Here is a 72089-nt window from a genome sequence, read left to right as displayed (position 1 = left end):
TTTGTTCTCCAAAGAAGGGAAGAGCATTTTATCATGCACTGAGTAATAGAATACTCCACTTTCTATAGTAAAATTCCAAATGTATATGTAAAAATGAATGTTGAGTCACACTTCATAAATTCAAGTATTTTGTGGATTCTTAAAGTGTATGCACAAGTGTCTATACATCTTTATCAGTTTGTTCAAACGTTTCATCTTAAGAGTTAAGAAAATGAATATAAAGTTTTGCTTTGTAAATGTGAATATCTTGAGCATTCATTACGTTTTTATAATTTACAGTATAATGAACAATACATAGTTTTCATTAAAGCTAATGTACAAAATGCTTTGTTTGAATTTCCTAAATATTCTCTTTATCTAGATTGAGATATGACTGAAATTAATAGAGAAATGGTTTTTTTATACTTTATGAAGCATAAATCTTTATATAAGAATATCTTCCTTTCACTCTATTTTGAACAAATGATACTAAGTGGAACTAGAAATAAGTAGCCCAAAACATCTATATGAATTGTGTTGAAATTTCACAAGAAGTTTAATTTGCTTTGATATTCTGTTCCAGTACCACTAACTGAATTATGATTAACTAAAGCATATTGCTGGCTACCTTGACTTACGCAAGTACAAAATTTGGAGTTTTTGCATGCCTTGAATAGACATGAATGACTTTAAGATATTATTTAAAGTCTTTTAAAAGTCTTTAACATTTGCAGGAATGTCTCACTTTGCACTAATATAACACATTTTCACTTTGTAAATGGTTCAAATGCTTTTAGTTCCATACAGACTGTCTCTTTAGGACAGCCCCTGGACTCTCAAAGGCAGTATACATAATGAAATGGAAATTTCAATGACTTTTTTTCCAGAAGTGTGAAACAATTTAGTAGTCTCTAGAAAATGAATATCAATAGATGCTTGGTAGTCATATGAAACCTGTTAAAATGTGGTCAAATTATAACTCCCTGCTGTTCCCCCTAAAAAAGACTCTTGTATTTCTTAGAATGTCCTTTTTTCCTTTGAATAGTAAAAGTCCTCAAGTTTACATTGCCTGTATTAATCCTTCTATTGACTAGCTTATAAATGCTTCTAGTTCATTATCATATCTAACTTATTGATGACGGATCAACTTTGGGTAATGTTTAAGACATACAAATATTTATAATAACAATACTAAAACCTAAGAAGGCTAATGCTTAATTAATTAATACCTAATAAGAGACACTACTTTGCCAGCAAAGGTCTGTCTAGTCAAAGCTATGGTTTTCCCAGTAATGTATGTATGTTAGAGTTGGCCTATAAAGAAAGCTGAGTGCCAAAGAATTGATGCTTTTGAACTGTAGTATTGGAGAAGATTCTTGAAAGTCCCTGGTACAGCAAGGAAATCCAACCAGTCCATCCTAAGTAAAATCAGTCCTGAATATTCATTGGAATGACTGATACTGAAGCTGAAACTCCAATACTTTGTCCACCTGATGTGAAGAACTGACTCATTTGAAAAGACCCTGCTGCTAGGAAAGATTGAAGGTGGGAAGAGAAGGTGATGACAGAGGGTGAGATGGTTGGATGGCATCACCGACTCAATGGACATGAGTTTGAATACACTCCGAGAGTTGGTGATGGACAGGGAAGCCTGGCATGCTGCAGGCCATGGGGTCACAAAGAGTTGGACACGACTGAGTGACTTAACTAAACTGAACTGAATAAATATTACATCCATCCACTTCTGTCATAATCTCATTCCACATTCCACATTGGTAAAAACATGGAAAGGAAGCTTTGATTTTCCCTTTTCTGTAGGAGAAAGAACTGAAGCTCAAAGAAGCTGGACATCTGGACTAATTAAATGCCAATTAAATGGCTGAAATGATATCAAACTCAGACCTAGTATATTCTAAGTCATGTGCACATGTATAGCACATATATCATATAATTCATTCACTCAGTCATTACAAGTCCTAGTTTCTTATATGTATCAGATGAAAAGAAAACAGTAAAAACACAAGATTCATATATAAGTTTAATTTAGATCAATAGGATCTTATCAGCATTTACTATAGGCATGCTGTGATTTATGGGGTCGCAAAAAGTCGGACACGACTGAGTGACTGAACTGAAATAATGTGTGAAATAATTGTAGTAAATACTTAGATATTTAGAAATCATGCAGTAAATGCAATAGAATAATATACTAGCGTATATAAGAGAACAGAGGAGAGATGGGTTGTACAAAGAATTATCAAAAGATGCGGATACTGAGTTGAGTTTAAAGGATACAGGAAAAGCAGACACTGGGCAGTGTCTCCAAGTAGAGTAATAGCACACGCAGAGGTACAGAGAAGAGAATGTGTGCGTATAAGCGCTTCATATTTAAGGCATGACTTGAGTTGAAGCTGGACAGATAAACAAGACTGCACAGAGGAGAAAGCTTTCCCTGAGTTTGCACAACACACAATGCTATGGTGTACCTCTGTCTTTGGTCTGATTTTCTTTCATTTGACAATCTGTCAAATTCTATCTTCTCCAAATTGCAAATTTGTACCTATCAGAGGCTGGAAAACCTAAGGTTTAAGATTATACATTCTAGAACCTGCTAACTGGATTCAAACCCTAATATTTCCACTGTTTTTGTAAACTGGAGCCAGTCTTTTTTTTCTTTTACTTTATTCATCTATTGTATGGTGTCATTTTGCATTAATTAATAAATGTTATTATTATGTTTCTTAAAACTTCATCTCTTGCATGAAATTTTCTGTCTCTGTAAAATTAACTGCTCATTTCTTTCTGCTTCCACTTAAACATACCTGTGTGTTAGATACTGAATAAAAGTAATTGAATAGAAGAATGAAGGTATGATTTTTCAGTAGTATAAGCATTGCATATCTTGTGATTTCCTATTTTTTCCCAAACAGCTGAAGTAAGTATGTAATCTGAGCTACCCCTCTAATAGTTTAGACATAGTACAGCATATCTCACACCATTTATATGTTTATGTGTGTGCACTTTGCATATGCAGTCAAATCTGACTATTTTGTGACTCCATGGACTATAGCCCGCTAGGCTCCTATGTTCATGGGATTTTCCTGGCCAAGAATACAGGAGCAAGTTGCCATTTTCTTCTTCAGAGAATCTTCCTGACCTTAGGATCAAACCTTGAGGCACCTCTTGCATCTCCTCTATTGCTGGGCAAGTTCTTTACAACTGTGCCTCCTGGAAAGCCCTTATACATATATGTGTGTGTCTGTGTGTTAGTCACTCAGTCCTGTCCAACCGTTTGTGACCCATGGACTGTAGCCTGCCAGGCTCCTCTGTTCATGGGATTTTCCAGGCAAGACTACTGGAGTGGGTTGCCATTTCCTTCTCCAGTTAGGCATGTATATACACCCACAAATTCAGTAAGTTCCCTACCTATGAAACTTCAAGTTGTGAACTTTCAAAGATGTAAATATGTATTCACATTCCCCAACCATATAAGTTAATTCACATTTCTGGCATACTTTGTCACATACACGTATCCACTAAAAGCGGTTGTATTTTGTGTACTTTTTGTTCACAGTTATCATGGATTTGAGAAGGGGGATGGGGAGTCCAAAGAGGTCTTCAGCAGCATAATGAGCCTCAGCAAGATGTTGGAGCTAGATCTGCAAAAGAATGACTTTATTGAACTCCTTGTTGTGTGACAGGAGGAGCTTACTAATGCAGACCTGATGGACTTGGGAGGCCCAGAGAAAGGACAAAGAGACAAGAAAAAGAAGTAACCAAAGAGATTGAAGAGACTCACAGCACAGGAAATGGCTGGAGATTCTCTTTGTTTGAGGAGGCATTATTAGTTTTTGAAGCACAGGACCTGAATGTAGAACAGTACATAAGGGCTGCAGCAGCCAGTCAGCACAATCCCAGGCTACTGTGTTATCTATGATGAGAAAGAAAGAGCTGCTACCCAGGCATGACTGGATCATTTTGTCCAGAGCGTGGATAGAACTGAATGAGTGAAATTGCAGCTGGCCCTCCGTGCCCTATTGCTGATGATCCCTCAGCTCTCCCAACTCCCACCTCCTCCATCTCCTCCAGTCAGTCCCTCTTCTTGCGCATTCTCTCAATGCCAGCTCCTGTATGCCAACTGTTGTACTGTACTACTGTCCTTTTAAGGTACTGTACTGTAAGATTAAAACATTTCTTTATTTTTTGTGTTTGCTGACTTTTTAATGTATTGTTTGCAGGGAATGTAGTATAAACCTGTTACAGCACAGTGCTGTATAGTTGATTGTATTAGTTGGGTAGGTAGGCTAACTTTGTTGGAGTTATGAACAGATTGTAGTTACAAACACCCTCTTGGAACAGGACTTGTCCATATGTAGGGGACTCACTGTACAATAAATCAGTAAACAAAATTATCTGTTGAATTTCTAAAAGCAGCTAAAAAATTTATAATCCTATGTAGTTCTTTCACTTCTTCAGGTAAAATCTGATTGTGTTTCAAAAAAGAACAAAAAATAGGATTTTCTTAAAAATAAGAAATATTAGATTTAATGCCTGAAATGTTTTCCTGTGGAAATGATTTTCATAGTCAAAGGTAAGAAAGTATTACCCTTCAACTAACAGATGTAAAATTATACAGAGGAAACAATTCTGAACTGGTCAAAAATCTCATTAAAATTGCATGAGGAAAATTATGTATGCCCCATTTACAATTTTTTATAGCAGAATATCAAGTAATCCATGATTTTGAGAGCAAACTTTAGTTTTATCCTAGACCTACTTGACCTTGTAAGTGTTTCTTGATTTTAAAGGATGACATTTAATTAAAACTGCCTTGCTGAAGTAAGGTAATTATTGGTGCAGATAAAAGAGATTTACAGAAATCCAAGGCAGTAGATTGGCTAGAGTAACACAGATTTCTCTTAACATCATGATGTATCATTTATAAATTGTGATATACTATCTAGGTTTGTATCATTTAAAACCATATTAAGTTTCCTGCTTGAATTAGCACATACAATTGTGGAAAAGGCATTTTAATTAAGCTGAAGTCAAACAGACTTCAAGAATTTTCTACTTTTATTTGTAACACTGTACATAAAATTATTCAAGCATTACATTAAAGAATGAAAACTCATGGAGTGTGAAATCAGACCAAAATCTCACCCTTAATAGATGATATCTTTCCTTCTTCATAGTTTGCTGCTCTTCAATGAGTGACATTTAGTAATATGTATGAGTAATAGCTGAGTTTACTGCTCATTACCTCTTTAAAAATCCAAGGAAGTTATAAGCATATTTTGATCCTTTAATGACAAAACAATTTCATTATAAACATTAAAACAAAACAAGTGATAGTGATTTCTATTTGTTATTTAAAAGCTTAACTATGGATTACTTGTGATACCTAAATACATATGAATAACCTTTCATTAATATTTGTACAGACTGTCAAAAAATTAAAGGATTAAAACAAGGCAACCCATCCCTTTTATACAAAAAAAATGCTTTTAGAATTCCTTACCAAATAATTCTTTAGTTGCAAAAATTCTCCTAATAAAAATTGCATCTAATTTTTTTGACCAAAAATGTTTGAGAGATTTTCCATACAAATATCCACAATTAAAGATATTATTGATAATCATGTATGTATGTCAACTCTATAAGATTCATGTGTGGCTGAGTGGTCTTAATGCGAAGTTCAAGATAATATGATAATTTTCCAGCTTGATAATCTTCTAAAAGTACATACAAAATTATTCAAAACAGTTTTGACTTGTGTATATAAACTCTAATTTTGGTCATTAAGTCAGTTCAAAGGAAAATATTCTTAGCATTTTTTTTTTACCAACTTTTACTCTAATTGACATTGTTCGATTAGTATTTACTTTAGGCTATTTTACCAGATTCTACATATTAACATGAGTGAAGTCACTCAGTCATGTCTGACTCTTTGTGACCCCATGGACAGTAGCCTACCAGGCTCCTCTGCCCATAGGATTTTCCAGACAAGAGTACTGGAGTGGTTTGCCGTTTCCTTCTCCAGGAGATCTTCCCAACCCAGGGACTGAACCCAGGTCTCCCACATTGTAGGCAGACACTTTACCATCTGAGTCACCAGGGAAGAGCCCAATTAACATAGTACTTAATAATCATTTATTGTTGTGCCCAAAATAGCAGATGTTTAGTATATTGTGTTCTGAATTGGCACCAAGGTATAATTTCCTCATCCTTGAGGTATTTAATGGATGTTTTCAGAATCACCCTAATGACTAAGATGATAAATGTGTTTTAAATATCATTAGCTAATTGTAACTTTTCTTATTTTAGTAAAAAAATGACATATCAGTTTGCCTATATAGATCCTGGGCTATAATTATCATTCAACTTGATTTGTATAATCTCTAAATCAAATAGAAGAGAATCATACATTATTAGAGTAAAACTTTGGGGATTCATGCAGTAGCCACAACATGGTGCTCATCTCATACAGGATAATCTATTGATTTTATTTCATGACTCTGGGAGGCATAACTTTGCTTCCTAGAAAGGTGACACAATATTAAAATAGCTTTCATTTTATGTTAAAAATACGATCATGACAATAATGATAATGCTGAAGATCACTTTGTAAGCTGCTCATGAGCAATAATAAGCCTAGTTACTTTGATGTCCAGATTAAAATTAAAGAAGGAAGACAAGATCTGTAAATTAGGGGGAAATCAACCTCTTAAATATCAATGTATTATAGGTAAAGATCAGCTGAAAGAAAAAAATTATTTAATAAGGAATGTATGCTATTCCAGCCAATCCTCACTGACCATTTTTTTTAATCCTAAAATATCAGGCACACTATGAAATATTTCATCTAGAAAGTTTCTTTATAAATATTGGTTTAATAACTACTGTGGCCAAAAAGTGAAGTTCATTCAATTTCAATCCTCAAACTGTTAACCACATTCACATTCCAAACAACTTTTGGCAGCAATTTTGCCCCTTTTTGATTCCACCAAGGAAGAAACAGAGTAATGCATAGGAAGCAAAACTTAAGTACCCTTATATTTTTGATCATTCTTATTTTTCTTGTTTTTGTTTTGAATTAATATTTGAGCTATATATTTCTTATTATGTTAACAAATCTTTCAACTGAGTAAAACCTTACTCTTTGTTGTTTAAAGAGGAAACTGAGACTCAAATAGATTATAGTATTTAATTATTATCATATAGAAGATTTTTATATCCCATCTTTTTTTCAGAAAAAAATTTCTGGAAGCACACAGCAAAATGAAGATAAGAAAGAAAGGTGATGGAACAGTAGGTCAAAAGGGGGTCAGAGGAGCAGCAAGATGCTTTCAATTAGAGTTGCGCAAATTCATTACTGAAGTATGAGCAAGAATAATTCACTGAGAAGGAAAAGAGACAGGATGCAGTAGTAAGAGGAGTTGTTAGAGCCTGATCCTAAAAAAAAAAAAAAAAATGGGCTCAAAGAAATTTTTTTTTGAGTGAAAATGTCCTCCTCAAAAATATCAGTAGAGAGAAGGAAAGGAAAGGAAGGACACAGTCATATCCAGCTGTAATAAAGAAAATTGAGAATATATACAGTGAGAAGAAACTGATAATATTTATATGTAAAATACTGAACAATGTCAATTAAAAATTGATATCTAACTCAATATCATCTTTGAATATATATAGATATCTTCTGCCAACTTCTTTCTTCAGAAAATGATAATAATAATTGAAATATGTTTTCCCAATAATGGACTATGAGGCAAAACAATTGGTTTTTAATTATAGTGACTCTAAGTTACTTGTGATTTCATTTACTCAAAAATTTATACTATCTTTATGAGGTAAAATTATTCTCCATTTTTAATTAATGATAAAATTAATGTTTAAAGATGCAGCTTAACATGCCAAACATCACACAGCCATCACATGTCAAAACCAGAATTTGAATCTAGAGAATCTGACTATAAATTTTATGTTCTTCTTGCCATAGAACCCTGCCTCATCTACAGAGATGTGGCTTCCAAAACCAATAACGCTGACTCAAGGATGCAGGCAGTAGGTTACAATAGAAATTCATCAGTATGGCAGGCAAACTCTGCTATCCATTATGACTGCTTTAGATCTATTTCAGATTAATGTGCACATATAAACACAAACACTGATGTTGCATTTTAAATCATGGAATTTAGGAAGAACGTCATGTCTCTTCAAGAACTAACGTTGACTCCTTAGTGGATCTCAGGTTTCAAAAGACTTTAATTTAGGTAAATTTTGAGGGATTAAAATGGATTTCCTTTGGGCATTATTAATCCAACTATGGCCTTTTGGAAAGATCAATAAAATAGCAACCTGCTCTCTGACATGGGTGGACTCTTAACTCCTGAAAGAAAAATAAACTGACATTGCAATAACTCCAATTACTTAGTGCAGAAACAACATTAATTTGGTTGTCTCTCCTGTGTTATGCTAGTCTCAATTAAAAGGTACAAATTCTGTACATATACACATGGAATATTACTCAGCTATTAAAAAGAATGCATTTGAATCAGTTCTAATGAGGTGGATGAAACTGGAGCCTATTATACAGAGTGAAGCAAGCCAGAAAGAAAAACACCAATATAGTATATTAATGCATATATACGGAATTTAGAAAGATGGTAACAATGACCTTATATGCGAGACGGCAAAAGAGACACAGATATAAAGAACAGACCTTTGGACTCTGTGGGAGAAGGCAAGGGTGGGATGATTTGAGAGAATAACATTGAAACATGTATATTACCATATGTGAAATAGACCACCAGTCCAGGTTTGATGCATGAGAGAGGGTGCTCAGGCCCATACACTGGGATGACCCTGAGGGATACGATGGGGAGGGAGGTGGGAGGGGGGTTCATGATGGGGGACACATGTACACCCATGGCTGATTCATGTCAATGTATGGCAAAAACCACTACAATATTGTAAAGCAATTAGCCTCCAGTTAAATAAAATAATTTTTTTAAAGGTACAAATTCCACTGGATTTCTAGACCACCACAAAAGCAGAGAACTCCATCTTACCACTGTGGGAGGTCTGGAGAGGAAAATGAATTGGAGAATTCCATGAGTCCATCACTATACAGATTGAAGATAGATTTAATGCTTCTGTTAAGTGAGTCATTTTCTAGAATTGATACCAAATTTACTGTTTATAATTCAGTGGAGACAATAAGAATAGAGTTTATCTTTTATTAGATACTACTGGGTAAGCCAACAGTGAGTCAGAGAGAACCAACCTAGTTGATGAGATATTAGTAAATAGTAAGAAAATGTCTTCTTGGTCATTTATCAGGTCATTTATCACTTGTTAAAAACTGTTCTAAATGGATCAACTTTTCAGACCTCCAATAAACTTTATCTCAAAGTCTTCATGACAGAAGAAAAGTTCCACAGACATGAAAAATGGTAAGAAAATAATATAGTTATTTTTAAAAAATAAAAGCAAAATGAGCTCTGGAGTTTTTGTTCAGAGGGAAATTTTATGAGAAGTCACCAGGCCAGTGTTGGGGAAGAGAGTATCTAGCACCCCAAAATGAGTTTTCTGTCTTTTGGTTCCAGTGGACACATTTCAGGCAAAGGAATTTCTGTAATCATGCCTGTGGTGCTCCTGGTAGGGTATGAAATGAAGACTAGATTATACCATAATATATACTGTGATAGGATGTGTAGGGTGTGATATAGAACAGAGACCTGGAAGCATTAATGCTCCAATCATTAACTTTAGAGCACATGGTAGGTAAAGGCAGTCATATTAGGCTTTAGGAGGTAGGAGATAAAGGTTTTATACAGACAAGGACCAGAATAAGCATCTAAGCATTAGGAGTCAAAGGTTAAACAAGTAAACTAAAAGAAGGCAATGTAACCCCAGTGGACTCTGTCCCGAACCCCTCTTGTTTCTGAACAAGTGAAACTGATCTCACAAAGAGGTTTATCTCCCTCCAATAATATTGAGCACAACTGGTAGAAATTGTTTTATCTGGGCAGGTGAAGAAGGAACTATATTTCTAGAGTTTTACAATCACAACTCAAAATATTCTACTATTTAGAGATGCAGGTCCTGATCTGACAAAAAGTGTCTATAAGAAAGAGTGAAGATATTTCAGCTGTATTTATTCCTTCAGTTCAGTTCAGTTTAGTTGCTCAGTTGTATCTGACTCTTTGCGCCCCATGAATCACAGCACGCCAGGCCTCCCTGTCCATCACCAACTCCTGGAATTTACCCAAAATCATGTCCATCTAGTCAGTTATTCCATCCAGCCATCTCATCCTCTGTTGTCCCCTTCTCCTTCTGCCCTCAATCCCTCCCAGCATCAGGGTCTTTTCCAATGAGTCAACTCTTCACATGATGTGGCCAAAGTATTGGAGTTTCAGCTTTATCATCAGTCCTTCCAATGAACACCCAGGACTGATCTCCTTTATGGTGGACTGGTTGGATCTTCTTGCAGCCCAAGGGACTCTCAAGAGTCTTCTTCAACACCACAGTTCAAAAGCATCAATTCTTCTGGCTCAACTTTCTTCACAGTCCAACTCTCACACCCATACATGACCACTGGAAAAACCATAGCCTTGACTGGATGGACCTTTGTTGGCAAAGTAATGTCTCTGCTTTTGAATATGCTATCTAGGTTGGTCATAACTTTCCTTCCAAGGAGTAAGCGTCTTTTAATTTCAAGGCTGCAATCACCACCTGAAGTGATTTTGGAGCCCCCCCAAATTTATTCCTTAGATGTAGTCAAATTACAGCAAGTTTTAGGAAACATTTTCAAATTGAAATATACAAGCAACACAGATTTATTTTTAATCATTTCACTTTTTTCCGAGAAAGGCAGTGTAGACACAATAGGAAAAAAACCAAGTCGTTTGAAATTGCCCTCTGATATGAGTTCTGGTTCTGACAGTTAATAAGTTTTGTACTCTTGAACTAGCTATCTCTCAGACAAGTGAAAGTGTTAGTCGTTCAGTCATGTCTGACAGTTTATGACCCATGAACGGTAGTCTACCAGGCTCCTCTGTCCATAGAATTCTCCAGGCAAGAATACTGGAGTGAGTTGCCATTTATATCTCCAGGGAATCTTCCTGACCCAGGAATCAAACCCAGGTCTCCTACACTGCAGGTGAATTCTTTACAAATTGAGTCACCAGGGAAGCCCAGTTACCTCTCAGAGCTTTATATAAAATCTCCTAGTGTGTAAAATGATACCATGTGATAATCTGTCTGCGTTTTTGGAATTTAACTGCTGACAGCTTTTAAGTTCCACCTTTCTCTCTTCACCTTTTGCCTCACAACTGAGAAAACTGAAAAGAAAGGTTGCTTTTTTTCTTCTGCATTTTGTTTGGGCAGAAATTTCAAGCCGTGCAGGATGTGTAACTCCAGTCCCAAGCCCAAACCATCATAAAAAACTCAAGCTGGTCTCCTTTCCCTGTTTTTCAAGCCATTTTCAGATCTGCTCGTGATCCACCTGCTTCCCCAAAAGGCTCATTGTATGAGTAATAGAATTTTTCACATTCCTTTGGTGTGCATGCATGAGAGTGTACCATCATCAGTTTTGATATCTGAACTGAATTTTGGCAAAGGGGACAATTCCACTTTTGTAGGTGTGACCCTGACATGGTAACTCAATAAACCCTGCCACATGCAATAAATGATGTTCAAAAATTCTGCCAAGTAAAATATATGGTTTTAGTATTACCTGATTGAAGATAAACAATATTTTGTCATTCAATATGTACTATTGTATAAGGCATAAAAATCAACCTGCATGTAATTGATGATGCACTGAGAAAACTCCAAGCAATTATGCAATCATCAATTCTAAACCCATCATTCCCTTTCCAACAGAACAGGAGACCATAAGCCCTCTCCTTTTTGAAAACATAGGTTAAGCCAAGGTTGGGAGCTAATAGAATACATTTGAATTATCACAGGGATTTTTTTCTATGAGAGTTTCCAGTTCCATACTACCTATCTTAAATAATGCTGTGAAAACTAAAGAAACAGTGTTTGTTCAAAACAGTATGCTAGCAGAGTGTGTTTTCCCATGTCTCCTCCCACCTCAATCCTAATTACTCATAAAATGTAGGCATTCGTGAGCCTACAATTTCATAAATCTGGCCATTGTAAGTAAATAAGGTAATGGATAGCCAGATAGTTTCTATTACTTCTAAGAATAATTTCTAAATAAAGTAAATAACACAGACTTTCATTTATAGTGACTACGGCTATATGGTGATATTACTCCATAGAGCGAACAGGAATTTAGATTTTACTAACTTTGAGACTTGAGGGAATAGAGCTAATAAAATTTCTACAGCATCTCTCTGGGAAGAGAATACAAATTCATAAAAATCTACCCTTTGATTTTCCAAATAGCATATATGACTCAACACTCCTTTCAAAGGTCAAAGTCATGGGAGTTGCCATATCAGGGCAAAAAGAAGTAATTTTAAAAATCTGGTACGACTTGTTGACAAGCAAAAGAGTTTTTTGTAAAAACTAGTTGTATTACCCATTATTTAGTACAGCAAACACTTGATCATTTGCTCACTCGCTCAGTTGTGTCTGACTCTTCGCTATCTTTTAGACTGTAGCCTGCCAGGTTCCTCTGTCCATGATATTTTTCAGGCAAGAATACTGGAGTAGGTTGCAATTTTCTCCTTCAAGGGGTCTTCCCGACCCAGGAATCAAACCTGTGTCTCCTGGGTCTCTGGCATTGCAGGTGGATTCTTTACCACTGAGCCATCAGGGAAGCCCATAGCAAGCACTAGCACCAGTTATATTTAATAATTTTCAACATGTGGATGATCTGGAAGTAGAAATACAGGTGAACTCACTTGTGAATGTGAATTCATTTCACTGAACATATAATAAGCACTCCCTCTATGCTGTTTATTGTGATGATGGCGATACTTGGTTGATGGAGGCAGTAGAGGTGGTAAATGAAAGTGTAATTTAGACTCAATTCTCAAGTGATTTAAAATTCAGAAGGAGGGGAGATTCACTGAATAATTAATATCCTTAAGCACAGAGTAGATCCTAAATAAAGGTATAGGATCATACTCTAGACAAAAGAAAAGGAGAATTAACATCTAACTGAAGGTGTGAAGAATAAATAGCATGTTCTCGTTTTTGTGCTCAGTTGTGTCTGACTCTTTGTGACTCCATGGACTGTAGCCCACCAGGATCCTCTGTCCATGGGATTCTCCAGGCAAGAATACTGGAGTGCATTGCCATTTCCTTCTCTGGGGATCCTTCTAACCTAGGGATTGAACCTGCATCTCCTGTGGCCCCTCCATTGGCAAGTGGATTCTTTACCACTGAGCCACTTGGGAAGCCCTTATAAAGCATATTAGGCTAAAGAAATAATGCTAAAAAAAAAAAAAAGAAAAAGCCTAGAATATTACTTGAGCAAGCTGCCTTGGAATAATAATGTGTGTTTAAAAGAATGTGAGAAGAAATGAAGCCAGAAAAAGTTTGAGGTACTCCAAATACAGAAGGCACTGAGTAACATAAATAGGAAGTTTAAGTTTGTCTTTTTCCCTTTAAAGTTCTCTGGGATAACTGAAACTTTTTATTAAGAAGGTAAAACAGGGGCTTCCCTGGTTTAGTGGGAAAGAATCCGCCTGCCCATGCAGGAGACATGGGTTCTATCACCAATCCGGGGAGATCCCACATGCTTCAGAGCAACTAAGCCCGTGTGCCACAATTGTTGAGCCTGTGGTCTAGAGCCAGAGAGCCACAAATACAGCCCACCTGCTGTAGCTATTGAAGCCTGAGCACCTGGAGCCCATGCTTTGCAACAAAAATGCCACACACAGAGTCCATGCACCACAACTAGAAAGTAGCCCCTGCTCACCACAGTTGGGGAAAAACCTTGCACCAACAAAGGCCCAGCACTGTCAAAAATAAACAAATAAATTTTAAAAGTAAAACGAATTTTTGAAGATAAATCTATAAAAGAAGTTACCATTTGTTGGGCATCTGTTAGACTCAGCATATAGTAAGGGCTTTGTGAGCCTTATTATGAAGGGACTGTTCTTCCTCACTCCAAAGGTTTCCCTTTATGTACTTTTTCCTATCGTCTTTCTTCAGCTGGTCACTCACTTCTCTCAAGGGGCAGAGGAGATATCTGCTCTGCCTAGTGAATTTACAAAGAAAAAACGGCATATATAGCCCAATTACATCTGTCTCTGTGATTCTAGAAGTGAGATATTCATGGGAACATGCATTCTTCTTTCTTCTGTGCCATAAATTTTACAGGATGTGTGCTTTGCTTCTATGTGGAGGACTCTCCTACTTAGCATTACTTGGGACCAGGTGGCTAAGTCTGTTTAATTCTAGGATCCAAATTAAGGATGCTTCCATGGCCACAAATACAAGTCACACTTTACAATATGATAATAATAATAAAAGCCACATTTCAATCCCAAATCTATTAAAGATTTTCTAATTTCAAAACTGATCTTGAACATGATATGGGAATAGGGCTAATTTTCCTTTTCAATGCTCTACTATTCATTAGTTTTCCAGTAAAAAATACATAGCCATCTTTGATATTTGATGAAAGGGATTGAGCCCCTACATCTTAAATGTCATGCAATTAAACTTTTCCTTTTACAAACTGAGGCAAGTTTTATTATCTACATTTGAGAGACAATATCGAAGTTTAAAGTAGCTAAGTTTTGTTCCAAAGATCACCTTGAGTGCTTGAAAAAAGGGCCCAAATTAGAATTATCTGACTCAAAATCTATGTTCTTTAACCATTAGCATAAAATTCCTCTCTATACATAAAGATAAATATAGTTTGGAAAAGTTTGGGAAACAAGAACAAGCAAGATATATTTTGACGGTATAAACTAGAAAAATAGAAACTTGAACTAGGTATTAGGAAAAGAGATTTGAAATGATATGTAGAAAATGAAAATATATGGATGACATCAATTAAAATGAAGATTACTGGTGTGAGATGAAGGAGAACTAAGAAAGAAAGATTTAGACCTATAGCCTTTATTGCTAAAGGTGATGTCTAAAACAAAATGAATAATGATTAGTTCAGTTGTAGGAATAGTTTCATATGTTGAACTAACAAATATTTACTAAATAAAAACTTAAATATGAGTTTAAAGCTAAAATCAAAGTTGTAAATCCTCACAAATATGGCTTTGTAAATAAGCTGGAATTACATAACTCCCTTAGAGGAAAGCATAGGTAAAGGAGTATATATTTTGAGGTGCATCTGTGGGTGGAGGTGTGGGATACAATGGAAACTACTGAATATCAATCAACAGAGAGGAATGAAAGACCTGGGAGAGCAGCTGTCACTGAAGCTAAAGTAGAAGAAACAAGCGTGATGTACTAAGAGGAATTGTATTCTAATAGCAGCTTATTAAAGTTCTCAGAGGAATTATGAATACAATTCCTTTAGGATTTCAAAACGTTTTGTGACTTAATTCAGGCTAATTAAAGTACTCATGTGTTTATTTACTTATTCACTTACCAAATGGTTTCCTGTGCATGGGAGATACAGGAAGATAGACTAAGTCTACCTCTCTGGAGAGAAAGGAGGTTTTAGCAGCGTAGAAAACATTCTAGTAAGGCTTTGGCAACTGGGAAGGGGGGAGAAGAGAAAAAAAAGACATTTTAGGGTCTAGAATGGCATAAGCCATTACCCAGAATCATGAAAGACTGTGTAATTTTCCAAGCATGTTGGATATTGTAAGAGCACTGGAGCCATAGAAGTATTATAGATCATGAATAGGCTGGAGCGGAATATGAAACTGGATAAGTCCTGAGGGCAGCTTGTGAAAGACTTTCATAGAATGTTACAGGCTCTTGATATAGTCAGTCCAGAAAACCTTGAATATCTTGAAATACTTTCAAATATATGTTTTAGAACAATGAACATCAAAGCTCAAGATAATGCATATGGGGCAAAGAGGCAGGGAGAAAAATAATTTGAATATTGTAATGACAGAGAAAAGATGGTGATCACCTGATTTGAGTCAATTATGATATAAGTTATAATTGACGTGTACACACTGCTATATGTAAAATGGATAACCAATAAGTTCCTACTACATAGCACAGGGAATTCTGCTCAATATATATACGGACCTATATAAGAACCTAAATGGGAAAATAATTTGAAAAAGAATAGACACATGTATCTCTTTGCTATATACCTGAAACTGACACAGCCTGGCTAATCAGTATACTCCAGTATAAAATATAATTTTTTGAATTAAAAAAAACAAATTGTATTTCTTGAAGGATATTTGAAATATAAAGAATGTATGAAGTGTGTGTGTGCGTATGTGCTCAGTCGTGTCTGACTCTTTGTGACCCCATGGACCTTCCAGGTACTTCTGTCAATGGAATTTTTCAGGCAAGAATACTGGAATGGATTGCCATTTCTTTCTCCAGGGGATCTTCCTAACCCAGGGATTAAAATCACGTCTCCTGCATTGGCAGACAGATTCTTTACTGCTAAGCCACTAGGGAAGCCCAAAGAAAACCACAATTATTACTTTGTACAATTCTTGATGTGTGTGTGAATACAAATGTGTAATATATGTTATATTTATATATATATACATGCATACACACTTACATTATATTTCACATATATGTCTTACATGTGAAAAATTATCTCTGGTATTTAGTTTCACATTGTGTGATAAGCATTTTCCCATATAGTGACATATTTTCAAAATATTTGATGTGATCCCATAGTACAAGTATTAAACATCACTTGAAAGTATCATAAAATATCTAAACATTATTTGAAATTTATATTGCTTCCAATTTTTAAGCATTATGCAGTATTGAGGATCTTGATTTACATTGATAGTTGCTCATTAATTTCATAGAAATTTTCATTTTTCCAAGCTGTACTTGAGGTTTATGTCATTCCACCCTGACTAATTAACAGTATCATCTAAAAACTGGCAATTTAATCGGTGAAAATAGAATATCTTACAGCTGAACATTTTTTACTCTTATTTGACAAATATATCATGAATAATTACCTATCATATAAAGAAATTCTTTAGGTTTGTATTGTCGTTGCTTGTACATTGTAGTAACTTGAAAAATTCCGTGGGTCTAGAATTCCAGAGAACTATCTATTATTTATTGATTAAGATTTTTGTTTTCTTGATATGAGACAGAAAATTTGTAAGTTATTTATACTGATTAGAAATTTACTAATTTTGAAGTGCAGCATCAACACTCTCTGCATCTATCAACAGTCATCAGTTTGTTTTGTGAAACATCATAACTACTCTAACCTCAGCTCATGTTTTGGATTTTGGATGAAGTCAGCCTCATTTCTGGTCACCAGAGTTGGAAGATGTAATTTGAGAAAACCAGTCAACACGTTTCATTTTTCTTGCTATAGACATTTCCTTAGGGAGGGTCATGAATCCAAGTGAAGCCAATTAAAGCTAATGAGAACCAGTTTTCTCAAGGAAATCAGACTGTCCTGTCCACTTGGTATGTTGACGTTATTGTAAAGTTGAAGAAATCTGGGGCAACTGAGCAACATTAAGAAATGGCAGATACTCAATCAAAAGCTAACTGAGACAGTTCTGAACTTAGCCACTCTCAAAGCCACATCCAGCTTTCGACAGTTGAATTACATGAGTTTCTTTCCTGGTGGCTCAGACAGTAAAGAATCTGCCTGCAATGGGGAGACCCAGGTTCAAACCCTGGTTTGGGACGATCCCCTGAAGAAGGGAATGACAGCCCACTCTGATATTCTTGCCTGGAGAATTCCATGGACAGGGGCTACAGTCCATGGGGTCACAAAGCATTAGACACAACTGAGCGACTAACATTTTCACTTCACATTATTCCTTAAACTGGTTTTCATTTGATTTTATGCTATTTACAACATAGAGTTTTCATTGTAGAGAAAAACTTACCACCTTTTCCTCGTCTTTTTATATCAGTTATTCACTTAGTTTGAGAACGTGTAATTTCTCAAATCTTAGATGTCAGAGTCTCTAGGATCCTAAGATATTGAGGTTACTTTTCTTCAGTGTAAACATAGTATAATACTGTGTCCCAGATTGTGTCACTTTAATTTTGGAATTAAGTGTATTCCTATTGTTCTTGGAAAAACTTCATTATGAACAAAGATTAAAATTCATGAATATTTTATGAAACACATGAATGGATCAGCTCTTTGTATATTTAGCAGAGTTAGTGGCCTGTGTCATGGTGTAGTTCAAGGATTACAGGTGTTTGCTACATCATAAAAGCAAAGCAAAACATAGTCTTTATCCACATTAATAAAATCCTGTTTTTAAGTTTTCAACTTTCTTAGTTTCTAGGTACATAATATAAGATTTAGGTAAACATGTTTAATATGAACACAATCAGTGTGAATTCATTTGTTAATCTCATTTATTTGGAATTATATTACTGTTGGAACTTGTCTTTGCATTTGTTATATACTGAGAAGCATTAATAGGAAATGAGACATTTTTCTCTTTGATCATAAATGCTTCTTTTCAAAATAAAAGTGGTATTCTTACTATAAATATGCAGCAGTTTCCTGTTCATGCCAACTGGTTTTTTCCTGTTTTATAATCTCCAGATGGGCAAAACTTAACTCAATTCTCTTCTCCCAAGCTCTATAATCTGGTTAAACAATGTCCACAGCAAAAACCTAGATTTGTCAGATGCTGATTTTATACCCATATTCAGTTGTTCACCATAACTTATCCCTCTAACCTCCTAAATATCAACTACAGTCCTCTCCTTCTTTCCATCCCTAAATCTCTGGCTTTTCTTGAGGTGTGGGATAGTGGGGCACAGTGCTGACTAATAACTTCATGTGTGGGTTACTGAAGTAAATTGCATGCTCTGTTTCCCTGATTCTGACGTCTCCCTGAATCACGGAAACAGAGCATGCAATCTACTTCAGTAGATTTTCTGAATCTGGCAAAATAGGAACAGAACAGTGGTTTTTATTTATAGGTCAAATGTGGCCATACATTGGTTTTTCACTATAAATTCTTTTGTGTGGTTAGAATCTTGTTTTTTTGAAATAAAAATCATATTCAGAATGTATTTGAGACTTCTAATATAACAAAATTTCCTTTGTCCCCCACACTTTTCCTCATGCCTACCTGTGAAGTTCCTTTTAGCACATCCTCTCATCTACCCTTTCATCCAGCAATTTAACTGTTATACATTAAGTTCCCGCTTAAATAACACTACATTTGATATACCCAATTCTCACATTGATCCCATAGTGTAAGATTTATTATTTCAAGGTAAGAATTGCTTTACAGAAACGGAAATTGCATGACATGGATCCCTGAGAAGAAGTGACAATGATTTTGCTAAGGTTATCAGGTAAGGGGGGTTAACTAGGTACACCTTCACACTATAAGCTTTAATCACATTGAGTTACATTCATTATAACAAAGTCACCCTTTCTTTTCTTCTCTCCATGACTCCCTTTCTGCTTGAAACACTCCTTCCTTCCAACCCACTTCAGTGGCCATGCATGTATGTCTCAATCATTTTTTGATCCAGTATATACAGAACAGTGCTTACTCAATTTGGAGGAAACTTGTATAGTTTGCTTTGTTCCTATTTGCAAGTACTTAAGAAGCTATTGGTGTAGGTTAATGATTCTCAACCCTTCATGACACACTGGGGAAACTTTGAAGCATATTCTAACAGTATTGGGAAATATTGCCCTTTCCAAAGATATCATTTTTGTGTTCAACTTATTGTGTTGGATAAGTTTATGGACTTGGGATCCAGGGAGATCTAGGTCAGAATGACAGCTCTTTCATTACCAGCAAGGAACTCATAGGTGTTAATTAAAGTCTCCGAAATGCAATTTTCTTCTGAGTGAAATGGAATGACAAAGATATTTTCTTTTTAATAATAAGTTATTGTGAAGATTAAATGAGATGGAGCATGAAAAAGATGATCAGAGCACAGTGCTTGCCACCTTTTTTTTTAAAAATAAGTATTATCTGAGAAGTGTTATTATTGACATTCTTTTGTTGCTGTTACTACGTCTAAATCCTTTTGTTAAAACATTCCCAATATGTTAGATATATGATAATAATCATCTTTTCAGAACAATATAAATATGCTAGGTAGACAGACATAATAATATCTTGTGAAAGCTGGTTAGATATCTTTCAATGATTATTTAGTCTTGCTTCTTAATGTCATCCTGCTTTTTTTTTAAATTTATTTATTTTTTAATTGAAGGATAAATGCTTTACAGAATTTTGTTGTTTTCTGTCAAACCTCAACATGAATCTGCACAGGTATACATATAACCCCTCCCTTTTGAACCGCCCTCCCATCTCCATCTCCATCTCCATCCTGCTTTTAGAATAGCTTTCAAGTTCACCAATGATGGGAAAGTCTGTATATCTTAAAAATATCTGTTTAATAATACCATATTTTTCTAGAATATAATAAAAAAATGTGATGAAGGAAATTTAAAAGACCTCAAAAGTAATCATTGATTAGAACACATATTGCTTGCAATATGCTTGGACTTTTTTTTTTTTTTTTTTTTTTGACTTTTTTTTCCTTGTACTTCAAACGTGTCAAATTGCAAAGGCTAATATAACACCTTTTAAAAACCTAAAGCACTGAACAGGCATAATCCCTCTAAGGAAAGAAGAAACTCTTTAACAATGGTGCAAATTATTTGTAGACCTCCTGCTGGAACAAGATAAGTTATTAAGATTTTCTGAAATGATTGACTATTGTTTTAGCTGCTCTTTGTATTTCAACACGGGAGTTAAAGACACTTTGGATGGAAGTCCAAAGGACTTCTCTCTTGTTCGTCAATTCTATAGCATTTGGCAAGGCATTTTGTCTCTGTGTACCTCGGTTTCTGAGGTAATTTTCTGATAAATTAGCAATTTTAAATGCACAATGTCTAATCTGTATTGAGAGCCATGCTTTATTGTAGTAAGATCCTGGAACATCATAGATCGAGAGACTTTGTTCTTTACAAATTGGGTAATTTGACATGTTACATAATCTAATTGAACAATTTTTTTTTTAATCAGAAAAAATGGATATAATTGTGTTGACTTTATTTTTTTGAGAAATATACATTAACTTATTAGCCTGGCAGATGCTAGGTAGTCAGCAAACATTAGCTAAATTAATATTTTATCAGCGCTTTGAAAATATGCAGTTCCTAATTTTAATCCTTAATAGTTAATCAAACGAAGAAGGCAATGACATCCCACTCCAGTACTCTTGCCTGGAAAATCCCATGGGCGGAGGAGCCAGGTGGGCTGCAGTCCATGGAATCGCTAAGAGATGGACACGACAGAGTGACTTCACTTTCAGTTTTCACTTTCATGCATTGGAGAAGGAAATGGCAACCCACCCCAGTGTTCTTGCCTGGAGAATCCCAGGGACAGGGGAACCTGGTGGGCTGCCGTCTATGGGGTCGCACAGAGTCGGACACGACTGAAGTGACTTAGCAGTAGCAGTAGCAGTTAATCAAAATGCATATCCTTTCAGTTAATTGTTTGAGCGTTTATTTATTCAACAAATATTTTATTAGATTTGGATCATTTCCTATGTTTTACACAAGTCTCTGGGTATACTGTGATTAACAACATAGTCATAAACATAACCTTTATGGAGTCATGTGGGGAACAGGCAATATGCAAGTAATACATACGTTAAGTATTTAATTAGAAACTATGATATGGTCCAGGAAAAAACAGAAATTTTTGTAAGGGTAAAGAATGAGAGGTTTCCCTGGTGGCTCAGTTGTAAAGAATTTGCCTGCCAATGCAGAAAACACAGGTTTGATCCCTGGTCTGCGAAAATCCTACATGCCATGGAGCAACTAAGTCATTGCATCACAGCTATTCAGCATGTGCTCTAGAGCCCAGGAACTGAAAATGCTGAGCCCATATGCTGCAACTGCTGAAACACACCTGCTCTATAACCTGTGCTCTGCAACAGGAGAAGCTGCCTGGGCACTGCAACTAGTGAGTAGCCCCTGCACGTCACAACTAGAGAAACGCCTGCACAGCACCAAAGAGCCAGCACAGTGTAATTAATTAAACAAAATTAAATTTAAAAAAATTTAATGAGGTTTTTAAGATTGACTGTAGTCAGAGAAGGTCTGTCTGAGGAAGTGTTATCTAAGTTGCAATCTAAAGTTTGAAAGAAGCAGACAAAGTGAAGAGTGATTTGAAGGGGTATTCCAGAAAGATAAAATGTCATGGGTCAGGGGGATGGGGAGGGCCAGGGAAAAGAAGGGCGGATAGGAGAAAGGTCTGGACAAGATTTAGGAAGAGAAACCTCTTTCGGCTAAGTGGTATGAATGAAACATGATGAAGAGTAGCAGGTTTTCAAGTTGGAAAATTTCAGGGACCAGATTATATTTGGCATTACAGAACATAAGTATTTTCCAAATCAATCAAAGTGAAAAAGGATAGCACAGAGGATTTTAAATTAGAAGAATAATGTGATTCCAATCTACATTTTAAAAGCTCATTCCCACTGCCTACTAGATAGGTATGTATAGGAAAGGTGCAAAATTGAAAGGAGAGAAATCAGTCAAATGATACTGCAGAACGTAAGTTTTACTGACATAAACTAGGGCTGCAGTATTGAGCATGGTTGATAAAAATAATGACAATAACAACAATAATTATAATAACCTTTATTGAGACTTTATGATGTGCCACACACCGTCCTGGATATTTATTTCCTGAGGTTTGTGAAGTTTATTTTTTGAATTTTTTTTTTTAAACAGCACCAGGTTTACAACAAAGTTGAGAGAAAAATACGAAGTTTATTCTTATGTCTCTTGCCCTCTCATATACATCGTGAAAGCGAAGTCACTCAGTCATGTCCGACTCTTTGCGACCTGTGGACTGTAGGCCACCAAGCTCTTCCGTCCATAGGATTCTCCAGGCAAGAATACTGGAGTGGGTTGCCATTTCCTTCTCCAGGGTCTCATATACATAGCCTCCCCCTATTATCAACATCACTCACCAAAATATTTTTTTTGTCTTTTTTTAACCAAGGATGAGGTACATTAATACAGTACAGTTACTCAAAGGCCATAGCTTACCTTTGTTTTCACTTTTGGTAAACCATAGTTTACCTTAGGTTATACATCCTATGAATTTGAACAAATGTATGATGACATGTGTCCATCATTATGGTATGATGTAAAAATTTTTTACTGCCTTAAAAATCCTCTGTTCTGCCTATTCCTCTTTCTAGCCTCTTACCCTTGGAAACTACTGATGTTTTTATTGTCTTCAAAATTTTTTCTTTTCCAGAATGTCATATAGTTAGATAGTAAGTAGCTTTTTCAGATTGCCTTCTTTCACTTCGTAATGTGTATTTAAGTTTCCTCCCTGTATTTTCATGGCCTGATAGCTCATGTCTTACTAATATTCTTCTTTCTGGATGTACTGTAATTTATTTATCCATTCAATTACTGGAGGACATCTTAGTGGCTTTTAAGTTTTGGCAATTGTAGACAAAATTGCTATAAACATCCTAGTGCAGTTTTTTGTTGTTGTTGTTAAGTTCTGAACTACTTTTTGGTAAATATCATGGAGAATAAATGCTGAATCTTAGGTTTAGCTTAGTAAAAACCTGCCAAACTGCCTTCCAAAGTGGCTGACCCATCTTGCATTCCTACCAGCAGTAAATGAGTGTTCTTCTTGCTCCAAATCCTTGCTAGTGTTTGGAGTTATCAGTGTTCCAAATTTTAGCCATTGTAATAGGTGTTCAGTAGCATCTAATTTTTTTTTTTTTTTAAACTGCATTTCTCTGGTGGCATATGATGTGGAATAGCTTTATATAAGCTTATTTGCTGTCTTTATATCTTGTTGGTGAGGTGTCTCTTAGGATCTTTGGCTCATTTTTTAATCATATAGCATTTTTCTTTCTTTGTGGTTGACTTCTTAGAGTTTTTTGTATATTTTAAATGTTTGATCAGATGTGTCTTTTGGAAATGTTTTCTCTCATTCTGTGGCTTGCCATTTCATTCTCTTGATAGGTATTTCAGATAGCACAATTTTTAAAATTAAATGAAGTCCAGCTTATCAGTTATTTATTTCATGAACTGTGTCTTTGCTGTTATATCTAAAAAGTGATTGCCATATTCAAGGTCATCTTGATTGTCTTCTATCGATCCTCGCGGAGTTTTATAGTTTCGTGTTTTATATTTAAATTCATTTTGAATTAATATTTGTTAAGAGTATATGTCAGCACATGTTAAACATTTTATGTATGAGTTCTTATGATGAAAGGCTACAGTTTGGAGGAGTTATTACTTCCCGCAGATCATGCTACTAGTGATAGAAGAGAATGGGCATCAGGAAGCTCTTTATCACAGCCCACACTCTTAATTATGATGCTGTACGACTTCACTGTAAAAGAGAGATCTGATTAAAGATATGTTTTAATGTAGAATATATCAAACTTAAAAATGAGCTACATTTGGGAGATAAGATAAAGTGAGAAATCAAAGAATAGAAGATATTTCTGATGTTTTTATGTTTCTGTATGTATCATTAACAAAAATTAGATAAGAAAAGCTTAGGAATAGTATGATATCCAGCTAAAGTCATTGACTTAAATAAGATTGTCTATGGAAAGACGCTAGAGACAAAAAGAAGAACCATAAGAAAATTCAACATTTTATTGTGTATGAGAGAGGAGAAAGAAAATGATTTCAGGACAAGCCAGTGAGGTAGGAATGTAAATCCAGGAGTGTGTGAGTGAGTGCAGCTACAAGGAGAACGTTAACAACACATTTGACTATCAAGGAGAATTTCAGGAAGTTGAGGAATTAGAAATGTGTTATTTGGAAACAGGAGTCATTTGTGATAGTAAAGAAGCTTTTCAATAAGTAGAGGATTGAAGCCATACTGGAATGTGTCTGAAATGGTTAAATGGAGTATGAAAATTTGAAGACACTATATGGAGACAACATTTTCTATTCATCAAATAAAACCAAAACATTTACTTATAAATATCTAAATAGCAAGAAATAAATGGTAAGATGTTGAAACATAGAGAGACTAAGGAAGAGATGTGGGCGCTCTGAGGCACCAGGCGGTTGAAATAGTCTATATGGAGCACTTAAGAGGGTGATTACTAGTGGAATGTGAAGGGTTATTGGGCAATATGTAGATTCTCTTTGAGTGTGGCAGTCATAAATTTTTACTGACCTCTGTATTAATTGTATATTATTTTCACATCAATGGTCAGCTTCATAGGGCAGGTGTGGAGAAACTGAATGGTGAGTTCATGTAGGAATGATGTTTTTCCAAATTATTCCTGGAATAGAATCAGTCAGAAGAAATTAGAATATTATAAGGAATTGATTACTTTAATAAATTGTAGAATATTAACTGGAAAAAAAATGGAAGGCAAGTGGAATGCAATAAGGGACAAATAACATTTGGACAGAAATGGAGTTGATTTAATATTTTGGAGGCATTGCACAATAATAATATTATCAAGGCATAGTAATGTCAAGAGTATAACCAAGATCCTGATGTAGAATGATACAGAGACCATTAAAGGTAAAGAAGTTTAGGAACTAGTAGAATAAATTATTCCATTAATTATCAAATGGATGTACATGTAATGTTATGAATCAAGATGGAAAAGTGCTTATGCTTTCAGAGTATGCAGGGCAGGCAACAGGGAAGTGTATGAGAATAAATTATTTTATATAAAACTCTAAGTTAAAAAAATAAAGAAGAGAGTAATTTTCTAAGATTAAATTGTACATATCCATATCTAAATAGCAAGAAATAAATGGTAAGATAAACAGGCAAAGAAACAAAAATAAAATCCTGTCTCGTTTTAGCTATGGTGATTGGCAAAGCAGCATTTTTCTTATATACCCACTTTGAATAAATAATACATCTTTTTTACAATTTTATTTGATACTACAAAGATTTTTCAGAATGTATAAATAGAGTTTAATTTTCTCATTTCTACCCCATCATTCCCAAATGTAAAGAGGAAATAGAAATGGGTCAACTTAAGGATATTCATTACAAGCAAAAGCAAATCAATGGAACTTCTAGTTCTAGACAATACAAAGTAACTGGGCTAAAATTAATTTACAATCCTATTTGAAAATCCACCAGCTTGACAATGCAGGAGACATAGAGATGTGGGTTCAATCCCTGGGTCATGAAGATCCTGTGGAGGAGAGCATGACAGTCCATTTTAGTATTTTTGCCTGGAAAATCCCATGGACAGAGAAGCCAGTGAGGCTACAGTTCATAGGGTCACAAAGAGTTGGCCATGACTGAAACAACTTAGCACACATACATGAAAAGCCACAGCTTCATATATTAAATAACCTGTATCATAATAATAACCTATTTTTAAGGCATTGGATATCAGGCAATGAATGACTGCATCTCTTGATTGATGAAAAACAGTAGAGGATAGCTCTGAAATTTCAGTTTTCAGGCCACAATACAGGGCAGGAAATGCAGACACAGCTCAGCAGACTGCCTGGGATGAGAAGCCATTGCTGAGCATCTAGGGAGACCAAGGTGGGTAGAGTTTGCAGGACAGAGTATGGAGAATAAAAAGAAAAACAGAGGTCTGCAGAGGGTTCTCCTACAGTATTCAGCAGAGTAGTGATGACTGTATACATACCCGAAAGCTACTCAGGGAATGAATCACCCAAAGGACTAGAAGGAATAGTGGTCAGTGTTCATGCAGGGTCTGAAATAGTGACTGTTTCTATCAGTGAATAAACAACCTGTAATTCATGAAGCTTCGAATAAATAACTCAGAAGAGCCATTTCTAAGTAGATGGAAATAATTACTCTAGTCTTAACACTTCTCTGCAAATGCAAAACAAAATTTAACAGTAATATTTGAAAAGACAAACTATTTCTAAGTAACTTAACTACATCTTAGAGCAAACTTCAAGAATATTACAGAAATTAAAACAGAAAAAAATCCAGCACAGAAAAAGGTAAAATTCACAACGTCTTATATCCAATCAAAATCACCAGGCCTGCAAAGTAGAAAACAGAATGCAGGATGGAGTGAAAATCAATCATTTTAAACTGACCCAGAACTAATGTGGATGTTAGAATTAGAAAGCTGTTAAAACAGTTAATACAGCTCTAGTATATTCAGAATTTAGGTACAGAGATTGAATGCATTTAAAAAGCCACACACTGTAATTCTAGAGAAGAAAACTACAAAATATGAGATAAAAATTACAGTGGATGAAATTGATGTTAGACATTGCAGAAAAAATTCTTAAAAAGATGGGAATAACAGATTACCTGACCTGCCTCCTGAGAAATCTGTATGCAGGTCAAGAAGCAACAGTTAGAACTGGACATGGAACAACAGACTGGTTCCAAATTGGGAAAGGAGTACATCAAGGCTGTATATTGTCACACTGCTTATTTAACTTATATGCAGAGTACATCATGAAAAATGCTGGGCTGGATGAAGCACAAGGTGGAATCAAGATTGCTGGGAGAAATATCAATAACCTCAGATATGCAGATGACACCACCCTATGGCAAAAAGGGAGAAAGAACTAAAGAACCTCCTGATGAATGTAAAATAGGAGAGTGAAAAGTTACCTTAAATTTCAACATTCAGAAAATGAAGATAATGGCATCCTGTTCCATCATTTCATGGCAAATACATGGGGAAACAATAGAAACAGTGTGTGCTTAATTTCTCAGTCATATCCTACTGTTTGCAACCTTATGAACAGTAGACAACCAGACTCCTCTGTCCATGGTGATTCTCCAGGTAAGAACACTGGAGTGAGTCGCCATGTCCTTCTCCGGGGTATCTTCCCAACCCAGGGATTGAACCCAAGTCTCCTTCATTGCAAGTGGATTCTTTACCATCTGAGCCATGAGGGAAGCTCTGGAAACAGTGAGAGACTTCATTTTGGGGGACTCCAAAATCAATGCAGATGGTGGCTGTAGCCATGAAATTAAAAGACACCTGCTCCTTGGAAGAAAAGGTTGTCTATGACCAACCTAGACAGCATAGCAAAAAGCAGAGACATTACTCTGCAAACAAAGGCCCATCTAGCCAAAGCTGTGGTTTTTCCGATAGTCATGTATGTTTGTGAGAGTTGGACTATAAAAAATGCTGAGCACCGAAAAATGGATGCTTTTGAACTGTGGTGTTGGAGAAGACTCTTGAGAGTCCCTTGGACTGCAAGGAGATTCAACCAGTCCATCCTGAAGGAAATCAGTCCTGAATATTCATTGGAAGGACTGATGCTAAAGCTGAAACTCCAATACTATAGCCACCTGATGCGAAGAACTGACTCATTGGAATAGACTGATGCTGAGAAAGATTGCAGGCAGGAGAAGGGGATGATAGAGGATGAAACAGTTGGATGGCATCACTGACTCTATGGACATGAGTTTGAGTAAGCTCTGAGAGTTGGTAATTGACATGGAAGCCTGGTGGGCTGCAGTTCATGGGGTTGCAAAGTGTTGGACACGATTGAGTGACTGAACTAGACATTGAAGAAAGAAAAAGTTTGGTAAATTTGAAGACATAGTGATAGAGTCCACAAAAATTAAATACAGAAATGAAAATTTTTAATCTAAAAAGATGACAATTTTCTTTTTCAAATTTAGTGGAAACTACAAACTTACAGATATAATAAATCCCAAGCACATGCACAAAATAAACTGCACCAAGACACATTATAATTAAATTACTCAAAACTGAGGATAATGGAAAAGTTCTTAGAAGCATTCAGAGAAAGAAAGATACATTATAAATGAAGACAAAGGGTCAGGGTCAGGATAGTAGCACATTTTTCACTGCAAACAAGACAGGGGAGAAAGTGGTAGAGTAATAACTTTAAAGTACTGAAAGGTAAAAATTGTCAACATAGAATTTAAACTTCAGAAAATATCTTATAAAATGGAAGGTGAAATATTTTTTGTATGTAGAAGCTAAAATAATTTCTCACCAGCAGACAAACCTATAAGAAATATTAAAGGAAACCTTTCAAATAAAAGGAAATTACATCAGATAAAAATGTAAATCTGCACAAAAGAATGAAGAGTTTAACAGTAGTGGCAATTACATGTGTAAATATACAAGGTTTTTTCCTTATATAATCCTTCTTATGAGATAATAGAATGCAATATAAAATTTAAAACACACGCAAAAATTTAAGGTAGATAACACAAAGACTGGGGGGCAGGTAAGGAAGCACACTATTGCAGGTATTCTTATGCATTATGTGTAAAGAGGTATAATAATATTTAAAGATAGATTGTGATAGGTTAAAGATGTATGCTGTAAATCCTGAAGGAACCACTAAATTAAAAAATTATAATAATTTTAGTCAGTAAGCAAAAAAATATAAAAAATAAAAACAGAAAAAATACACTCAATTTAAAAATGCAAGAACAGACAAAGAGCAAATAAAAGAAGGGACAAGTAACTGTAGATTTAAACCTAACTCTTGGAAGTGGCCGGCTAGAGCCAGGGGCTCAGTGGGGACCAAGCTTGTCCATGAGGCAGCAGTGACGGTGGCTTCTTGCCAGGCAGGTTCAGGCTTCAGGGGCCAGCGGCCACCATGATCCTGCTGGAGGTAAGCAATCACATCATTGAGGAGACGCTCAAGTTCAAGTTTGAGAACGCAGCCACCGGGAACAAACCAGAAGCTATAGAAGTAACTTTTGCAGATTTTGATGGAGTCCTCTATCATATTTTGTAGAAGATAGGAAGAATAAAAGAAAAGCAGGCCCCAGCAAGGGCCACAAAAGAAATTTATAATTATTGATAAACTGGATGCTATAAAGCATGAGACTCTTGGAACAAGTCCAGAGGGAACAGTTCATAGTCTTGAAAGTAAGATATGATACTGGGGTTGTAAAACCGACCCCAGACTGTTTCTCAACTGGCATCTCAGAGTCACATGTTTTATGTATCTGGTAGAAAATCTATAGATAAGAATATTAGTCTGAGTTACTGATTTGTCATTGATTATTGTTTCTTAATTACTCAATGGTTAATGATCACTTTGTTCTGTGGCCCTAAAGGCCACATGAGTTATAGCTTAACTCCCCGCATATTCTTTCCTTTATGGCTGAAAGTATAATTAAGCTGGCTTGGATTCAGTTTCGGCACCTTCACCTTGGAGCGGTGTTGGTCCTCTTATCCTCACTTTTCACTGAATTCTTGTGTCTTGTTTCTCATTCTCTCACCATATGGCACTTTCAGAAACCCTGCTTGTCGAGCCAGTCTCGACAATATTTCAAATCCTGATGGAGACAAAATAAAAGTGATGGTCAGTTTTTCTTTGAATTCTACAAGGAACTTTAGGCACATGGTGCTGATGAGTTATTAAAGAGGGTGTACGGAAGTTACTTAGTAAATCCAGAATCAGGATGCAATGTGTCTTTGCTATATCACCTTGAAAATCTGCCCGCATCCAAGGATACCATTGTGCATCAGGCTGGCGTGTTGGAACGAAACTGTTTTGCCTCCGTCTTTGAGAAATACTTCCAGTTCCAAGAAGAGGGCAAGAAAGGAGAGAACAGGGCAGTTATCCATTATAGGGATGATGAGACCATGTATGTTTGAGTCAAAAAGGGGCAAAGTCACAGTAGTCTTCAACACAGTGATTAAGGATGATGGATGATGTGGTCATTGGAAAGGTGTTCATGCAGGGCAGAGCCAGCCACACAGCCCAATAGGTCTGCTTCAGCCACAGGGGGGAGCCTCTCCTAGAGCTGAAAGATCCCGATGCCACTGTGGGCCACAACATGGCTACATTACCTTTGTGCTGTTACCTCGCCAATCCAATGCCAGTGCTCATCAAGACAACACCATCAACCTGATCCACACGTTCCCAGACTACCTGCACTACCACATCAAGTGCTCGAAGCCCTATATCCACACACGTATGCAGGCAAAAACATCCGACTTCCTCAAGGAGGTGAGCTGTGCACGCCCAGATGCCAAGAAAAAGGAAATGAAAACAACCGCGGGGAAGACGTACTTTTGGGAACAGGAAGAGGAAACGGTTGGCAACTGAAGGCTGGAATACTTGCTACAGGATAATCGTAGCTTTTAATGTTGTACCTCTTCAGGTTCTTAAGGGATTCTCTGCTTTGGTTCCATTTTGTACATGTTTGGAAAGTAATCTGCAAAAGCAAGCTGTGCTTGCAAGGACTTCATGGTTCCCAAAAATAAAAAAATAAAAAAACTATTCCACTTGATCAACTTAATTCCTTTTATTTATATTCCCTCCCTCACTCCCCTTTCCCTCCCCCTCTCTTCCAAGCTGTTTTGCTTTGCAGTATGTTACTGGTAATGACTTGCAGGATAATGCAATCTAAACTTATTTTCTCTATGTATTTACATTCAAAACTCCTGAATCTAAAGAAATATGGTTGGAGTCATTAATAAAGAAAATATTTATATCTTAAAAAAAAATAACTCTAAAGGTAATTGTATTAATGTAAATATTGTATATACCCCCAATTAAAATGCAAAGATTGCCAGATTGCATAAAAAAGCAATAATCAACTATATGCTGCCTACACGAAGCAAACTTTCAATACACAAATGATAAAAAATGAAAGGATGCAAAAGATAGGCCATATGTATACTAAGCAAAGGAAAGCTATGTAAATGTTAGGCAACATAGATTTCAGACAATACATTATGCCAAACTGTGATAGGTAAAATAATATTCCTCTTCCTGTAAATATGTTCATGGTCTTATTCTAGAACAGTGAGAAACATTACTTTACATGGCCAAAAGGACTTTGCATGTATAATTAGGTTAAAGAATTTTGTAGTGGGAAAGTTATTTTGGATTATTCAGGTGTGCCCAAGGAATACGCAACCCAAATAACTCCATCTCTTTTAAATAAGTTGAATTTGTAGTTAAAAACCTTATCCCTAAGAAAACCCTAGACTCAGATATATTTTCTGGTAACTACCAACCATTTGGAAAAATAATTTTGACTTTATCTCTTCCAGAAGTTACAAGGGGAAGAAGGACTTTTAACTCGTTTTGAGTGAAAGTGGCTCAGTCATTTCCAACTTTTTGCCACTCTATGGACTATACAGTCTATGGAATTCTCCAGGCCAGAATACTAGAGTGGGTAGCCTTTCCTTTCTCCAGAGGAGCTTCCCAACCCAGGGATCGAAACCAGGTCTCCCTCATTGTAGGCGGATTCTTTACCAGCTGAGCCACAAAAATTTCATTTCCCAGGGTAATGAAGTAACCATTACCCTGAAACTATTACCTGACAAAACAATTTCAAGAAAAGAAAACTGTTACTATTTCCATTAATCTAGGAGGTGGATCAGAGAGAATCTTGTTGAGATTAGTGTCAGAGTGTGTACTTCCTATGTTTTCTTCTAAGAGCTTTATAGTTGCTGGCCTTACACTTGAGTCTTTAATCCAATTTTGTGTGTGTGTGTGTGTGTGTGTGTGTGTGTGTGTGTGTGTATAGTGTTAGGAAGAGTTCTAATTTCATTCTTTTACAGGTAGTGGTCCAGTTTTCCCAGCATCACTTAATAAAGAGGCTGTCCTTTCTCCATTATACATTCTTTCTTCTTTTATCAAAGATAAGGTGCCCATAGGTGGGTGGGCTTATCTCTGGACTTTCTATCTTGTTCCATTGGTCTATATTTCTGTTTTTGTGCCAGTATCACACTGTCTTGATGACTGTAACTTTGTAGTATAGTCTGAAGTCAGGGAAGTTGATTCTTCCAGCTCCATTTTTCTTTCTCTAGCTTGCTTTGGCTATTCAAGGTCTTTTGTGTTTCCATAAAAATTGTGAAAATTTTTGTTCCAGTTCTGTGAAAAATACCATTGGTAATTTGGACTAATTAATAAATAAATAAAATTTTAAAAATAAAAATAATAAAATAAAACTGCAGACTAATACCTTTATGAACACAGATGCAAAGTCTAAATGAAATGTTCTCAAGTTGAATCTTATCATTTATGAATAATACATCATGACCAAGTGAACTTATCTGAGAAATGTAAGACTTATCTAACATTTGAAAACAAATAGCATGTGCTTCTGGAGAAGGCAAAGGCAACCCACCCAAGCACTCATGCCTGGAAAATCCTGTGAACAGAGGAGCTTGGTAGGCTGCAGTCCATGGGGTCGTGAAGAGTCAGACACGACTGAGCGACTTCACTCTCACTTTTTACTTTCATGTATTAGAGAAGGAAATGGCAACCCACTCCAGTGTTCTTGCCTGGAGAATCCCAGGGATGGGGGAGCCTGGTGGGCTGCCGTCTATGGGGTCGCACAGAGTTGGACACGACTGAAGCGACTTAGCAGCAGCAGCACGTAATTCATGTCATTTATGATAATAACAATTCCATTTGTGTGCCTGATGGCTATCATTCTGACTCAATCACAAGCACATAATAAACTGCCTCAATATTTAAGAAATTGGTTAAGACTAAACACTCTACATCAACTAAGATGTTTTATGTAACTATATATCTTTCCTTATCATTCCTCAAAGTTTGAGAGTTATTTCAAACTAAAAATGAGGCAAAGTAGTTGGCTAAACACATATCTGTCGAGGGCACAGATCTATGAAAGCATAAATACCTTCTTGACATTTACTAGAAATTAAGACCATTATCATACTCAATACTTTTTCCTATTGCTTTTGCTCTATTTATGAGAAACTTGAGATTAAATGAAGTTAAGTGGTTTAAACTCATTTACTTTCTGATTATAATTTTTCCCTATTTTTCCTTAGGAATCATTTTCCAATCAATTCACCTAAACTTCTACCTGGAACTTTATTCTCTTTGGTTCTATAAATTTCTCTTACACTTGTCTGATTGAACCACAGCTACCAGAAATCTAACTGTTCTTCCTTACCTAGTATTACTATTATCAACCTCAGCATTTCAGCATTCAACTTAACATAGTAGATGGTCCATTTCTGGTCCCTTAGTTTCTTAAAATAGTTGATATCAGTTAACTTTTCCTCTGTTCCACCCTAAACAAGTACTTACATGCTCATGTTCCACTTTTCATCATCAAAAATGATAACACCTGTCAAATCTATAATTTTTTGTATTCTGGTCTACTTTTATTCACCAAATTATTTTATTATCACTCATTTACTCAAGTATTCTCACTTCAACATTTCTTCAGTCTTCTCAAGACCTCCAGTCCACTTAAGACTTTTCGCTCATGCCCTCACCTCCCCCTAACTCTTTTAGAGTTTATGGCTCAGTGCCACACTCACTCTCCTCTAAAGCTCTTAAGTTTGTTACATCTTATTCTCCTGCCATATCCACCTGGAAACACCAAGTCTGAATTAATTCTAAGTTTAACCTGACATGGACTTCCATCTGAAATTCCCAGTGAATAACACAACCATGCTGATTTGTGTCACTAAAATGTATTTTATGAAGTCACAACAGAGCATTTTATATTGCACAGGATTATGCTCCATTCCTTTATCAAATTTAATTCTCTAGTGACAGGGACAGTATTCTCACTGTTGGCAGAATGCCAACATCTGTGTCCCTTTTCAGATAATGAGATATCCTTTTCTTTCATGTTCTTTTTTTTAAATTTTAATAACACTATTTTATTGTTATTTATATCATTAATCAGCTTCAAAGACTCTGTGGCTTTCTGTTGCAATTAGAATAAAATACAAAGTACTTATTATGCCTTGCAGTATCTTTCAAGATCTAGCTTCTGCCTACCTACTAAACTATTTCTCTTAATGTCTCCAATTTTTACTACACTACCATTACATACACATTGTTTATATTGTTAATGCTGACTTTTTTTTCTTGATTCATCAGTTTAAAACACAAGACTTACTTTCCTAGAATCCTCCAAAAGTGTCAATTTCTCCCATGATCATCACAAACTTACACATGTGAAATTTCATGTTTTCAATTCACTTGATAATTACTTTTATTAATGCTTAATTTGTTATATATTTTGTCAGTGTATGACTCTCTATACTCTTGAACCCTTCTGACATATCTCTAGTAATCTTTGATAATTTCTTTGTTTTCAAGTTTGACAATATGTTTCAGATATGACAAGCCCTAGGCATAGGAGCACCCATTCATTCAAAAGTGCCCATTTTCTTCTTAGAAGAAAAATTGCAGTAATTGTAGCAAGAGGTAGGTGGAACATTCTTGCTTAAGTTACCCTCCTCCATACTGAAGTCTTTTAGAAAATGACCCAGACATTTCACCCTTAACAACATTTCCCTTATCATTAAAAAGTGATGGGAATCATTTACCATAAGGACAACTGCTTCTCACTGTACAGCATATTTCTCTTAATGTCTCAGTTCATAACAGATACTGAAGTCATGTGACAAATATCTTTTTAGTGACAAAAGAAGTTATGATCACATTGATCACATGAATTCTCAGATCTCATCTGCTTTTACTGTATATTTGAATATACCTCAATTTGTTTCATAATAAACTCTTATATGATTTTCTTGTGTATTGTTGCTTCCCTCATGGCTGTATTTAAAATGGATACCTTTGGAAGGAATATCTACAGATTGCATAGCCAAAAAAGGGAAAAAGTAAAAGAGTAAGCAGGCATCGATAAACTCAAGGACCATAAGATGTTTAAGCCTGATTGGAAAACCTATCCAGGGAACTGTAATCCATTGATATGATTCTGAGGGCAAGAAAATGAGAGTGGTGGTTATATTCAAGTATTGCTGCTGGTAGTGAGAATACTTCCTGATTATGTGTGTGGAGTGTCATGTATTTAAATTTTCTATGATGTACAAAATTCTGGCTTAAAAACATATTAAAATGCATTAATATGTTGAGGTTTGACAGAAAACAGAAAAATTCTGTAAAGCAATTATCCTTCAATAAAAAATAAATAAAAAATAAATCAATAAAAAAGTCTCTAAGTGACACTTTAAACCATAATTGTCAATTTCAGTATTTTTTAATATTTTGTTTTCTGTGCCTTTATCCACTATCTTACCAGATGATTGTTCTTTTCTCATTTTTGCTTTAATTTTGTGTAGTTCTATTTGGAGAAGCCTTAATAAAAATGTATAAATGATAAGTCATTTTATCCTCCAGGCAATGTGATCTCTAGGCCCCCTTTTCCTCAAACCTGCTTAGGGCCTTCACTCATTCATTGATCAGTTTTGCTTCTGTGTTAATCTTTAAAGTTTTTACTTTTAGGTCAGAGATTTTCAGGCTTTGTTTAAATGTAACATATGGTCATATCTGTGATCCATTGGGTTGTATTTGCTATGGATTATTTTGTTAAACATGAAATGAATAGAAAGAAATTTGTCTCAATATTTTGAAATCAAACTTATACTCCATATTCAGATGTACTTTTTCCCCATGTAGTTTAGCCATTAATGCTAAAATAATATGTATTTATCTCGTAAGTAGATTAAATTAGTGTCATTAATACAATAAAATCTCCTCTAGAAACATTTTTTAAAAAGGAGAAACTTTAAAAGTTTTCTCAATTTATTTTACATGCCATTAAATATCAAGAATTATAATCTTTCAGGCTAGTTTGGCTTCATTGTGTAAAGCTCAAATAAATTTAGGAAACATCTTAATGTACAATGGACTGTTTTTCTTAAGAACCTACTGATGTCAAATGTGTTTCATAGTTACAAGAGAATATGCCTTCAATCTGTCCACTAGAACGTGATCTCTGATTTTGTTCACTTTAGAAAATAAAAGGTTCTACAAACCATTTCATCAAAAAAGTGTGTAAGGTTAGTGGTCATTCTATCTAGGGCATTGTAACAATAATAATGATAAATCTTCTAAGCTTTTGTTTAAAACTCAAACTTCTCTCCTCCCTTTGGGAGTGACTGCCTATAGTAGGGAAAAAAAAGTGCAGATTCTCTATGTTTTACCTACCTGAACCAGTTTGACATGTTTCCTCTGGCTGAAAACTTAAAACAGATTCTCTCTCTCTCTTAGAGATGCTTCTATGGGTTACTCAAGAAATTCTGTCATCATGAGGCTTTCTCTTCTCTACTTCCCTTGACACATGCAATATACCTCCTTTCGCTAGACATTCAAGATTCCTCCCTCATTCCCTAAGCATTTGGCAATGCCCCCCCACCCCGCAACTGCTTTCTGCTAAAGTCCACTTGCCCCTCCATTTATCTCTCCTCTTTGCAGTATGTAAACCAAATCTGGCCAAATTTCTTTTATGTAGTAGTGCAGGAACTATGCCCCTTTGATCTGCCATCAGTGGGAGTGCAGTTATTTTCAATTATGCCCTGCTTTTCATTTAGCTGCCCAGCAGGCAGCTTCAGCTACAGCCTTTTGCCCTTTAAAATTCTCACTTGTGAGTCTGACCCTCATCCTGTGTGTCACCACACTGCTGAGAAGACAATCAGACTTGCTGAGTTATCTTTTTGAAGATTCTGTCACTAAGATTAAGGTCAGAAGACTACCATCCTACCCTAGCCCCCTTTGGGAGCTGGGACTCAGCATAGCTCTTGTCAAAGAAACACTTGCTTTAATTCCCAACTTACCCCTGGGTTTTCCAACTTCTCTGACAAGCTGGACACAGATGGTTAGATTATAGCAGTAGAACAGATAAGTTCTTGCCCATCTCCTTAGCAAGTTAACGTGGTCTTGAACCTACTGCTAAAGTATGGATTTTATGGTGAGATAGAGATAAACTAATATTGAGACAGAAAGTCTCATTTTACATATTTTTGGTGTGTCTGTATAAGCATGCTCACATATATGTGTGTATATGACATGAAATATTCTGTTTGCATGTACCCTGCACCTGAATTATCAAACTGATACACAGTAAATATTAAATCACATATGAGAACATCCAACCACTGAAGTGATGCCCTGCTTCCAGTGGTATTCTGTGCTTACAAACCCATGGGGCCTTCCAGCACCAAGCACAAGCAAAGGAGTCTGAGCTGGGCTTGTTGGCATATAGAAGGACAGAGAAGCCCAAGGAATGATAACAGCACACTTGACTTCAAATTCCAAGTCCTTGCCTCTGTATGATACAACAACTTCACTTGAATTATTTGGGGGGGAATCACAAACTGAGATTATTATCTCCAAAAGTGAGTGAAAATATCTACTCACAAATTGTTGTAAAGACTAAAATAATGATACAAATATACTGTAGGATGCAAAATGCAGCCTTTATGGTCATTGTTATTATTTAGTTGCTGAGTCGCATCCAACTCTGTACAGCCCCATGGACTGTAACCCAACAGGCTCCTTCTATCCATGGAACTTCCCAGAAAGAAAACTTGAATGTGTTGTCATTTCTTTCTTCATTTATGGACATTCTGCCTTTTATAGTATTAACAGATTAACATTTCTTATCTTCCTTTATTAAACAGCTCCAGTGTTTTTTATTCCATGCCTATTAGGGCATTCCAAAATTTCTTAATCTAGTTTATAAATATTAGCCTAAGAAATTTAGGAATGCATTAATAGGCATGAAAAAAACCACTGGAACTCATAAAGGAAGATATAAAAATATTAATCTGATAACACTAAATTTGTGCATGCATGCTAAGGTGCAATATTATATAAGGCAGATTAAACCAGGTGCACACTGGAGGCCAAGAAAACAGGAAGCCATTATAACAGTCACTTGCATAATAACAAATGAGGAATAAATGAAAGTAGGAATTAGAGAGAAAGATAATATTCTTTTTATTTATTTCAGGAACTGAAAATACAATCGAGAACAGAATGTATAACATTTGTTATATAAATTGGTATTGTCAAAATGCTCACAATGTGTTTAAATCTATGTATGAGCTATAGCTAAGGGAGTAAGTAAACACAGTCTCTGTTCCCCAAATATCCCCTTGGCACTCACCATTTCTAGATGTGTTTACAACTTCCCTGATGGCTCAAGGGTAAAGAATTCACTTGCAATCAGGAGACACAGGTTCGATCCTGGGGCTAGAAAGATCCCCTGCAAAAGGAAATGTCAACCCACTCTAGTAATCTTGCCTGAAAAATCCCATGGACAGAGGGAACTATAGAAATTATAGTCTGGATCCGAGTCTCTCCCTGAGATCTGGCCACAGAAAGCATTTGTTCAATGCTCAGGGTAGCTTGGATGTGTCCAGAATCTACTGTAACCAGCAGTAGTCCTAAACAATGTTATGGGAAGAATGGGTGGGTAAAGAACAGTCTTCCTTGCCCCTCCAGTGGGTTGAGTCAGAAGTGTGTCCTAGGCAGTCTCTCGGCATTTCCAAATGGGATTATGCCCAGGGCGCCATGCTAGTTTCTGCTCATTTAATGCAGCCAGTATTGGCTTCCTTCCCTTTCTTATTTCACTTTCCTCATCTTCCTACCAGTGCTTTCTAAGGTTGCTTCTCAAATCAACTATTTGCATTCAAGTACTTCTCTCAGAATAAACCTAAGGTGAGAAAACATGAGGGATGGCATAACATGGTACTAACGTTTTGTCCATATAAACTGCTTGAGTAGTGAGAGTAACTTGTAGCTCCCTTTATTACATTTGAATGTTTACTCATCCCAGTAGATTTTAATCTTCCTGGGGCAAAACCTATGTAATACTCACCTGTGGCTTCCTCCACAAGTGGCTTATTGTGCTCAAGAAATATTTGTTGAAAGGACAAGCCAATAAAAAACTATATAGTTATTTTAATACAAACATTGCTTTTTGTTGCTGTAATAAACTGATAACCTTTGCATTCAAACCTTCAGCATATGATTTTCCTGCTAGGTACATATATTTTATTCAGGAAACGGTCTTTATATTTTCTTTTGAATCTAGGCAATATTATTGTTATGCATATGTAGCAATACACCAGAACAAAACACACAAGTGCCCAGAGTTAGGCTGAAAGCAGATTCATCATAGCCCTTTTTCTGTGGCCTTTAGTGTATATTGACAAAATCATAAGCTAAATGCCAGACTTTCAAATGTAAAGCAAAACAGTTTCTTATTACCAACTGAACAGTTGTGTTATGCATTTCAGACTGATAGTTCATTCCACAATGATTGGTTTACTGTTCTGTGCACACAGCTTCAGGAATACATCCTGATTCCAACAGGAAAACAAGGCTTACTGTGGCTTGAATGAAGCTGGAATTCTCGTCTCAGTTGAGGACACTAATGTGAACATAAAGCAGATTTAGAACCCAAAATTGGCAGAAACTATTCTCTGCAGAGTTACTCAGTACTGTCTGCCATATGCAGCAATCTCTCAATTCATGTGTTCACCTTGCTTGATTAAGAGCTGGCTAACAAAGTGGCACCAATCCAGTTAGTTGATATGAAGGAAAGAAACACCATACACACAGGTTTAAAACACCAAGACATATTCTAGAGGATTGTTTTACCTTCAAACAGTAAAACTATGCTTATATATTTAGGAAAATATAGATTAAAATGAGAGAAAATGATGTTGAATATGGTATGTACATTGTATTTAATAGGCTATAAAGCATATGTGTGAAATAATGATTTCTAATCACTTTACTACAAAGAAAGAGCAATAATCATTTATAGACTGTTTTATGGTTAGATGATGCTTTTATAAAAAGCTGGCAAATGTGTACTTTGACAGTTTAACTTTGCAACAGGTTAGAAAAATATTATTTTTCTGTCAGAGCAGATTTGTAGGATTGGATGGCCTCCATAATGCAAGCTGGACCAATCCCCAGGGTAGGACAATCTGAGGTAATTTCTAGGAATGATAGGCCTCTGCAGCTTCTTTGATGATATGAGAAGAACATGTTAGCTTTAAGGCCAAGTGCTGAATGGCCTAGAAGTCGTGTCTGACCTACTCTTTCCATGGTCTCACAAAAATCCACTCTCATCTGAAGTCAGGATGGGGGGCCACAGTCCAAAGTCCCTAGGCTGCAATCATTAAGGAACCACTCAGGCCTCTTTGCAGCTGGCTCAGAGTTTGTAGGATTTTTCCCAGGCTCTTTTCATAGAGCATCTAGCTGAAAAGTGAATTTTCTCTTGCAGACTGCATCCAAAGAGAACAAGTGGAGTGGAAAGGGAGAGAAATCACCCAGTGGTCTGTAAAAACTTAGAGTATATTATCAAAGTTTAAACCCATAATTGACATCTCTTGTCTATGCTTTCTTAAATGCCTTAACCTATCATACTTAGGGCAAAAGGCTTTTATCTTGACAGAGGAGCACAAAAGAAGAGACATGTTATTCACTGAGGATAGAGAAAAAGACAATGTTCTTGTTTTTCTAGGAAAGAAATTCTCCACTAAGAAATAGATTCTTTTATTTAGAAAGTTACAAAGAGTTATCCTTCCAGCTCTCTTATTTTGAAGATGCAAAATCTGAGGCTGAGAGATGTTTATATATCTAGCATAATATATGTCCAGTGTTATCCAGTTGGCAAATATTGGAATTTGGATTCATTAACATCTAATTGTATCAGAAAATCTTTCCGAGGGAGTTATGTCCAGTTAATAAAGATAAGTTGAGAATTAAATTTAGATGCTCTAGTCAGTCCTATTACATCAAAGTTGTAGAGCTATATCATTTCAAACAACAAAAAAAGGATCTTCAAAGATTATATATTATAACATTATCATTACAAAATCAGGAATATATAAACTGACCCAATTGATTTCCTAAGTAATAACAAAAGCAGAGTCAAGTATTCCTAACTCTCTCAAGGTTTCTAGCCTGCTTTATTTAAATACACACAAAAATGTGGCCGTGCATATGGAGCATAATCTTTCCCTTCACTCTGACTGCAAGACTTGGGATAATTTTAGAAAATTGTGAATGTCTTATTAAGTGGAGATGAATTTCTACTTAGAATCCATGTTATATCCATGTTATTTAGAGATTAAACTGGTAATTATAAAGGAATGAAGGCTGTAGGCTTTTCACAGAAGCTCATTACTGATCAATAAAAGAACAGACACCTAGATTTCATCTCCATGAATGTGAGAAAATAGAGATAATATTAGACTCAGTGAGAAATAATCATAATAAAGTGAGACTCTTCTATTAAAAATTTAGCATGTCTGAATTCCTGATGTCCCACCCATACAGTTAGTATTATGGTATCTGACCAACCCTGACTGTCCCAAGAAACCCAGATGACTGGAGAGATCAAGTTTCCAAAACTTGTCTAAGAGAAATTGAGAGTAGAATCAGTTTACTTCTGCCTTTTATTGTAAATGTAGATGGAGCATGTCATATATGATCTAAATCACGGTACATAGACGTAAGGTTTACTAATATTATTTCTTGGGGACAACTTGTGTAAATCATATGTGAAATCTAGGAAATCTGTGAGCTATGGCCACCCAATCTACATGCCATGTAATATGACCATTGATCAATTGGTAGAAGAGGCTGGACCACCGCTAGGGTGATGGCCTCTATTGTATTTGTTGATTTACGTATTAAGGGAAGGTGATCCTAATAACTCACCATTGTTGTTGTTGTTGTTTGTGTCAGTTGCTCAGTCGTTTCTGACTCTTTGTGACCCCATGAATTGCAGCCCTCCAGGCTCCTCTATCCATGGAATTCGCCAGGCAAGAAGATTGGAGTGGGTAAGCCATTTTCTTCTCTAGGGGATATTCCTGACACAGGTATTGAATCCAGGTCTCCTGCATTGCAAGCAGATGCTTTACCATCTAAGCCACAAGGGAAGCCCCCTAATTTAGTGATGAGCTTTGCTAAGGTCAGTGTTCTCAAGTTTTTATTATTATTTTTTTCTTAAATCTCAGCTCTTTAAATTCCCATCAAAACTACTTCCGAGGTTTGTGGGCAGCCAACTAAACCTGGGTTTGGAGACACATCTTTATTTGCAACCCCATAGGCTAGAGTCAGTGAACCTGCTTCCCTTTGGGAGATCCACAGTAGATGCTGTTCTAAAAACTATATTCTATAATCCTTACTTTCACTCTGTTCACTGTGGTTTGTTCAGTGAAGAAGAGCACTAAACTCCAATGTGATTTTTAAACGTGCCAAACTACATCTTACTCTCCATCTTCTCTTCTGAGTGACACCATGCTCAGTGACTTTAGAAGACCCTGTACTCTGCCTGATCAAGGAGGCTATATGTTCTGATTCCAGGGGAATTTACAAATTGTTAATGGAACAATGCAAGTGAATCCAAGAAGTCTACCATCTTTAGACATTTCCAAGGTAGTTTACTGGTATGTTTGTTGCTCACCAAAGAGGAAACACATACACACACATATATATATATACACACAAAATGCACAGAGGCATGCTGACATGTACACATTAGAAGTAAACCAACATGTTTTCTCCCAGAGTAACCCTCTATTACGAAAACTTGTTTCATTATTAATCAAAGCTTATACTGTATTTGTTTTGAGCATTCTTCTTTTCCTTCAGGGGTGGTCCACACAGAATATTCTCACTTGAGTATAGTGTGTGTGTGTATATATATTTCCCAGTATTTAAGTATTTAAATCTACATGTAGTGTGCGACAGCAGAAGAGTAAGTAAAATATTTATAGAATATTGTTATTTTAAATAACTAATATTTGTATAACTGCTTGCACTTTATCTAATGCTTTGATGTGAAGAATCTAAGAAATTCTTAGACATCAATTTCTTTGGGAATAAAGAAATGCTACTTAACATGAAGGCATGCATTCTGTTAGTTTGGTTGTTTCCTTCCCTCTCTCTATCCTTCCCTCCCTCCCTCCTTTCTTTCTTTCTCCTCTCCTTTCCTTCCTGCCTTCCTTCCTTCCTGTTTGTTGTGGTTTACTCTCTGAAGATGAATACTTGAGTTCAGTAACTAGGGTGACTGTTAAATATTCCAAACTACAATGTTCTTTGTTGTGATCATCATTTTTTATAGGTAGTTTTAAAGATCAGATAGAGCCAAAGCTCATACTTTATAGAGAATTGGTAGCAGTGACAGGCTTCCCAGGTGGCTCAGTTTTGTTAAAGAATCCACATGCTAATGCAGGAGATGCAGGAGACATAGCTTCCTGGGTCAGGAAGATCCCTTGGAGAAGGAAACTGCAACCCATTCCAGTATTCTCACTGGGAAAATCCCATGGACCGAGAAGCCTTTTGGGCTACAGTCCCTAGGGTTGCAAAGAGCTGGCACTACTAATCCACTGAGCATGCACACACATGTACGATGTACAGCTTCAGATTGTGAGAGGTGGCCCTGTAATTGAAACCACATGTTTCATCTTAGTTTCATTTGCATGGTCTACAGACTATAATAAACATCAAGTGGCAAGATAAGAATACATACAATAGAATCCTAGAATACAATCAGGTCAGCAAAATTGAAACAAGCATTTCTGTTACTTAGTTATATAAGATTGGGTCTGTGCAACCATGGAGAGATGGCTACAGAGTATGTAAAGAACAGCTGTGTATTGAGAATGAACACATATTACTAAATATAGCGGTAAAGAAGATTTCATTTCATTTTGATATCCTTCCACCTGTCCTTCAAAACCTGATGCCTAAATTCTTCAGTAATCTGGCCTTCACCAACTTAATTTCTCACAACTGTATATATGCCAGACACATAGATATAACAAGAAAATCCCTGTCAAAAATAATAACGCAAGATAAAATCAACCTCTGCTTCTATGCTATCTCACCTTTTATTTCACAGTCAAGAATGCTTCACATGTTTCCCTCCCTTTGATAATCCTATGTTTCTGGATTAATTCTTACTCATCCTTTAGTTTCTTTCAACCCAACTGTGACCACTTCTGGGACAATTTTCCCAGACATGCCCTCAGACTACACTCTAGAAATGCATTTATTACACTGTAACATTATTATTTGCCTAAGATGGTCAATATCAAAATCAGATTGATTATGTTCTTTGCAGGCAAAGATGGAGAAGCTCTATACAGGCAGAAAAAACAAGACAAGGAGCTGACTGTGGCTCGTATCATGAACTCCTTATTGCCAAATTCAGATTTAAATTGAAGACAGTAGGGAAAACCACTAGATGATTCAGGTATGACCTAAATCAAATCCCTTAGGATTATAAAGTGGAAGCGAGAAATAGATTTAAGGGACTAGATCTGATAGACAGAGTGCCAAATGAACTATGGACTGAGGTTCACGACATTGTACAGGAGACAGGTATCAAGACCATCCCCAAGAAAATGAAATGCAAAAAAAGAAAAACAGCTGTCTGGGGAGGCCTTACAAATAGCTGTGGAAAGAAGAGAACCAAAAAGCAAAGGAGAAAAGAAGAGACATAGCATTTGAATGCAGAGTTCCAAAGAATAGCAAGGAGAGATAAGAAAGCTTTCCTCAGCGATCTATGCAAAAAAGTAGGGAAAACAACAGAATGGGAAAGACTAGAGATCTCTTCAAGAAAATTAGAGATACCAAGGGAATATTTCATGCAAAGATGGGCTCAATAAAGGACAGAAATGGTCTGGACCTAACAGAAGCAGAAGATATTAAGAAGAGGTGGCAAGAATACACAGAGAACTGTACAAAAAAGATCTTCATGACTCAGATAATCAGGATGGTGTGATCACTCATCTAGAGCCACACACCCTGGAATGTGAAGTCAAGTGGGCCTTAGAAAGAATCACTACGAACAAAGCTAGTGGAGGTGATGGAATTCCACTTGAGCTATTTCAAATCCTGACAGATGATGCTGTGAAAGTGCTGCACTCAATATGCCAACAAATTTGGAAAACTCAACAGTGGCCACAGCACTGGAAAAGGTCAGTTTTCATTCCAATTCCAAAAAAAGGCAATGCCAAAGAATGCTTCAACTACTGCATAATTGCACTCATCTCACATGCTAGTAAAGTAATGCTCAAAATTTTCCAAGCCAGGCTTCAGCAATAGGCAAATCGTGAACTTCCAAATGTTCAAGTTGGTTTTAGATAAGGCAGAGGAACCAGGGATCAAATTGCTAGCATCAGCTGGATCATCGAAAAAGCGAAAGAGTTCCAGAAAAACATCTATTTCTGCTTTATTGACTATGCCAAAGCCTTTGACTGTGTGGATCACAAGAAACTGTGGAAAATTCTTCAAGAGATGAGAATACCAGACCACCTGACCTGCCTCTTGAGAAATCTGTATGCAGGTCAGGAATCAACAGTTAGAACTGGACATGGAACAACAGACTGGTTCCAAATAGGAAAAGGATTCTGTCAAGGCTGTATACTGTCACCCTGCTTATTTAACTTATATGCAGAGTACTTCATGAGAAACGCTGGACTGGAAGAAGCACAAACTGGAATCAAGATTGCTAGGAGAAATATCAATCACCTCAGATATGCAGATGACACCACCCTTATGGAAGAAAATGAAGAGGAACTAAAGAGTCTCTTGATGAAAGTGAAAGAGTAGAGTGAAAAAGTTGGCTTGAAGTTCAACATTCAGATAACTATGATCATGTCATCTGGTCCCATCACTTCATGGGAAATAGATGGGGAAACAGTGCAAACAGTGTCAGACTTTATTTTTCGGGCTCCAAAATCACTGCAGAGGGTGATTGCAGCCATGAAATTAAAAGACATTTACTCCTTGGAAGGAAAGTTATGACCAACCTAGATAGCATATTCAAAAGCACAGACATTACTTTGCCAACAAAGGTCCGTCTAGTCAAGGCTATCGTTTTTCCAGTGGTCGTGTATGGATGTGAGAGTTGGACTATGAAGAAAACTGAGCACCAAAGAACTGATGCTTTTGAACTGTGGTGTTGGAGAAGACTCTTGAGAGTCCTTTGGACTGCAGGGAGATCCAACCAGTCCATTCTAAAGGAGATCAGTCCTGGGTGTTTTTTGGAAAGACTGATGCTAAAGCTGAAACTCTGGTATTTTGGCCACCTCATGCAAAGAGTTGACTCATTGGAAAAGACCCTGATGCTGTGAGGGATTGGGGGCAGGAGGAGAAGGGGACGACAGAGGGTGAGATGGCTGGATGGCATCACGACTTGATGGACATGAGTTTGAGTGAACTCCGCGTGTTGGTGATGGACAGGGAGGCCCGGTGTGCTGCAATTCATGGGGTCGCAGAGTCGGACATGACTGAGCACCTGACTGAACCTAACTGAACCTACAAAGCCTTGAAGCTTTTCTTGTTATTTTTCTATTTTTATTTCACAGCACAATATCTGACCCCATATAAAGGGAATAGTACATGCCTAATAAATAAATGGCTCCCTGTCTCCTCCAATTAGTGTCCTTGTTCTTTGTCCATGTGTTAAGTTGCTCCAGGCATGTCCAATTTCGTTGTGACCCTATAGACTGTAGCTCGCCAGGCTCCTCTCTCTATGAAATTTCCCAGGCAAGAATAGTGGAGTTGGTTGCATGCCTTCCTCTAGAGAATCTTTCCCACCCAGGGATCAAATCTACCTCTTAAGGCCTCCTTCATTGATAAGCAGGTTCTTTACCACTAGCGCCACCAGAGAAGCTTGTCCTTAATTTGTACCAAACACTTAATATGTGTTCAATTTATATAATTGTTTGTACATCTTGTAATATACCATGTTTCCAATAATAATAATTTTCTTAATTAGAGTAATCTTGAAGTTTGTAAAGCCTCTACAAAGAAAAAGATAATCTTGGAATGATAAGACTTGGAATACTTCTGGAGGCAGTGGTGAATTTTTGAGTTCTGCCTTTTCTTTATCCATCAAGCAAAGGGTATATTTATATTTTTCTAATGAATTGTAATTACTGAATTCAGATTGAATGATACTGTGTCCTCTCATAAGCAATTCCTCCTAACAGGATGCCTGAAATAATCTGTAGAATATTATTTCTATCTGGGTTGGTCTAATTATATACATACATTCAACCCCAGACCTGAGCTCTTAAAATGCTAGCTGCTTCTCAAGAGCCTTCTTCATTGCTTTATGGGATGTGAACAGGATTATCTCTGAGGACTGCTCTTCCTTGTGCTGCATCTGCATGCTACATAATTGAATCTGCAAGTGGTCTTGGTAGGTCTAAATCAAATGTAGAAATTCAGTGATTGTGTTTTTTATGAACTGTGATCTGTTTGCAGGAATTCTCTTTCCTCTTTCAGTGACATTTGAAACCTGTCCTTTGTATTTTTGTGACCTTTAAGGAAGTAGTTTCATGGATAGAGTCCTTTTTTTTAGCCATTATAAACATCAGTTCTGTTTAGTCAAAAATCCTACTGGATATGAATTCCACAAGCTGAAAAAACTCTGTTTTTTTAATCCATATAATTGATGAGTAGATGTTACTCATTTTTAAATTATTCAAACTAATAAATATATTAGCAATTATAAATTATATTCTCATCATTTTGAAAGCACTAATAAAATAATGTAATTTATCATTGGCAGAGCTGCTAACACCGTAAACATATACACAATACATTATGTGACAACTGATGGAAGTAATTGATGAAGTATCTACACCCAAGCAGAATGAAGCCTCAGATCTGATCAGCTCTTGTGTTTTAACCACCAATGGAAATAACATATATGAGAAAATATATATTGAAACTTACAGATACAGTAGGCAAAGTCCTGGCTGTATGAATTTTTACTAGTACGTAAAATATAAGATAAACCATCCAATTTCTTCACCAAATACCTTGCAAGTAAAAATGAAGATAGATTAGGAGCGTAAAGATCTATATTTCCCATTAGAAATAAAATGTAAGCAATAAGTATAAGCCACATGTTATTTAATATTTTCTATTAGCCACATCAAAACAAGCTTTTAAAGATGAAATTAATTTTAATGTATTTATGTTATATTTATTTATGCATTTATTCATACATATATATATATACATTCATTCATATATATATATATACTGAAGAGACATTATAAGAAAAGGTCTTACTAAGACTTGCTAAGTTGCTTCAGTCATGCCTGACTCTTTGTGACCCCATGGACAGTAGCCCGCCAGGCTCCTCTGTCCATGAGATTCTCCAGGCAAGAATACTGGAGTGGGTTGCCATTTCCTTGGAAAGCCTAAAATAATAGGGCAGAATGACAGACTGGAAACACTGGGGAGAAGATGAGATTGCAGCCTTTACATGGAATTTTTTCTTTCTCAGACAAACTTCAGTTTTACATGTAAAGACTTGCAACTGTTTTGATGAAACCTACCTAAATTATTGAGGAAAGAACAATCTCCTTTCCTTAAAGTCAACTGCTTACATATTAATCACTTGTGAAATACCTGACAGCAACTATTAGTGCTTCTCCCAATAACTGAATACTACACCCAATCCAAGATGATATACACACTTAGTCATCATACCAGGGAAATATTTATGGGGAAGTGATAATTATAAATTAAAATTTGGTTTCTAGAAGTGCTCATTGCTACTAGATTGATCATTGTTTATTGCTCCTCTCAGCAGACAAAGTTAGAAAATACATATATTTTTTAAAGATAAAATATTTTGAATTTAAAACTGATACTTCAAACTTAGGGCTCTAATGTTCCTATTTAAACTTATAAAGTTGATTGTACTTTTTATCTTTTTTTGTCATAGTGATAATTCCCAATTATTAACCAAATTATTATAAGCATTTATTTCCTTTATTCTAAAATACACACAGCCTTAAGATCACAATACCAACACTAACACTAGAAATATGATTACTGAATCCAGTATAAGCTATTATTTGTAGTTGTTTCTGTACTTTGAATATATCTCATTAGAAAAGCAATGTCAAACCATTTTTTAAATTAATAACCTTTTTTTTAATCCAAGCAGATTCAGATTCATAGTAAAACTGATAGGAGGATACAGAGAGTTCCCATTTATTCCTGTTCCCACACATGAACAAAAACCCCAAAGTCGACCTTCTGCACCACAGTGGTACACTGCTCACAATATGTGTGCGTGTGTTAGTTGCTTAGTCGTATCCGACTCTTTGCAACCCCAGAGACTGCAGCCTGCCAGGCGTCTCCGTCCATGGGATTCTCCAGGCAAGAACACTGGAGTGGGCTGCCATTTCCTTCTCCAAAAGGAACTATAGAAAGAAAGAAAGCGAAGTCATTCAGCCATGTCCAACTTTGTAATGCCATCGACTGCAGCCCACCAGGCTCCTCCATCCATGGCATTTTCCAGGCAAGAGTACTGGAGTGTGTTGCCATTTCCTTCTCCACTGCTTACAGTAGATGAACCTATATTAGCACATCATTATCACCCAAGTCCATAGTTCACATTACGGTTCACTCTTGGTGTTGTATGTCCTATGGGTTTGGAAAAATGTATAATGATATGTATTCACCACTATAATATCATACCTAATAGTATCATTGCCTTAAAAATCCTCTGTGCTCTGTCTATTCATCTTTCCTTCCCCCTTAACCCCTGGCCTAGCAACCACTGAACTTTTCACTGTCTTCATAATTTTGACTTGTCTAGAATATTACATAGTTGAAATCAAACAACATGTAGTCTTTAAGACTGACTTTCCTCACACAGCAGTATGCCTTTAAGTCTCCTCATTTTCTTTTCAGGCTTAGATAGCTCATTTCTTTTTAGCACTGAGTAATATTCCATTGTTTGGATATACTATAGTGTATCCATTGACTTGTTAAAGAACATATTGGTTAGTTCCAAGTCTGTAAATTATTTATAAAGTTACTATAAACATCTGTGTGCAGGGTTTTGTGTAGTCCTGTGTTTTCAATTCATGTTGGGTAAATATCAAGGGGCACTATCACTAAATCTTTTATGCTGAAAGCATGGTTAACTGTGTAGGAAATCATGAAATTGCTTCCTAAAGTCACTGAGCTGTTTGGTATTCCTATCCGCAGTGTATGAAATTTCCTGTTGGTCTATATCCTTGTCAGCATTTGCTGTTGTTAGTGCCCCAAATTTTGGCCATTTCAATAACTGTATTGGCAGCTCATTGCTGTTTTATTCTGCATTTCCCTGATGATATATGATGTGGAGCATCTTTGATTCCTTTATCTGTCATCTGTATACATTCTTTAGTGAGGTGCACTTTCTTTTGATAAATGTTAGCATGTAACATCCATTTCTTTGTTTTTAATCTATAAATAAATGTCTTTGTACTTTAAGTGGGTTTCTTGTAGAGAACACATAATTGGGTCTTGGTTTTGATCCATTGCCACTGTTGTATTTTAATGGATGCATTTAGACCATTGCTATTTAAAATAATTTGGATTAATAACTACCATGTTTGTTACTCTTTTCTATTTGTTCTTGTTCTTTGTTCCTAATTTTTGTCATTCATACTTTTTTCACATTTTCAACTGGTCACTTTATTTATTCAATTTCTCTCCTTTTTTAGCATATTTATTACAGGTTTTAAAAACCTTTTTAATGGTTGCCATATAATTTACAAGATACTTACAGATAATCCAAGTCCACTTTCAATTAACATTATACCCATTTCCCAGGTAGTCCAAGTACCTTATAATAATAAAATATTCCAAATGCTTAAGCATTATATATATATATATATATATATATATATATATATATATATATTCATGATCAAATACATTGTTACTGTTACCATGAACACACTGACATCTGTTAGATCAATTAAGAATAGGACCAATAATTTTCTTTTTATTTTAACTTCACTTATTCTCCTATGCTCTTCCTTTATGCATACCTGAGTTTCTGACCTATATAATTTCTGTCTGAGGAACACCTTTTAACATTTCTGGAAAGACAAGGCTACTGGCAAAAAGTTCCCATATGTAGATTTTTTTCTTTCTAAGAAAATGTGTCACGAAATAATGTTACCTCTATCCCTTGCTTACAGACAGCAAGAAACTGAGCCCCTCAGTCCAATGGCCCACAAAAAACTAAAGGTTATCAACAATCATATCATATAAGCATGAAAGTGGGTCCTTCCTCAACTGAGCCTCAGAAAAAACCTCAGCCAAAGCTGATACCTTGATTATAGCTTTGTGATATCCTGAAGCAGAGGATGCCTAAATTCTTCCTCCATAGACCTGTAAGATTATAAATACACGTTATTTTAAGTCTCCAAGCTTGTGGTAATATTTTACACTGCAATGGCTAATTACTATAGTTACCAGTAGAATATTATAATAAATTATTTCATTTGGCTTTTATTTCTAGACTGTCAACCTATATTTGTTTTTAAAAAAAATTAAGTCTTCTCGCACAAAGAAATAACATGGCTAGAGTAGTAAAGTTCTCCAGTTATCCTTCAAAACTTCGTTAAGCAAAACCTTCCACAGAGATGTTATGGGGAGGGAGGTGGGAGGGGGGTTCATGTTTGGGAACACATGTAAGAATTAAAGATTTTAAAATTAAAAAAATAAAAAACTTAAAAAAAAAAAACACCTTCTATGATGAAATTCTGTATTGATTTACTCAGCCTATATTTATACAAAACAAAATGAAACACTTTAGTAACAAAGAACCATAGTATCTTTTACATATAAATGGCACAAAATGTTCTTTATAGGAGTAAATAATTTGTTTCAAAACTTCTGAGACTGAAAAATTTTTCTAGGACCAGAGTCCAGTTTGGAAAGGTTAATCTTGGGAACCAAAATTATTTCATAGAAAGGATACATGAAAGATTATAAGATCTTGCCCTTAATTCTGTTTATAACTTCTAGTTGGAGCTTTGAATAAGTCACTTAAATTTTCAGCTTTATAATCTATAAATGTGGGAAACTCAGATTTGATTCCTGGGTCAGGGAGATCCCCTGGAGAAAGGAATGGCAACACACTGTGGTGTTCTTTCATGGACAATCACATGGACAGAGGAGCCTGGTGAGCTACAGTCCACAGGGTCACAAAGAGTTGGGGTCACAAAAAGTTGACTGAGCAACCAACACTTTCATATAGGTGCTGAGACTTCTTGTAGCTCTAAATTTTTATGATTCCCTGCAGTGGATGAAGCAGTGCCAGACAAGAAACAGGAAGCAGCAGGGTGATAATCAGTGATCCTCAATCAATGTTGTATCAACTGTTCATGAATATTTTGACTCATATGTGTCTAAATATTTCCAGGGTAAGTAAACTACTTGTATAATATATAGAAAGACTAGAATTTATAGTTGACTTGGAGAAAGTATAGATTTAACAAGATTGACATTATATGTACTGAATTTTACTAATTTTATATTCTAAATAGTTTTCTTCTCTTTCTCAGTTGTGGGTTCTGAGTTAAAGAATTTTAGTACTCTTTATTTTCACCAAATTTTAAAAAATGCAAATTCTATTGCTTCAGTAAATTTAAGATGATTCATCCAAAGTGATAAGAAAACACTTATTTGTATTAGTCTAACTGAATTCACTTAAAACAAATATTCACTTTTTTAAGATCTCTTTTTCCATGAATTACTATTGCTACTGGAGACATGTTATTTGAGTATTTATACTGAATTATTCTGAACCAATCCTGACCAATTAGGAAATATCAGATATTAAGCATATCTATGAAAGATTTTTAAAAGGGCAGGCCTCCTTCAACTTCCCTTATCATAAAAAAAGCTTAACAGTGCCTTACAAACAATACATTAATCGTCTGAAATAGAGTCCTGTAATAAACAAAAGAAAGTATCTTCAAAGGTTGAGGCTTCACATGCTTATTAGTGTCGCATGAAAGAAAGTGATAATACAATAGCATTTCACAGTGTGAAATGTACAAAGTTGGATAGAGACAGCATGTGTTGTCATCAGTTAATGTGCAAACACTCACTGCCAGGGCAAACCAACCAGGAATGAACCATGAAATGATTGTATTCAACCTGAAATGTCAGCAAAGCAAAGATGTGATGAGTAGTAAACAACTTCCTGAGCATGCTGAAAGTAGTACAGCAGCAAAAGTAGCTTGTTTAATATTTATGTTTTATTAAGAGGACAATTACGGCTTTGCATAATATGACTTCAGGCAGAGGCTGGACTTAATATGTAAATGCTTATTTCGATGTGGCACCATATGTAGCCCTTTTCCTTTCCAGCTGGTTGGCCTTACTGCCTCTTTCCTTTCACCCGTTTCTAACCCAAAACTCACCAGGAAATTGTTCCTAATTAACTTTACCCATTTTTTTAGTTTTACAGTCTCATGGATCTTTAGACTCTCAGTATTGGAGCAGACTTTATAAATATTTTAGTTCAGCCCTTCTTATGCCACCTAAATGACCACTTGTATATGTATGCATGTATGGATAGGTATTTCTGATTCTATTTGTTATTTAATTACTTAATTACTTCATTACTTAGTTCTATACTAAGTAATCTTGGAAATATTTCTTTAGTAAGTCTTTCCATCCTTAAATAATTGAAACAACCTTATTGATCAAATAATTTGAAGGATTACTTTTCAATTTTGCATTGTTTTTGGTCTATTCAACTGATGTTGGATGCACCCCATTTAGGAATTACTTAGGTGAATGATGCAAAATTCCAAAGTCATCTCATCTATTGCAGACATTTTTAATGATAAGTAGCCTGGCAGCCTCAAAAGAATGAGACATATGGCATAGAGGCTGAGTAAGAAAAAAATAAATCTATATATATATTGCCTTTGATATTCTAACAACTTCAAATATACTCTCTAATTATACATTGACTAATTTATAGTTAATGATTGAAGAACAACTTTTTACTTTCTATGTGTGAATGTTTATCTTCTGCCTATGAGACATAATTAGAGAATTTGTTGTGGCATTAGCATTAGTAGCAATACCTTTGGTTATTATTGGGTGATGTAGCAAAGGCTTAACATCCATTATCTTCTGAAAAATACTTCAAAGTATGTACTGGTTTTTAGAAAGATAAGTCTTAGAAGTGAGAGTAGCAGAATTGGAACTTGATATGGTACCTCAAATATATCATAAGTGAGTGTTCTTAGCCATTCTACTCTTTCTCTTTTGTTTGGGCAACAGAATTAGCAACCTTAAATAGTTTAATTAAAAAGGAGGTTATTAATGGAGCTCACAGAACTTTTGAAAGAATGGAGAAAAACACTCTAGGAGCATTTCCAGAACTGACTACCAGAAGCACAATTTCATGGCTGGTGACAGCAGCCATGAAGTTAAAAGATGTTTGCTCCTTGGAAGAAAAGCTATGACAAACCTAGACAGCATATTAAAAAGAGGAGAAGTTACTTTACCAACAAAGGTCCATCTAGTCAAAGCTATTGGAAAAACCATTGGTTTTCACATAGTCATGTATGGATGTGAGAGTTGGACCATAAAGAAAGCTGAGCACCAAAGAATTGATGCTTTTGAACTGAAGTGTTGGGGAAGACTCTTGAGAGTCCTTTGGACTGCAAGGTGATCAAACCAGTCCATCCTAAAGGAAATCAGTCTTGAATATTCAATGGAAGGGCTGATGTTGAAGGTGAAACTCCAATATTGTGGCCACCTGATACAAAGAGCTGACTCATTTGAAAAGAACCTGACTCATTTGAAAAGAACCTGATGCTGAGAAAGATTGAAGATGGGAGAAGAAGGGTCTAACAGAAGATAAGATGGCTGGATGATATTACCGACTCAATGGACATGAATTTGAGCAAGCTCCAGGAGAGGATGAAGGACAGGGAAGCCTGGCGTGCTACAGTCCATGGAGTCACAAAGAGTCAGACACGACTGAGCAACTGAACAAAAACAACAACAAAATCCCAAACAAGCCTGGCAAAGTTGCTTCCACTATTTGCAAGCCCTGATATCAGGAAAGCACCATGAGAACTATCAGCCTTAGAACTATTCCATCTTCCCCACAAACAAAAGCTGCTGAATCTAGAAGCTATTGACAAGGCAGAAAATGCTAGGCTCCCTACATCTCTATCACACTTCACACTATCAAAATGAATGTCTCATATTCTGTCTCTTTCTCCAGCGAATTTAATTTCAAATCTAAGATTCATGAAAGAAAGTGAGAGTGAAAGCCGTTCAGTCGTGTCTGACCTTTTGCAACCCCAGTCCATGGAATTCTCTAGGCCAGAATAGTGGAATGGGTAGGCTTTCCTTTCTCCAAGGGATCTTCCCAACCCAGGGATTGAACCCAGGTCTCCTGCATTGCAGGAGGATTCTTTACCAGCTGAGCCACAAGGGAAGCCCAAGATTCATGAATGTGTATCTAATTAGCAAAAGCTGTATCATTAGTTTGTACGTTATGAAGTAATAGTGAATGAGTACTGTAGTAGTAGGTTTTAGTGCTCTTAATTTCACTGTGAGTAAACCAGCGAAAAACCTCATAAAAATGTGAAAAATCTCCACTGAGAACTGTTTACTACAATGTCCAAATATTGCTTAGTGCCTAACACATGTAAATTACCTATGCAAACATTCACACGTGAACATCAAATCATAAAATGCATTACCTATATTTACTATTTGGGGCAAGCGTTGTGCAGGAGACAGAGACAGGAAAAATATAATAAAATGTTCTGCTTCTCTCATAGCATTTCACAGAGGTAAATTAAACTTACATCCCAATTTAAGTCATTGTCTCTTTTGAGAAATAGATTACTTAATATATGATTTAAATCTCTTTTGCCTATTAGTTTTCCATCCACAGTATGTCTTCATATGTATGAATCATTGTATTATATATGTATGTGTGTGTGTACATACATAAATTACCATATTGGAAAATTAGTTAATTGTCTATTGTTTATTTGGAATATTAAAAAATACCATACTGATACTATAATTATCTAATTAACTATATAATTGGATATCATATAATGCAAACAATGTCTATCTTTAAGTAGAATTTTCTTTTATTTTCACATTTAAAAAATGGAATTAATTACTAAAGAGCAGCAGAATATTATCCACATGGTTTATAAAAGTCACATTCTTCATTTGTTTTTATTGACTAATCAATTGTCATCAGTATGGTAACAATAATATCTAAACACTTGTCTGGGATTTGTACATGACTCATCAAAATTAATTTTTAAAATAACTTCTGGAGTACATAGCATAAATGTTATTACCATATCTATACATTGCAAAGGAATTAAGGCCAATAGAATGTATTTAGGCAAGAAAGAGACCATTCAGCTGACCTGGGTTACTCAAATCTTATACATTCCAAAGACAGACCTGCCTTCAGGACTGTTCCTTATAATATTTTAAGTAATAAGATTATATATGTTTGAGGTTTTGGAACTCTACTGTATCATTTATCCTGACACTGATTTATGGTGAAGATTGGTTTTTACTTGGTAGAGTAGGGAAGGGACTGGAATCTGACTTATTAAGGCCAGTCATAGTGCCAATAAAAATCTTTACACAACAAGGCTTGGGTGAGCTTCCCCAGTTGGCATCACTTCACACATGTTGTCAAGCATCATTGCTGGAAGAATTAAGTGCACCTCCGTGTAACTTCACTAGGAGGAAAACCTGGATATTCACACTTGATTTCTCCTGGACTTTGTGCCTTGTATTTTTCTTCTTTGCCGATTTTAATCTGAATCATTCTGCTATAATAAACTATAAATGCACGTGTAAGAATATCTTGGTCCATCTAGTTTTTCATGAAGTCCAAGAGTGATCTTGGGAACCCTTGACACACAGTAAGAGGTTATAAATATCATACAGGTTTCCAGAAAGGTTCCAAATTTTTTGATGAAAAATACACATTTTCTTTAAGAGCATATGACTTTTATACACACAATATTATAATTTCACAGAGCTACAGGCATGTTTTCCTTCTCTTTGGTAAAGCACACATTGCAAGCAGGGGTGACTGCCTTTGGAACTCATCAATATTGTATTACAGAGTCTTAATAGAAATATTCATTGCTCATGAAAAGTAAAGCACAGCTGTGCTCTATAAATGAGATATTATGGACAAAGTGTGTTTTGTAATGGACTTCTAACTTTTGTTTCTAGTGGTGAGGAAGTACTGAATTATCAGAATCTTTCTTTTGTTATTAGGAAATATCCAATGGAAAAAATATCGATCCATCTTTTTTGTATTCTCAGTGGGTAACCCTTCCTCTGGCTTAGTTTGCAATAGTGCTTAAGCCTCCTGGTGAGGAAATGTCATTGACTTGGCATCCTACAGGTAAAAGGATTCCCCTGGGACCATCACTGCATTTTTCAATTTACCTAGTTGAATTATTTTATCTTATATTTAACTTAATACACTAATTGGTATCATTATGATTTGGTATTCAATAACTTTATTTGTTCTAATATCAAGAAGTCTCTATGATGATTTCAGTTCAGTTCAGTTCAGTTCAGTTGCTCAGTTGGGGCTCTTTGCGACCCCAAGAATCGCAGGACGCCAGGCCTCCCTGTCCATCACCAACTACCGGAGTTTATTCAAACTCATGTCCATCAAGTCGGTGATGCCATCCAGCAGTCTCATCCTCGGTCGTCCCCTTTTCCTCCTGCCCCCAATCCCTCCCAGCATCAGAGTATTTTCCAATGAGTCAACTCTTCGCATGAGGTAGCCAAAGTATTGGAGTTTCAGCTTTAGCATCAGTCCTTCCAAAGAACACCCAAGGCTGATCTCCTTCAGAATGGACTGGTTGGATCTCCTTGCAGTCCAAGGGACTCTCAAGAGTCTTCTCCAACACCACAGTTCAAAAGCATCAATTATTCAGCGCTCAGCTTTCTTCATAGTCCAACTCTCACATCCGTACATGACCACTGAGAAAACCATAGCCTTGACTAGACGGACCTTAGTCAGCAAAGTAATGTCTCTGCTTTTGAATATGGTATCTAGGTTGGTCATAACTTTCCTTCCAAGGAGTAAGCATCTTTTAATTTCATGGCTGCAATCACCATCTGCAGTGATCCCCTATTTAGAAATACTTGTTAAGTTCAAAGTCTTGTTCAATCTAGATACATTTTTTGTTTTGTTTCATTTACTCAAGTGTGAAATTGAGTAAATATTTATATATATATAAACCTTATATTAAAATTGATACATGTGAGTTTATAGGAAATTAAATATGTATAAAATATACATTTATATGTGAACTATATAGTAAAATTTATATATATACTATATAGTAAAATTTATGTATGTGAAATATATATGAGGGACATAACACTGCAATTCTCTTAACTAGTGAAAGTAGCTACATATTTAGAAAACAACTTATTCTACTCATATCAGTAAATAAGTCAATTCCATATAATAAAACTGGAAAATAATTAGCATGATTGAGGTTTTTTAATAGTTTTACTTTAGTATTGACTGTAAAATGCTATATGCTATTTTATGAAATAGGAATACTTGAAGAAATTTCAAATATTGGCAATACACAAAAAGAAGAGAAAAATTCCATAAGTAGTTCAGTAGGATATAAACCCTGAGGACTAACTAATAGTTATATTTCATCCGGTTCATGCTTATTTCTAGAAAAGGACCACAAGCTACACATTGAAGTCAACTTGATGATTTACTATAGCTAAACCAACAAGCTTTTTTATTTGAGCTAGTTGTAATATTCACATGTTATTCAGTTAGGTTTACTTTGAAAGGTTTTTTTTCAGTCTCCTGAGATTTATGGATTTCCTTTTACATGGAGGTTCTTTATATGCTGTATGTATTTATTCTTATCTTCTTGTCTCTTTTAAAACCTTGCATAGTAAGAACTATCACAACATGCTATTTAGTTCTGATTTTGACTGGAGGGCATATGTATTATTCAAGTGGCAGGCCAACTGGAAGACAAGTATGGCACGGAAGTATTTTTATTATGGTCATATAGTATTATCTGAATTTCATTGCTGCTGGTTTGTGCCTGAAAGAAATGTCTTTCATTACTGTTGCAAACTTGAAAATTTCATTCCCTGAGATGGCTAAATCGAGATTTTGAGCTTAATAAGATAGTTAGGAGCTGGTATATTTATACATAAAATAAATGTTGATAACCTTTCAATTTATTTACTTTTTATTTTATTTCTTTAATCCTCACTTAAGATGATGTTATTTCATGCCATAGTGTGCCCATTCTGGGGCTGGACTATATATGTGTGGATGCTAGTCTTGTTATTTTCTCTTTATATTAACTTGGCAAATTATTTTATCTCTCTAAGTCTCAATTCCCTTATCTGTAAGATGGAAATAATGATATCTATCTCTCTGGACCTTCCTGAGAATTAAATTAGATAATGCAAGGGAAGTCATTAGAAAGGATTTGAGATTTAGTAAGAGTACTATGATGGATAAACCTGAGGGACACCAGAATTTTGAGATACTGTTTTTACATGGGTGCTTTGGACAGATTTAGCCTCCTGTCTTTTGAAGCTAGAAATATTATCTTATCCTGACATGAAATATCTCTGGAGAGGGAAGAGAGATGTTTCTAGCTTTATTACTGTAGAAGATCAGGGAGAGATAGCTCTAAATATCTCCAGTAGTCACCATCTTTATGTTTCCAAGGCTCAGGAAAACATCTCTAAACAAAGCTGCATATGCTTTCTGCTCAGAAGATGAGCATAAAATTCAGACCCAGGAAGAATTATCTCTCAGCACAGGGGGGTATCTATTCCATCTACTTTGAGAATCATGTAAATATCCTGTTAAAAGCAAGATTGAAGAATCAAAATGAATTAGAGAAAAGCTAAGGTAAAAACATAGATTTTCATGCTCAAATCCAGAGTAAGACATTCAAATTTGATTGCTTACTTTTTTTTCCTTTTTTTACTACATAATTATTTTGATTTTCTGATTTACATATTTTATAATACAACAAAATTATGTTTCTTTAATTATTTTTCTGGTACTGGGATTTTATTCAGTGTGACATCAAGAGACTTGATTTTTATCTTCCTCCAAAATTTTTGCATGAATTATTCATCTTTGGCTGCCTTGAAGTGAAGATATGATTGGTGAAGAACAGTACTTTCATATTACCTGCTTTGAAAGAAAATAAATTATACATGTTTATGTAAAAATTCAAGAGTCAAATGAAAGCATGCTAATATTTTTTCATAAATATATCTTCAGAAAAGTGGATCATTCTATAGGCATATCATTTTATTGATTTTTAAACTAGTTATTAAAAATTTTAATGTACGTATGTTTTTAAATTTTAAAATTAACAAAATTTATATAATTTATTCATTTAAAGTAGTCTTAAGGGACATCTATATTTACATATATATACAAATATACCATGATGTATTTCTGCTTATATTTTAAACATACTATTTAGTGGTATTATAGCATTTGAAAAAACAATAAATGAGGATATTAAGGGAAACTGCAGAAATACGTGCCCTAATGTTTTTGCTACAACATTGTTTTGATATAATATTATTATTTGCAAGTCACATGTGTCAATTTTGTATGCTTAAGAACCAGCAACCCAAAGGTCTATTTCTCTCATAGTTTATAAAAGGGTGAAAAGTCATCAGTTCAGTTCAGTTGCTCAGTAGTGTCCGACTCTTTGTGATCCTATGAATCGCAGCACACCAGGCCTCCCTGTCCATCACCAACCCCCAGGATTTACTCAAACTCATGTCCATCGAGTCGGTGATGCCATCCACCCACCTCATGCTCTGTCATCCCCTTCTCCTCCTGCCCCCAATCCGTCCCAGCATCAGAGTCTTTTTCAGCGAGTCAACTCTTTGCATAAGGTGGCCAGAGTATTGGAGTTAAAGTCATCGGATATCCATAAACAAGGTGCCAGACATAGACAGATGATCATTGTCTTTCATGGGATTTACAACCAACCACGCCTTTATTCATGAGGACAATGATGCAGTAAGTGACTACCCACCAAAATCAAGGATATCGAGCTTTTATTAGAGTAGTACTAGTGGTAGAATATATATAAAAATCATATTTCTATTTCTGCTTAGCAGTTTTTGACCTAATATTCCACTTCTTTCATTAGCAATATGACAAGCAATAAGTTTTTACATTATTTTGGAAACTAGACTCAGAGCTTTATATAAATTATCTCACTTAATTCTGATAATAATGGGTACTATTATTGAATAATCATTAGATTATAGGTTCCTGAGGGCAGAAACCGTATCCATTTTGTTCACTAACTTTATTCAGTGTTGTGGTGTTTGGCTCATAAAGTAAGTCAATTGTTTGTTTTTCAGTCACTAAGTCATGAACTTAGTTGCACATGTCATGTTCTACTCCACAGACAGTAGCCCACCTGGCTTCTCTGTCCATGGGCCTTCCCAGGCAAAAATAATGGAGTGGATTACCATTTCCTAACAGAAGCCAATACTCACTAGTAAATGAATAAACAAATCCCCATTTTTAATGTGAAAATTCTGGACTCTGACTGACCAATTAATTTGGTTATAATTTCACAGTGAGGGAGTGATGTAATTAGTTTGCAAGTCCTAGCCTGTTTGGCAGCTTCAAAATTTCTCTTTCCATCAATAATTCTAAGGAAGCCTCATAGCAAATTCTGAAGACAAATATATTGTATGCTCCTTATCTTCTAAATCAGGAGGGCTAAAAATGAGAGTATTCTCCTTCTGGTTTCTGGGAATTGGCATATTGCATTTGTCTTACTGAACTCAGAAGGATGGATTAACTGTAATATATCAAACATAAAATGTAAGCTGATATGAATTGGTTGAAGATGTTTTACTAGAGTGATAGATTTGTGCCTTTATTAAAGCTTCATTGTTTTGAGGAACAAAAACTGTACGTTAATTGACTAAGATCATGTAGAAAATGGCCTATGATCTAACTGGATTTGCCCCTGATGACCCAACCAAGGGAAGGGAGTGGGAAGAAAGAGAGAGAAAGAGAATGAAAGTGTTTTATCCCAGAGATTGTATCAATAAGTTACCTGCAGTTTAATGGACATTTTCATTTCACTGCTGAATCTTTCTTTCTTTACCTTCTCAGTACATTGCCTGTCAGTTGAATTTATGACAACTGACCTGCATTTTGCTTTATTCTTTTAAAAGTGGTTTAAAAGCATTCTGAAACTCTCCAAACAATAAAAAACTAACAAGAGTAATGTTTTCTAAACAATAACTCATTTTTAAATGGTCAATAAATACAAACAAGGCAAATCCCCCAAAATTCTCTTTGCAACTTACTAGTGAGAAGAAGGATTAGGAAGAAAATTCCATGTGGACTTGGTGCATAGTGACAGCTACATAGATCCCTTCCAGGTCTGCACTGAACCTCAAGCCAGCTCACTGTGGATCATTTAGCACAAAATAGTTGGAAAACAACACCTGAAGCAATGGCTTATGTCTTTTAGACCAGTTTGTCTTCAGCAGTTCCACTAAGTAGGATTGAAGTGGAATGTGAAATTCTACTGATTCTAAAGCTAACTTGACTTCTGATTCCCAAGTGTTAGGTCCCATAGCATTAACAGGGACCATATGTTTGGGCTTCCCAGTAAAGAATCTGCCTGTCAATGCAGGAGACACAAGAGACAGATGTTCAGTACTCATGTTGGGGAGAGTCCCTGAAGTAGGAAATGGCAATTCACTCCAGTATTCTTGCCTGGAAAATTCCATGAACAGAGTAGCCTGGTGGGCTACATTCCTTGGCGTCACAAAGCATGACATACAACTGAGTGCACACACACACACATTATATACATCATACATTTAATCATCTGAATCAGAATATTTTGAGAGTAAAAGGCAGTGTTGTTAATAATTACTGTGGAACAACTGACTCAAGGAAGAATTCTCTCATGCAAACTGAGATGCATAGTCATATTAAAAATGACAAATTCTGACTAATTTGGGGAAGAATCTTTTGACTGTGGGGGACTGACACCCACTATTAGAGCTAATACTGCTTCATCTGTTCTCCATGTGAGTAGCTATTTTATCCAGAGCTTGACTGAGTTGTATTTTCCTGGAGACTCTGATACTAAGATGCAGTGCATGGGAGTGTTCAGACTTCTACTTCTGTTGATAGGCAACATATGTCTTTGGTCCAGCATGTAGGTACACAGCTTATGACATAGAAAACATTAGATAACCTTGATCCCAGTAGTGATACTACCCCCTCACAGTCCTATCCTACGGATTGTATCCTGAATAATTTGCAGCTTGAATGTGGTATTCATGGCCCATAAAGAGATTGAACACAGGTGATGAACATAAGTAAGGACCAATAGGATGTTGCAAAACAAATTTAATTCCTTATTGGGTAGTATTATAGAGTTCTTGTCCTCCACATCTTCCCTCACTGCTTGATTCTGGTTCTATTTTTGCCACTGGTCCAAGTGGTCAAGCCCTAGGATCTCCTTATTTCCTTGACTCTGTGTTTGAGAACTGGGAAAGCATTTAATTGTGCCTTCTTCTCCTACCCTGTTCTGAACCTACCACTAGAAAGAGCGTCTAACTTGTGTAGGGCCTTAGGAGGACACTCATTTCTCTCTTTTATGAAGGACACAAATTTACGTATTTACTGCCGACAGTGAGAACCAGAGAGATGCAATTTTATCTACTGTTAAGTTTAAGTGCCTAGGGTAATGACTTAAACTTGACAAAATACTCAGAATTTAGGGAATTCAATTCATTTCACCCTGGTCTCCCTGCTGCTGCTAAGTCACTTCAATCGTGTCCGACTCTGTGCTACCCCATGGACGGCAGCCCACCAGGCTCCCCTGTCCCTGGGATTCTCCAGGCAAGAACACTGAAGTGGGTTGCCCTTTCCTTCTCTAATGCGTGAAAGTGAAAAGTGAAAAGTGAAATTGAAGTCGCTCAGTCGTGTCCGACTCTTAGCAACCCCATGGACCGCAGCCCACCAGGCTCCTCCGTCCATGGGACTCTCCAGGCAAGAGTACTGGAGTGGGGTGCCATTGCCCTCTCCGCTGGTCTCCCTATATCTAGCCATCTCTTGTTCAAATATATTAACTAACATTTTATACAGCATTTGTTCTCTTGCTGACTTCACCCAAGTTTTAAATTAAAGCATATTAGCTTTTCACATCATTTTAGTATCAAACAATATGCTAAATTTTATTTGTTTTATTTCCTTTAATATTTACAATAACCCTATAGGGTGATACTGTGATTATTTTACTTTAAAAGTCAGGGCACACTAGGGAATCATACAGCAAGTAAGTGAGAGGGTCACAACAGGAATTCTTTGCTTTCCAATCTTCAAAATAGTCCATATATATGAATAATTGCATATTCAATCATAATCCTCTATAACAAAAACATAAAATTCAACTTTTAATATCATATGTTTAATTGAACTATTTATTAAAATATAAGGGTAACCATAAATTATAGCTGACTTCATACTTAACTTTATATTTTGAGATCTAAAATACCATCTCATTTTATATTGCATGAGTTGGGTTCAATGAAGTCAATGAATGTCATTTATTACATTAACAAGTGAGTCATTTTTGGTAAATCACAGCTGTTTCTTCAAAGTTTCTATAAATGTTGTTTCCTGAATGGGCAACAAATACAAGCAAAGCAGTTTTATTTTCATCTTGATGTCAAGGTGCAACGTGAGCTACAATGGTTCAAGCGCATGCTCATGTTCATAATTGCTTCATATGCCTTATGTTCCATTTAATTGCATATTCTAAATTCCATTCTGACAACAGGTAAGGTCTAGAAAAAGAAGAATCTTACAAAATAAATCTGAATTTTTAAAGAGTTAAAGTAATTATAATCTTGTATACAAAATGTTTAAAGTTCACAAGACAATTGTGATGAAAGGCTGTGCATGAAAATCACAAAGCACTCAGAAAGATTTCAGCTCCCTTGCTGGATGCAGCTTAGATTGTGGTATTGAAGATTTTTTCAGTGCAATTAACAAGAGAGACCTGTGAAGGACACACCAATAATTTCTGATTCTATTCTCTCAAAGATCATACATGCATTTAACACTCATTTCAAATTGCCACTAAAGTGAAAACTTTATTTCTTGTTTTCACTTCATAGATGATATTAAAGAGGTAGGAAAAAAAATACTAGTAGATTTAAGAATAATTTAAAACTGAAATGCAATCACTTATAATTTAGAAAAATTTAAAGATTATTCTTTAAATTCTAATTTATTATATTTCAAGAAAGACAAATCCACTCAAACTAGTTAAAACCAAAGGAGATGGGGCTATTTTAACAGTAAAAATACACCTCATAGAAATTTAGGAAATTTTTATCATTCTGAAATTACAATGGGAACAAATATTGTCATTTGTGGGTAGAACTGGATAGCAGGAATTAATGTGCTCATGCACTAACAATGAACAATTAACACCAATCAGTTATACCCAATGTGGCCTTTTTTTTTTTCTATCTTGCTTCTGACTGTACAGCTGTTCATGTCCCTCTTCAGTCAAAATCCAGGGAAAGAACATTTATTTCTAGCCAGAAAATGAACTGGAAATCAAATTATTCCTAGCTGGAAATACAAGATTATGTGATATATAGAGTTGGTTAGGTCCAGGGGTTATAAGGAGAGTAATACATATTAAATTAAAATGTGGATAATTGACCTACCAATTTCTTCTCAACCATGTGTTTTTATAGTCCATATTAGGGAAGTTAATCTATTCTTGACTAAACTCCTTATCATAAGTCACCCTTGTATCTGTATCAAAGAACAAGTGTAAAGACTTCTCAGTCTCTCTTTTTTTCAATTATCTAGAGCTCAGTGTTCAAAATAAATGAGCAGTTTTCCTAATACCTTCAATAATCACTTTTATTGTTTTCCATTTTAGAAATTCATGAAATACTGAAGGTGTTTATCTCCTAGTATTACCAAAGTTTCTATAAATGTCTTGTACAAATCAACATCTGTGTGCCTTCACAAGACATGGCTTAAAGTTTTCATTATAGTCTTCTTGGGTTAAATGGACCTATTAAACTCTCCCGATTCAGAAGTCATGAATCCTATATTTCTTGTCTACTACCATTGGAAGACACATGAATGCCTTAATTTACTGTCTCTCAGAGTTGCTGCTATTTAACTGTCTCCCTATTTCCATTCTGTAATTTGTACTTGTTTCAAATTTGTATCATATTTTGTACCATGTAAGCAATGATATTCAAGATAATATTAGATAGATTTTGAAATATTATTTTATTCTTAATCAAAGAGAATATCATTAAAGAATCACAGAAACAATGCTAAAGGGATGAGAAATGCAATTGCTATAAAACGTGATTCTGTAAAGTGAACACTGTGTGATAAGTCACTTCAGTTGTGTCTGACTCACAGCTATGGACTGTAGCCCACCAAGTTTCTCAGTCAATGAGTTTCTCCAGACAAGAATACTGGAGTGGGTAGTCATGCCCTCCTCCAGGGTATCTTCCTGACTCATGAATTGAACCTGCAATTGCAGGTGGCTTCTTTTCCACTGAGCATAAATTGGAGAAGTTCATTGTCAAACTGTGATGGCCCAATAGTGAAACAATCCAAAAGAAATGATGTCTATTAGGAATTTATTTGTTTGTTAAGAATAAAATACAGCATTACCCATGGTGCTGCCAAAGTCTACTCCATTTCTTCCGAGTTGCCTAAAAGAGTCAGAAGTAGAGCTACCACTGAGTCTGAAATATAGTATGTTTACAGGTCCGTGGCTTATCAGTAAGAATCAACTGAGCAAATGATCACCATATATAATATGGGGGCATCCAGGTCACAGCCTCAGAGATTCTGATTCAGTAAGTATTTGTATTTTTAAATATTATTCTGCTGCTGCTGCTAATTCATTTCAGTGGCGTCCGATTCTATGCGACCTCAGAGATGGCAGCCCACCAGGCTCCGCCATCCCTGGGATTCTCCAGGCAAGAACATTGGAGTGGGTTGCCATTTCCTTCTCCAATGCATGAAAGTGAAAAGTGAAAGGGAAGTCTCTCAGTCGTGTCCGACTTCTAGCTACCCCATAGACTGCAGCCTACCAGGCTCCTCCATCCATAGCATTTGCCAGGCAAGAGTCCTAGAGTGGGTTGCCATTGCCTTCTCCATTATTCTAGTGTTTTACAAATCACTGAGGCCTATCCATTTATGGATGGGCTTCAGTAATTTATGGAATTTAGACTAAAGCATGGCTGTTATCTAATAACTATCTCCAAATTTACTAAAATTCTAATTTCATGGGCAAAGTAAAATACTTAATAACTCAAAATCTCCATTTCTTCATCTATGAAATTGGTGTGATATTACTTACTGCTTGTCAGTTCATAGATTGAGATCACAGACGTCAAACAGTTAATCTCAAGGCCTAGGAAACAATTGCTGAAACTTGGTAATCAATTCTAATATTATCATAATTAAAAACAATAACTAACTATTGTTGATTAGCTTTGTTACTTTGAACAAATTACAGAAATTGTTTGGGCAGAGAAAAAATTGCCTTTTACTCTACTGTACACATTAAACCAGAAGTCTTCTAAGACATCAGTTCAGTTCAGTCGCTCAGTCATGTCCCACTCTTTGTGACCCCATGAATTACAGCATGCCAGGCCCCCCTGTCCAACACCAACTCCCAAAGTTCACTCAGACTCACGTCCATCGAGTCAGTGATGTCATCCAGACATCTCATCCTCTGTCGTCCCCTTCTCCTCCTGCTCCTAATCCCTCCCAGCATCAGAGTCTTTCCAATGAGTCAACTCTTCGCAGGAGGTGGCCAAAGTACTGGAGTTTCAGCTTCAGCATCATTCCTTCCAAGGAAAGCCCAGGGCTGATCTCCTTCAGAATGGACTGGTTGGATCTCCTTGCAGTCCAAGGGACTCTCAAGAGTCTTCTCCAACACCACAGTTCAAAAGCATCAATTCTTCAGTGCTCAGCCTTCTTCATAGTCCAACTCTCACATCCATGCATGACCACTGAAAAAACCATAGCCTTGACTAGACGGACCTTAGTCGGCAAAGTAATGTCTCTGCTTTTGAATATGCTATCTAGGTTGGTCATAACTTTTCTTCCAAGGAGTAAGCATCTTTTAATTTCATGGCTGCAGTCACCATCTGCAGTGATTTTGGAGCCCAAAAAAGTAACGTCTGACACTGTGTCCACTGTTTCTCCATCTATTTCCCATGAAGTGATGGGACCGGATGCCATGATCTTTGTTTTCTGAATGTTGAGCTTTAAGCCAACTTCTTCACTCTCCTCTTTCACTTTCATCAAGAGGCATTTTAGTTCCTCTTCACTTTCTGCCATAAGGGTGGTGTCATCTGCATATCTGAGGTGATTGATATTTCTCCCGACAATCTTGATTCCAGCTTGTGTTTCTTCAAGTCCAGCGTTTCTCATGATGTACTCTGCATATAAGTTAAATAAGTAGGGTGACAATATACAGCCTTGACAGACTCCTTTTCCTATTTGGAACCAGTCTGTTGTTCCATGTCCAGTTCTAACTGTTGCTTCCTGACCTGTGTACAGGTTTCTCAAGAGGCAGGTCAGGTGGTCTGGTATTCCCATCTCTTTCAGAATTTTCCACAGTTTATTGTGATCCACACAGTCAAAGGCTTTGGCATAGTCAATAAAGCAGAAATAGATGTTTTTCTGGAACTCTCTTGCTTTTTCCATGATCCAGCGGATGATGGCAATTTGATCTCTGTTTCTTCTGCCTTTTCTAAAACCAGCTTGAACATCAGGAAGTTCACAGTTCACATATTGTTGAAACCTGACTTGGAGAATTTTGAGCATTACTTTACTAGCATGTGAGATGAGTGCAATTGTGTGGTAGTTTGAGCATTCTTTGGCATTTCTTTTCTTTGGGATTGGAATGAAAACGGACCTTTTCCAGTCCTGTGGCCACTGCTGAGTTTTCCAAATTTGCTGCCATATTGAGTGCAGCACTTTCACAGCATCATCTTTCAGGATTTGAAATAGCTCAACTGAAATTCCATCACCTCCACTAGCTTTGTTCGTAGTGATGCTTTCTAAGGCCCACTTGACTTCACATTTCAGGATGTCTAGCTCTAGATGAGTGATCATACCATCGTGATTATCCGGGTCATGGAGATATTTTTTGTACAGTTCTTCTGTGTATTCTTGCCTAGTGTACCAACTTTAAAACAATAATATGAGACATTCAGTTAAAGATGAATTTCAGATAAGCAGTAGATGCCTTTTTTTGTTTTTTTTTTGCATTTTAGAGTTAATGCGCCCGATACATACTTTTGTATAACTGTGTTCTGTGCAATATGTGGGATATATTTACGGTAAAGACATATATGTTGTTTGTCTAAAAGTCAAACATAGCTGGATGCCCTGTTTTTTTTTTGTTTTTTGTTTTTTTTGCCAATCCTACTCATAATCATAGAACTCAGTATTCATCTTAAATTGATTTCCTACTTGTGTAAAAGTGTTCATGAGGCTTGAACCCACAGGATAGATGATCCTGTCTCCCAAAAAGATATATGGTCGAGCCTGACTGCAAACAGCCTCAAAAGGCATTTTCTGATTCTCAATCACAAGTATTCAGAAGCTTGGGCAGTAAATTGTTGTCTATTTGACTAACCTGTAATTTTCCTCAGTTGGCTAGATAATGTCAGTCATTTTAATTCCATTTCTCTGCATACTCTTTTTTTTCTCCTTCAGCACTTGAGCATTTTGCCTTCTTCACAAAATGGAAGATGTCCATAATGCATCCTTTATTACTACTTAGCTGAGTGTCCCTGGGGACCCATCTGTCTGAAAAAGACTCCTGTCAGCAGTAGGGCATCAGGGGTGACTGCCAACCTGAGAATAAGGCATGGCCACTACACTTGATATGGCACTTTCTCTTATTTCTCAAATTTTGTGTCAAAATCAATTTGAAAATAGCAAACCTTGCTTTATAAGTAACACATAATAAAGTCTTGTCTAGGGCTGATGAAAAGAAAAAGCTACATGTTTATACAGTGCAAGATCAATGCATCTAGGATTTACATAAAAAGTTGGATTAAATAACAATCGAAACAAACTGCCAGTATGGTGAAGTGCTCAAGACCATGAACTAGCTGTAAAACAGGAAATCTATGCATCAATCTTCAATCTAAAGAGAAATTTTGACAAATAATAAGGGTTTCAAATACAATTCTGAATGTAATCATTACATGGTAAAGTATCTGCTGAGAAATAGAAATGTCTTTAATACATTACCCTAAATACTCACTTAGCTTTATTTTAGATATTATATTGTATAGTTTCCAAAGATAGGAGATACATTTTGTAAATGACCACTCTGAAGTCTGCACAGACAAATAACACCAGGTAAGCTGAGGGCAAATCATCCTACAGCAATTGAGACCATAATGTTGAAAAACTGCAGGCTTGCTCACTCCTATATTATAGTGTCTTCTGTGACAGTGCTGAGACTCTGCTGTGATGAATGGCATTCTTCTCCAAGCTTTTTTGAAACTTTTATTCACTTCTCTCTTAGATCCTATCACAGAGTACAGGTGTCGTTGATTGATCAGGCTGTAAGTTTCTAGAAAGGAAATTCCATCTCTAAATAAGAATGGTAAAAGTAGTGCCATTTATTGAGGACTTATGTTCTTGGACACTGTACTGAGTTCTTTCTCAACATCATCTCCTTTAATCATAATAATATTATGAGTTGGATATAATTATCATAATTTAAGTAATCTGTCCAAGGTGACCCACATACTATGTATTTTGAATTCAAAATCAAGCTGTAGTCTAACTTAAAGCTTCTAACGTCTATACTATAATATTTTGTGTTCCACGTTAACATTCTCTGAGTTTGTAGCACCAGGTTACTCTGTCCATGGAATTCTCCAGGCAAGAATACTAGAATGGGGTGCCATTCCCTTCTCTAGCGGATCTTTCAGACCCAGGGATCAAACCTGTGTCTCCTGCAATGCAGGTAGATTCTTTAACATCTGAGCCATTAGGGAAGCCCAGTATGTAGCATCATTTCAATTCATTTTCTCCCTCTGTTCTATCTTTGTAACTCCATAGACTGCAACATGCCAGGCATCCCTGTCCATCACCAGCTCCTGGAGATTGCTAAAAACTGTCAATTGACTCGGTGATGCTATCCAACCATCTCGTCTTCTCTTGTCCCCTTCTCCTCCTGCCCTGAATCTTTCCCAGCATCATGGTCTTTTCAAAGGAGTCACTCCTTTGCATCAGGTGGCCAGTTGGAATTTAAGCATCAGTCCTCTCAATGAATATTCAGGACTGATTCCCTTAAGGATTGACTGGCTTGATCTCCTTGAA

General features: G+C 36.0%; 1 pseudogene; it reads left to right on the top strand.

The window, feature by feature from the left end:
- The first annotated feature begins 29638 nt into the window (after window positions 1-29638).
- LOC128045583 (actin-related protein 2/3 complex subunit 2-like) lies at window positions 29639-31102 on the top strand (annotated as a pseudogene).
- Window positions 31103-72089: the final 40987 nt, after the last annotated feature.

Source organism: Budorcas taxicolor, chromosome 3 (genome assembly GCF_023091745.1).
Source record: "Budorcas taxicolor isolate Tak-1 chromosome 3, Takin1.1, whole genome shotgun sequence".
Classification (NCBI taxonomy): domain Eukaryota; kingdom Metazoa; phylum Chordata; class Mammalia; order Artiodactyla; family Bovidae; genus Budorcas; species Budorcas taxicolor.
Note: the sequence above shows the minus strand (reverse complement) of the source record. Positions and strands in the feature narration are given on the sequence as shown.